Source organism: Bombina bombina, chromosome 4 (genome assembly GCF_027579735.1).
Source record: "Bombina bombina isolate aBomBom1 chromosome 4, aBomBom1.pri, whole genome shotgun sequence".
Taxonomy (NCBI): Eukaryota; Metazoa; Chordata; class Amphibia; order Anura; family Bombinatoridae; genus Bombina; species Bombina bombina.
In genome coordinates this window covers 401,840,116-401,912,204 of record NC_069502.1, presented here as the reverse complement: position 1 = coordinate 401,912,204, position 72,089 = coordinate 401,840,116, and the positions used below count along the sequence as shown (strand labels likewise).

At 38.3% G+C, this 72,089-nt stretch overlaps 1 protein-coding gene and 9 non-coding genes across 11 annotated transcripts; all 10 read left to right on the top strand.

Annotated features, from left to right (window-relative positions):
• Window positions 1-37,328: 37,328 nt before the first annotated feature.
• EIF4A2 (eukaryotic translation initiation factor 4A2) lies at window positions 37,329-59,896 on the top strand. Of its 2 annotated transcripts, XR_008401991.1 has the most exons (12): window positions 37,329-37,394; window positions 40,985-41,030; window positions 41,109-41,241; window positions 41,444-41,583; window positions 44,873-45,041; window positions 45,206-45,315; window positions 45,668-45,811; window positions 47,255-47,392; window positions 47,612-47,701; window positions 48,769-48,848; window positions 49,358-49,490; window positions 59,186-59,319. XR_008401991.1 is itself a non-coding variant. In XM_053710184.1 (11 exons), exons 1-11 carry the CDS (start codon window positions 37,366-37,368, stop codon window positions 59,328-59,330), a joined length of 1,224 nt encoding a protein of 407 aa, XP_053566159.1. In that variant the 5' UTR covers window positions 37,329-37,365; the 3' UTR covers window positions 59,331-59,896. The 2 variants fall into 2 exon arrangements, 1 of the variants encoding a protein (XP_053566159.1); XM_053710184.1 differs by lacking the exon at window positions 49,358-49,490 and having other exon boundaries at window positions 59,186-59,896.
• Window positions 41,300-41,371, top strand: LOC128658631 (small nucleolar RNA SNORD2). Its single transcript, XR_008402302.1, has one exon. It is a non-coding gene; the product is annotated as a small nucleolar RNA SNORD2 (small nucleolar RNA).
• LOC128658615 (small nucleolar RNA SNORA54) lies at window positions 41,891-42,012 on the top strand. Its single transcript, XR_008402287.1, has one exon. It is a non-coding gene; the product is annotated as a small nucleolar RNA SNORA54 (small nucleolar RNA).
• LOC128658632 (small nucleolar RNA SNORD2) lies at window positions 45,075-45,140 on the top strand. Its single transcript, XR_008402303.1, has one exon. It is a non-coding gene; the product is annotated as a small nucleolar RNA SNORD2 (small nucleolar RNA).
• LOC128658627 (small nucleolar RNA SNORA81) lies at window positions 45,428-45,608 on the top strand. Its single transcript, XR_008402298.1, has one exon. It is a non-coding gene; the product is annotated as a small nucleolar RNA SNORA81 (small nucleolar RNA).
• On the top strand, window positions 46,320-46,491 carry LOC128658629 (small nucleolar RNA SNORA81). The gene has a single exon (XR_008402300.1). It is a non-coding gene; the product is annotated as a small nucleolar RNA SNORA81 (small nucleolar RNA).
• Window positions 47,441-47,568, top strand: LOC128658597 (small nucleolar RNA SNORA63). Its single transcript, XR_008402269.1, has one exon. It is a non-coding gene; the product is annotated as a small nucleolar RNA SNORA63 (small nucleolar RNA).
• On the top strand, window positions 48,346-48,475 carry LOC128658599 (small nucleolar RNA SNORA63). Its single transcript, XR_008402271.1, has one exon. It is a non-coding gene; the product is annotated as a small nucleolar RNA SNORA63 (small nucleolar RNA).
• LOC128658596 (small nucleolar RNA SNORA63) lies at window positions 49,144-49,277 on the top strand. Its single transcript, XR_008402268.1, has one exon. It is a non-coding gene; the product is annotated as a small nucleolar RNA SNORA63 (small nucleolar RNA).
• On the top strand, window positions 50,721-50,850 carry LOC128658598 (small nucleolar RNA SNORA63). The gene has a single exon (XR_008402270.1). It is a non-coding gene; the product is annotated as a small nucleolar RNA SNORA63 (small nucleolar RNA).
• Window positions 59,897-72,089: the final 12,193 nt, after the last annotated feature.

Below are 72,089 nucleotides of genomic sequence, written 5' to 3'. Positions count from 1 at the left end.
CATTAGCAAAGACCACCTTATATAGGAATGATCCTGTCTAGTTTAGGAACCCCAGCTTGCAGAATACAAGCGATAAGATATTTGGTAATATCTCTAAAATATAAAAGGTAACCTAAGACATCACAGTATTACACAACTTTGCCAGAGAGAGCTGTCAAAAAACTAATAAGAAACAGTTAAGATAGAACATAAACTATTCTCTTCCAAAGAGTAAACCCTAGTTATGATTTCCTGTATGTCTAACTAGTTCAATAGAAAAGAGCCAGTATACCTCAATGAATCTACAGACCCAATACTAGCCAGTGTATAAATTCTAACAAAGAGCTATCGGCTAGATTTGGAGTTCGGCGGTAGATGGGTTGCTAACGCCACGCGTGTTTTATGTCTAACGCACGGCATTGTTTGACTCCGGTATTTAGAGTTCAAATAAGACCATCTAACGATGCTCCTAACGCGTGTATGTCACACGCGTAATCCTGCCCGCGTTAGACAGTCTCCCATAGAGATCAATGGGAAATGAAAAAAATAGCTTTTTTCACCTAACACTCGATCTCGCGAGAATACGCACAGCTCGGTCATATGACGCATACCACATCATGCACAACAATAACACGCCGCAAATGTCACAACAACAATCAATCAACAAAGCACACAAGCATTACACATTCACAAGCGGGGGAATTTGTAATAAAATTTAATACGGGGAATACGCATATACTTTAAGATGCGGAAATTCGCAAAATAACAGCAAGGAATAAAAAATATATACATACACTAGAAAAATAATCGCATTCAATATCACTATATATTAGGACAAACATACATATACAACACTTCACTAATACCACACCATCGCAAATTCACATTTAAAAAGAATACTATTGGACAATGTTAGAGAAAACGACCACTATGACATCATCGCATTCTACACATTCCACAAATACTAACTCCAAATGAGCATGCGCAAATTCACACAACTAATACACATTGCACTATTATTAATTGCTAATAAAGCACACCTGAACACAATTTACAACGGAAATTGGTACATCATTAAACATTTACACAGGGTATATAAGCACCACACAAGCATGGCTTCTTTGACTGTGTTGCTGGTGGGTCTTTGGAGATTGGAGGTTTAAGATTAGAGAGTTTGTGCATTATTGTGAGTGAGTTAGTGTTAGCGTGAGAGAGTCAGTTGTTAGTGTTATCGTGAGTGAGTTAGTGGGAGTTAGTGGGAGTGGGAGAGAGTCAGTTAGTGGGAGCGTGAGTGAGTTAGTGGTAGTGGGAGTTGTTAGTGAGAGTTGTTAGTGAGAGTTAGTGCTAGTGTGAGTCAGTTAGTGGGAGCGTGAGTTAGTGGTAGTGGGAGTTAGTGAGAGTTAGTGGGAGTGTTTGTTAGTGAGAATTAGTAGTAGTGTGTTAGTGAGAATTAGTAGTAGTGTGAGTTAGCGAGCGAGTGATTTTTCTGTACACTTAACACATTTACACGCAAACACATTCAATACATACATACACTTATCAATAACACTACATACACTCCATACCCCATACCCCCTCATACTACACTCCATACCCCATTCCCTGTAGTCCCATTCCCTTTCATCCCATTTACTCTTATCCCATACCCCATACCCATCCCATACCCATCCCCTAGTTACATTTAGTTTACATATCCTCCTTTTAGTCTTCTTCTTCTTTTGGTTTATTTAAATACTCCTTACCCTCTTTGTTTTTTTACATCCCTCTCACACTTTCAGCACTTTTTATGTCTTTTTAGTTCTTTATTTTGACCCCCTTTCATTTCATCACACTCACTTTTTGTTTGATTATTTGGGGTTTAGTTTAGGGAACAGATGGAGGCCAGGCAGGGGAGAGGTAGAGGGGGGAGGAGAGGGAGGGGGAGAGGAACAGGGCAGGAAGGGGAGCAGGAAGGGGGGCAGGAAGCGGGGGTGGAAGCGGTGGGTGGACCCAGCCACTTGGTTCAAGATGAACAAGTGGCTGGGCTCAGTGGCGGACAGAGTAGGGCTTCACAGTCCGGGAAACAGAGGGCATCATCACAGGGGAAGGCCAAGGCGACTAGGGAGGCGAGGTTTTCGATGGAGGAGAAGGAGGCCCTCGTAGAGGCCTATATGGCTAGGTATAGGAGGCTGCAGCACCAGAAGACTACCCCGACTGACAAGAGGAGGCTCTGGAATGAGATAAGAAATGCAGTCAATGCAGTGGGTGGCCGGAACAGAGATCTGGATTCGATAAAACATTGCTACCGGGACTGTAAAATGGATCTCAAGAAAAAGTTAAGCCTGGAGGCCCGACATGCCGCAGGAACTGGTGGCGGCCCTGCCCTGGAAATCGAGTACTGCCGATGGGAGGAAATGTTGCGGCCCAGCATCTCCGAGGTGGAAATAGTCGGTATCGGAGGAATTGATACCGGGAACCTGCCACTCTCATCTGACGGTAAGCTCATTGAACAATAAATTCACATACGAATGTATTTCAAGGGACACTATACGCAAACCTTTACTTTCATGATTGAGGTAGCGAATACAATTTGACAAAACATTCAAATGTACTTATATTACCTAATTTGAATCATTCTTGAGATATATTTTAATGAAGAAATAGCCATGCACACGGTGAAACAATCACAGGAGGCAGCTATATTCAGCTAACAATCAGCATCTTATAAGCATATTTAGATATGCTTTTCAGCAAAGAATATCCAGAGAATGAAGCTAATTAGATAAGAAAAGTACATTAGAGAGTTTATAATAAATGTATGCTTCTAAATCATGAAAGATAAAACATTGGGTTTCATGTCCCTTTAAGGATCAGATTAATGCTATAACGTTGTTTACACGCATTCAATTACTTTGCGGTTACATCAGTATCTAGGCTATAGGTTAGGTGTGCATTTAAACAGACTGAAAACAAACGCTAAAACATTCAGATTGACCAGAGATATCACAAACACGGTTTTGAAAATGCGGAAATCGTATTGATTGTTTGTTAGATTTCAAAGTGGATTAATGATTCTGCATTTGTAATTGTATCGTAAGCTAAGTCATTTAAAGCTTGATTTGCAAATATGCTAATATATACATTTTTTTTTTTTTTTTAAATATACAGAGTCTGGGGAGGAGGCAGCACAAGAAACACAGCCTCATCCATCTCCCCGGGATGAGAGTGGTGGGGAGGAATTTCCACTTCGGAGGGAAGAGGCCCCCCGTGACGAAGAGCGCACGGAAGCTGATGAAGAGGCCCCGGAAGCAGAGGAGGAGCCCGCGGAACCAGAGGACCCTCAAGGACCCGCACACCGCCGTGCACGGGCACCCCGCCGTGCACGGGTACCCCGCCAAGTACAACAAGAGGAAATAGCGGAGGTGCGGGTTCTACTGGACTACATAGACCAGATGCGTAACTCCCGGATACAAAATATCGAAGGCCGAACTCGAATTCTTGATGGACAAAATCAAATAATTGAAGGCCAAAACCAAATAATAAACATACTTAATAGAATAGAACAAGGCCAAAACCGAATCATTAATCTGCACCAAGAGATGTTCAATTTTTTCCGGGAGGCGCATGCTGGTCTACCTCCTGGTCCGCCTCCTGCTGCTGGGCCTCTTGCTGCTGGGCCTCTTGCTGCTGGGCCTCCTGATGCTGGGCCATCTCCTCCTGCCGGCCCATCTACTCCTGCCGGGCCATCTACTCCTCTTTAGCCATCTCCTCCTCTTCAGCCATCTCCTCCTCTTCAGCCATCTCCTCCTCTTCAGCCATCTTCTCCTCCTCAGCCATCTTCTCCTCCTCAGCCATCTTCTCCTCCTCACCTTGGTCGTCCCAGTACTCTTCCTTCCACTCTTCCCACAACATCTCCAAGGAGAACTCTTCGGAGTCGGCAGTTGCCCCTCCCAGAGCCTCAGCCCCGTGGGAAGAGGGGAAGGAAGAGGAAGTAAGTATTTATTTTCATCTTTAATTTTTTTTTATTTAATGTGTAATGGATAGGTATGTGATGATGTGGTTTTCATACACTTGTGGACCACACTCTGTATATAATCTACTTCTATGGGACCGGGTCCATGGAGGCAGATTGTTTGCAGAGTGTGGGTTATAAGTGTGTGAAAACCAAATCATCACATACCTATCCTTGTTCATGATATTGATTGGTTTCTGTGATGTGATGTCCAAACTGTTTCCCGAATCGCAAACAAAATTACCATTACAATTATCCATGATGGCATATTACTGTTTGAATGCCAATAACACAGCTTAAAGGGACAGTCAGAAAATTATTGATTACAAAGAAAACACTGTATTACGCATTATCAAGTTGGAAACAACAAAACATGGAGAAATACGTGTGACTTATGTGCTTAACCTTGTATCTATGACTAGGAAAAATGACCACTTATTTGTTGTTCTGACATAACAACATTGTAGATATCAATGATCAATACATGGTAAATAATATGCTGTATGAGCACAAGGTTTTACATATACAAATGCTATCCAAATGCCCTCTAGTGGTCAAATTGTATAATGATTACATGCACTCTTCAAGCTCGAAGAAATGAGCACACGAACCTCATAGGTTTAGCTCGCAAATTTAAATAAACACAGACAAATGATTAATTGGTGAGAAACATTTGATATCATTGATATTACAAAATTGACTTTTAGAATAATGCAAAACATTATTTGTTTTCTAAACTGTCCCTTTAACAAAATTACATATGCTAACACATATTTGAAGCTTGTTGGTATATCTACATGTACTTGTTCAAACAAGAAATATTGAAATCAGATTTATATTGACGTGTTAAATAAAGTCTATTTTCTTAAAGAGACATTATTGTGTTAATTTTGTTTTAGAAAGACATTTGTTTGAACAATGAATATGGTTTAAAGTCCTTTTAGGAGTGGGGGGTGAAAATATGCTAACAATAATACATTTGAAGATTAAACAATGTGGAACTCATACATGATACAAAAATCAACATTTGCATTAAAGGGACAGTTTACTATATTTTTAACAGAACTGTATGTAATATACACTACTACAAACAACAAGATTAACATATACTGATATCAATATTACAAAGCTTCAAACACTTTCAAAGAAAATCGGGTTAGCTCTATTGAAAATATAGATGAACCCCCATTACAACCGTAAAACAAGACAAAACACCATCATACACAAAACAGGAGAAAGCTGGAGATGGTACTCACATGAAACTTAGAGGCTTGGCGAGGAGTCTGATAATTAATTACATTTTATTTGAACAGAAGCAAAATGAAACGTGTATTTGTTAAACAATGGACTATCTAACTAGAGACCAAATTAAAAGATTTCATTTATAATGTGAGTGTCTAATGAACCTTTAATAAAATATACAACGAAATTACATTTAGAAGAAGTCGGGATCATATATTTAGCATATGATATAGCTAAATGCATATTGATTACTTTATTCTAACACAATAGCGCATATTTATTAATTAGATATCTTTAACATTAAACACAACAGTCATTTTTCTGAAAAAGGAACATTGTTGACAAACATATTAAACAACATGGACTATAGAGATTTGCACTTGCCTCGAAATATCATATGCATGAAAACATTTTGCTTTCGTTCGTTTATTCAACCAGACATCCAGAAAAAAAGAATGTGGTGGTCTTTATCAGCTACGGGTCAACAATGTAACATGATGCAAATAATACATATTCGCAAGGTTTTTAAAATTGGCTGCAGTCACAAACGTTTTTAACGTGCACAAACAAATATTGCGGGACTATGTAATCCAATCAGACGTTTTTTTACCTTTGCATGTGACGTCAACATGGCGCTTCCTTGATCACGTAAGAACGCTATCCAATAAAAGGCACATTCTTGATCACGTAAGAACGCCCAAAAAAAAAGGCGCATCCTTGATCGCGTCAAAACGCCATCCAATAAAAGGCACATTCTTGATCACGTAAGAACGTCAGTCAATACAAGGAATCATTGGACAGCCTGGCAGGTGACGTCTTAAGCAACATGGCGCATCCGAGATCGTTGAAAAACCGCAGCCAATACAAGGACTCAGTTGACAGCTTGGCATATCACTAAGAAACGTATTTATATTTTAGGAACTAGTATGTGTCTAGATTGCTATCTAGGAATGTCACCAAATCATGAATCATCTTTTCGGACTTGACTGTCCCTTGAACTATAGCTATGGTGTATATCTTTAACATTTAAAAGATACACATGAGAAATACATATGCCATTGATGTTTTAAGATATGTTTTGATTGTTTTGGAATAACAATAGTTATACATGGATTGATTAAACGTGTCATTTATTCAAGTTTAACTATGGTCAGCCTACCTATAGCCATATATGGGAGGAGAAGTATTTTGTTAACATATTTGTTAAAAAATATTCATCATCTAAAATATTTGCATTACACACAGAGATTTATTTGGTTACACTTTTACAATAAGATAGAATTGAAAATGAAATACATGTGCTGTCAACATTACAATAAGATTGTTTATTAATAAGATTATATGTCCTTGTTCATGTAAAAAGGACAAAAACACTTTAGAAATGGAAATACATTCATTAACAATTGTGCTCACCATCACTTAAAGGGACATGATTTTGTTTTTAAAAAGAGGATACACATAGACAATACTATTTCAATAAAATGAACACTTTACAGGGATTATATCATTGTATCAATCCTCAGATCATTTGTTAAAGGTGCATCAATTCATGCAGAGTTTCTAAATACACACATGGATGTGAAAATTGAAATATACATATATACACAAATAACAATCTATATATACATATATAAAACAATTACTATGCTAATCATAATCATGCAATGATAAAGCTAAGAGAAAAATATATAAAGACAAATAATAAGATTACATTGGAGATGTTAATCTTAAAGTCATTTACAATTGTCTTACATATATGATTTTTTATAAAAAATTATTTTTGGTAGGTCCCTTTAAGGATCAACAAGATAAACTAGAGCTTTCAAAAAATAACATGAAGAATGAGGACAAAGAATCGTGCAATGACATGTCTTTTATTAGTATGTAAGAAAACATCAACAACGTTTAGAAATAATCTTGTAAAAATAAGGAATATTTGAGCCATATGACAAGGTAACATAGTGCATCACAGTCCATGAAGAGAGTTGCCAAGGGCCACCATAGCCCCATTGGAGACATATGACAAGGTAACAGAGTGCATCACAGTCCATGAAGAGAGTTGCCAAGGGCCACCATAGCCCCATTGGAGACATATGACAAGGTAACACAGTGCATCACAGTCCATGAAGAGAGTTGCCAAGGGCCACCATAGCCCCATTGGAGACATATGACAAGGTAACACAGTGCATCACAGTCCATGAAGAGAGTTGCCAAGGGCCACCATAGCCCCATTGGAGACATATGACAAGGTAACACAGTGCATCACAGTCCATGAAGAGAGTTGCCAAGGGCCACCATAGCCCCATTGAAGACATATGACAAGGTAACACAGTGCATCACAGTCCATGAAGAGAGTTGCCAAGGGCCACCATAGCCCCATTGGAGACATATGACAAGGTAACACAGTGCATCACAGTCCATGAAGAGAGTTGCCAAGGGCCACCATAGCCCCATTGGAGACATATGACAAGGTAACACAGTGCATCACAGTCCATGAAGAGAGTTGCCAAGGGCCACCATAGCTCCATTGGAGACATATGACAAGGTAACACAGTGCATCACAGTCGATGAAGAGAGTTGCCAAGGGCCACTATAGCCCCATTGGAGACATATGACAAGGTAAAAGAGTGCAACAGGCACAACAATAAACTTTGAAAAAGGCCAAATGGCAACAATAAAAAATAACATAAACATGTGGACGGAGGATTCTTATCTGCCACCTTGGAGCATCTCCAGATCCTCCACTTAATGGTCATCCTCTTCATCGTCCTGTGCATGTCCAGCTCCAGATTCAGGCCTTGAACTTAATCGCATGATTTCACGCAGAGTCAAGTCCTGAACCCGGAGCTGGGCCTGCATGGTGTCGTTCATCCCTCTCAGGACAGCTGCGTTCCTCAACACGGCCTGCTCTACTCTTGCTATACCTTCTAGCATGAGCCATGCTGAGTCACAGCCTAAAATAAAGAATAAATTAAATATTAAGGATAATTACACAACAGACGAAAAGATAAGCAAAGATACATTGTCATCATAAAGACAAATCATTCTTTACATCAATTAGTTTAAATTGATTCTTTACACATGAAATATGTTATTCAGACAGACCAAAATCATTAAAGGGACAGTTTACTCAAACATGTTGTCCCCTTTAATTGGTTTTCGATGATCCACTTATACAGCTTGAGTGTATCAAATCTTGTTAAAGGATTTACATTGTACTTACATTAGCAATTTAAATATTTTAATTATACTGTGGTAGGCACACCTATCCTTAAACATTTTGGCATTGAGGACAAGCTGTGTAAACATAGCAACCTGAAGAAATTACATTCCCACTGGGTTAGACAAGAGATAATGTATAAACATTTGTACATAAATTGTTGGATCCAAGTAGTGGTGATTGGTATATGTAGTGATATCAAATTAAAGGGACACTGAACCTAAATATTTAATTGACTGATTCAGATAGAGCATGACATTACAAATATTTAAAAATTACACATATTCTTTAAATGTTTGAATTCTATAGCTAGATTTTGAATGCAAGAATGTCGGTTTTTAGGGCAGGCCATATTTGTTTATCAACTTTGTTTGTCCCTGCTGGTTGATGGATACATTCATCCAACAATAAAGAAATGATGTCCACAATTATTTTCTATTTAAAATTAATTCTAGGCATTTCTTTGTTTCAATAAAGATAGCAAGAGAATGAAGAATAATTCATAAGAATAGTAAATTATAAATTTGATTAACATTGCATGCTCTATTTGAATCACAATAGAAAATATTTACCTTCAGTGTACCTTTAAGTATCTTATAATGTTGATTTTGAATGATACTTACAGCTGTGAGTGGGAAGGACAATCCGAAACCCAGGACAATGAAGGTTGAGACAGGGGGGAGGGATGGGATTGGCTTGGGGAGGGATGGGATTGGCTTGGGGAGGGATGAGCTGCTGCTCTGGGGTAGGCCGTACAGCTGGGGAGTGGGGAGTTGGGGTCTGGGCAGCTGTACGGGCCATAATATGGGGAGAGCGGCGAAGGGGGTTGTAGGGGCGTTTTTTGGGAGGGGCACTAAATGATAAATGGGAAGGGCTGGCAGGGGTCTGGGCATGGGCAGGAGTCTGGGCATGGGCAGTGGTCTAGGCATGGGCAGGGGTCTGGGCCTGGGCAGTGGTCTGGGCATGGGCAGGGGTCTGGGCATGGGCAGGGGTCTGGGCATGGGCAGGGGTCTGGGCATGGGCAGGGGTCTGTGACTGGTCAGGGGACTGGGCAGGGGCGGAAACCAGATGACCAGAAGTGGCGGATCCATCTGAAAATTTAAAAAATATATATTAACATCTCATACATCATGAAATCAAATCAACACATTTCAAATTGATTATGTTTTCAATATACTTAGAAGTGTGTTTGAATTTGTAAACAATTATGAAATGAGGATATGGTATGCATATAGGCACTCAGATGAATATCAATTACTGTCTGTACAATTATAACATTATTATTGTGTTTTGGCCTGGAATATGCATGTGACATAATGATGGCATGAATTATAAATTTTTAAAAAAAATAATATTTTCATGCTGCCTGATATAGAAAGGGGGCAGTAGTGTATTTGAACAGACAAATAATATTCCTTTTTAAAGTGCAAAAGCTGTAGACTTTGAATGTCTTCAATGAAATGATTTAAAAAAAAGCAACATGTTGGAAACATGATAGATATATTTCACATACCATTAGACTCCAAGGCAGCCTCTTCCTCCTCCGTCACATATGTTAAATCAATCTCTGTAAAACATAACATGTTGTGTACACGTTAAGAACAGATATTATAACATATGTTACTGTTGTTCAAAGACACACATCAATGTTGCATTAAAGATATACACACCCAAAGTTATGATTTACATCATTTTGATGGAGCATACAAATTACATTAGATTTGTTATTCTCAATGATTCATATTTTCAATGTATTGTTTGTATTAATTTAAAAATCATAAAAGCATAGTACATAGAACATTTAAGATTTCTCATGTGTGTATCACTTGATGACTGTTGTCAAAAATGAACATGGAAACAAACATATGCTATACATCTTCTGAATAACAAATGTGTAGACTAATAAAGTTTAAATTATTAATCTTTCAATATTAAAAGAAAATTAATATATAATCAGAAGAGAAAATTATATGTTTGTTTCAAATGTTATGCTTCATCAGAATCATGCTCATAATATTGATTACCAATACACCTTCAATGACATATAAATGAGTCAATGGACTTACCAGGAGACCGCAAAGGTGGCTCTGTGTCACTGCTGGATTCCTGTGGGCTCCCCACACCAACTCTCTCTATGAATGATATAGATATATATTAGTAAACACATTTGGGATATCACTAAATCACATCTGTATCGAATTTTAAGATTAATCAACTTGAAAATGTGAAGAATAGAGCAGTCATTAAACCAAAAAATGCTTGATTGAATCAAGGGGATTCTGTTAAAAATGATGTATTGAACATATGTTTAATTTCAGACTATATTAGACATCAAACTCATCTCATACGATGCTATTGCATATCTAAATATACCCATTGATCAATGTTCTTAAAAGAATACACACAAACCACATTTTGAAGAACAGCTGTTGACAAATCTAAACAAACACATGTGGCACATCGAGCCATTTGTGCAATGTACAGTAATCTTGTTTAGGACACAACACATATTTATCACAATACAAAACCAAATTGATTAGTACAAATATGTAATCATGGTGCTGTTAGAGTATGCTGATATCTATAAAGTAACTCCAACAGTGAATATGTGAATTATATATCAATATTGTTTAATCCAAAGAATGTAAAGATGAATGAATCTATTGTTTATTAAAGGGACACTGACATGATTTATTTAAATCATTGAGTTCTCTGTTCAAACTGTTCAAAATGATTTAACATTGACTCCTATTATAATTTGAATGTTGCTACATTTTAATCTTAAAGGCAGATAAGCAATATTGTATTCAATAAATATTGTTTGTTGAAGGTATCCACCAATCATCAATAAAAACCCAGGTTGGTCAACCAAAATTGAGATGCAGATAAACGTACATTCTTGATTTTAAAATACATTTAGCAATAGAATATTTCACATATGATGATAGTATTATATTTAAATGTTTATTAATATTGCATACTCTATCTGAATGACAACATTAATAATTGTAGCTCAGTATCCCTTTAATATAAAATTATATTGATTTGACAATGTTGGTGTTAATGAATTCTCTACTCCATATGTTGATGTAATGAATGGGATTGAGCATGCAATTCAAATCTAATATGTTATTTAAGGATATCCGAAGAATTTTTTAATTTTCATCTATTAAAGGGACATTACATATAAATATTGAACAATGTGGATTTAGTATGTAATGTTCTGTCCATGTTTCTAAGACAAATGTCAATTAAAATGAGACATACCATACTGTGACAAGCCCTGCCTTAAGGATCCAGCAGCAACATCCATATCTGTAATATATTAAATGAGGATTGCATATCATTAATACAAATCATGCCATGTTTAAAATCTTTACATTATTAGCAAATCAATTTAAAACTATTAATCCTTTGGTAGTCCCATGAGTTAATTGTTTCCTCAATTCAATTCATGCTAAATATATCCTGTACTCTTATTTTCAATCAGTTGTGTTGTTTACTGTAGCTTTATTTATTTTTTGGTGTTATTTCATTCTCATCAATTGATGGGCATATGTTATAATTTATTTGGATTCTTCTTTTTTTATTATGTATAATATTGAAAATAAGAATACTGTATTCTTCACATATATAATAATTCACATTTCATTTTGACCAACATGTATAAAGCAATGCCACTTACAGCAAAGCCATGTTAACGTGTATGCGCAATTCCATTTTCGCGATCATTGCGCAATGATTCAAAGCGGAATTACGCATCCGTCATTTGACCAACATGTATAAAGCAATGCCACTTACAGCAAAGCCATGTTAACGTGTATGCGCAATTCCATTTTCGCGATCTTTGAGCAATGATTCAAAGCGGAATTACGCATCCGTCATTTGACCAACATGTATAAAGCAATGCCACTTACAGCAAAGCCATGTTAACGTGTATGCGCAATTCCATTTTCGCGATCATTGTGCAATGATTCCATGCGGAATTACGCATCCGTCATTTGACCAACATGTATAAAGCAATGCCACTTACAGCAAAGCCATGTTAACGTGTATGCGCAATTCCATTTTCGCTCTGTGACGCATATTCTGTAGAGCGCAAGACACATCATTCCTATTTCATGTGTCACTAATCTAAAATCAGATATCTAAACATCATATGTAGTGTATGTTGTGAGATCTGTATAGGTTTAGTATCTGACTATATACACATTTTTTGATAAAAAAACAAATATTAAGATATTATATGAAGTTGGATAATTACCTGGTTCAGATTCTCCATCTCCTCCCAGGCCACCGGACGGAGAAGCAGCTGCCCTGGCCCCTGCGTCAGGACTTTCAGATCCCGCAGCTGGGTCCTCTGGACGTCACACACCAATCTAACCGCATTGGTGATAGACTCCCAGAGGGCCTTCTTAACAGGCGCATCTGTCAACCTCCTCTTGTTCCCAAACAGCTGGGGATAAAAGTCCTTGACGGCGTGGACCAGTGCAGCGCTCTCCTCCTTGGTGAACCTGGGAGCTGACATGCCTGCTGGGTTGTATAATTTTGGGTGAAAAAAATATCAGATATACTGCCTGCAGGCATTAGAGAACTGACAAAGATGGCAACGTGTAATGGACTTTTATATGGTGAAGTAAACATGAGATGCACCATGGGACAAGTTATCTGTACATCTGATTGGATAAAAGTTTGAAATATTGTTAGAATGTCTGTGAGACCATCTTGACTCAAGTTGTGTTTGTGTGATGAACTCTGATTGGCCGTTCCTTAATGTTTCATATCTTAGTAACTTCCTTACACATACCTCATGGTGGTGCTGTAACTTCATTTTTCATGTAGACTTATTTGTAACTCATGGGCCTGTCATGCGGATATGTGTGACGCATATTTAATATCCGTGATCCGTTAAATATTAATGATTAAATTCTCTTTAAAATCTAATACTGTCACATTATTAAATGTTGTAGACATTTCTCGGTTTAATAACGGTCTGTTTCTTTAATACAAATACACATTTAATATTGTATGTCTTTATTGTTCATAAAATCCATTTATTGACTTATTGTGAAGTATTGATATTGCTCTATTAAATGTATTTCATAATGCACATTGATTGTGTGCTATTGCGTGACATTAGACTCTAATGTTTAAAGATGCTAATCTGGTGTTTCAAGATGCGTTTCCCACGCAATATTTCTGAATGTTCAAATTCAGGTTATAATGTCAGTAACTTGGATAATCTGTTTATAAATGTTAAACTACAGGTTTGTTTGTTATTAGTAAATAAACCTCGAGCTTGTATTTGTCTGAAGTGCTCATATATGTTATTGTGCAATGGCGTCTTTATTTTTAAATAGACATTACAAACAAACAATTGTATCAAATGATCTGTAGAGATAGAAGATTGTTTAGACTTTAAAATGTAAATCAATTTATCTTAGTATTTAGATATCCTCAACAGAAGAAATTTAAATGCACATGGTTGAGACAATCACATAAGGCATCTCTGTGCATCCACCAATCTTCATCTACTGAGCCTATCTCGATATGCTTTTCAAGCAAAGTATGTCAAGATAGGAAGAGAAGTAAATACACTATTTAAATCTCTTAAAGGGACACTGTCCAAACAAATTTAGCGTTGGTGATTCAGATTGAGCATGAAATGTTAATCAACGTTATAATTTAATCCGATTCTCAAATGTTAACAATTATCTTGTTATCTTTCTTTGCAAATCAATAATGATATTTGAGATTACGGACAATTGGTTCAAAAAACCTGGGTTGTCCTTGATGATTGTTGGATAAATTAATCCACCACAAAAAAACAAGTTCAGTCCAGAGTACTGAAGCAAATAAATTATCTATTTAATGCATTATTTTAAAAGTAATGATAGCAACATCACAAGGAGCATTCATAATATGAGACAATTTGTAAAGTTGCTTAAAATAGAATACTCATTCAGAATGTATAAATCATTAATTTTTTAACTGTCTCCCTTTAAGTATATTTTTAGTTCATGTCCCTTTAAATAAACATTTCACAATAATGCTTGAAATATCAGAAACCTAGGCACCTTCCTTTTGATAAATTAGTATAACATATGAGTAAATAAAATTTAGATTAACTTCTGGATTGTTTTACACACTGACTGAAATATATATTGTAAAGGAGGTATTTCGGAGTCTTCAGCTTAGAGGGACATTAATCTATATGTTATGTATGCATTTTGGATAAGATTATAATATTTGAACAACTTAATATGTTTTGGTATTCAATCATTAGATTGTAATTATATATATTTTTGGATTAAATACATATCTACATAGGCTATTTTGATGCTGATTGTTGGTTGCACATAGATACCTTATGTAATTGACTAAGATATGTGCATTGATGTTTTCTTTTCAAAGTATATTTAAAGACTGAATGTAATTCTATAGTACTTTCTAAATATGTTTAAATTATTTTATGAATTATTTAAAAATCAATACACAATATACTTTGTGAATGTCCCTTTAAGGACAAAAACATTTGTAATGTTGATTTAACATTGTCAAAATAAACTAAAGGGGAATGAAAATTATATATAGATATGTGATGTCTAACCCAAGAGGTAAGATTTTAAAAAATACATAATATTATTAACTATAGTTAAATGACTCCACTAGAAAATCAAATCGATTAACCTGCCATCCAATAACTAGCTTGTGAAAAATATAAAGTTAAATGACCTACCATTTATAAATGTAAAAATTAAAATAATTTAGCAAATAATGTTTTGAGATACCTAAGGAAGATACAAGATCTTATAAAATTAATTTTACATTCAACAACACTGTCACTTTAATGTAATTGAACCACTTCCCCTTCTTAAAAGTGAAAAACAATAATTTTTGAGAAATTGACTACATATCCGAAATTATTTTAACATCTAAGAATTTCAAAAGAAAAGCATCAATGGATCTCACTCCCCAATGAATGTTAAAAAAGATAGTTTAATGTAATATTCTCGGAATCAGTGGATTTTCGACAATTAATGCATTATTTGATCTTATGCATGTGCTTGTCAAATAGACAACTACCAGTCATGGGAGTCAAATTGTTTTTTATTGACAGATTATATGGATATTTATTATAATCTGTTCCAAAGAGTGTATTTAATACTAAAATGTTTATTATTACCATTTTAAAATTTAATAGTTTCTGAACCAAAAAGAAAAAAATATTCCTGGAAGTCATCAGATGCCAAAAAATTTTTTAACAAAGTTAATACACACGTAGTCAAATATTCATAAAATACATTTACAATCATCTTGTGTCTATGCTCTAACTTTGTTCAACATTTTTTAAAGATATTTATTAATTAAATTTAAAAAAATAAAAAATAAAAAACCATTATATTGTGTAATAAAAAAAAACAAATAAAATCTGATTTTCTAATTATACATAATAATGTATATCACATTTCAATAATATATGTGTTGAACATAAATGTCATATTTCATGTCCATTCAAATACCTCTATATCAACTATAATATGTATTCCTTTTTCTGATTGTGATCCCTAAATATCTAATGATGAAATATGTATGACTAATGTATGTAAGCTACCAATAATCAACATTCTTCCTGTGATTCTTAACTAGCATGCATTGGTACACCAACCTGGATAATGCATGGTCTTTGAAAGTCAATTCAGGGGTAAACAGTTGATCTTCAATAGGCGTCTTATTCATCATTTCAAAAATAGAGGACTGAAATCCCATCTAAAAATTAGAAATTCATCTAAGTGTCTGATTGTGATCCCTAAATATCTAATTAAGAACTAAATATGACTAATGTATGTAAGCTAATAATATTCAACATTCTTCCTGTGATTCTTAACTAGCATGCATTGGTACACCAACCTGGATAATGCATGGTCTTTGAAAGTCAATTCAGGGGTAAACAGTTGATCTTCAATAGGTGTCTTATTCATCATTTCAAAAATAGAGGACTGAAATCCCATCTAAAAATTAGAAATTCATCTAAGTGTCTGATTGTGATCCCTAAATATCTAATTAAGAACTAAATATGACTAATGTATGTAAGCTAATAATATTCAACATTCTTCCTGTGATTCTTAACTAGCATGCATTGGTACACCAACCTGGATAATGCATGGTCTTTGAAAGTCAATTCAGGGGTAAACAGTTGATCTTCAATAGGTGTCTTATTCATCATTTCAAAAATAGAGGACTGAAATCCCATCTAAAAATTAGAAATTCATCTAAGTGTCTGATTGTGATCCCTAAATATCTAATTAAGAACTAAATATGACTAATGTATGTAAGCTACTAATATTCAACATTCTTCCTGTGATTCTTAACTAGCATGCATTGGTACACCAACCTGGATAATGCATGGTCTTTGAAAGTCAATTCAGGGGTAAACAGTTGATCTTCAATAGGTGTCTTATTCATCATTTCAAAAATAGAGGACTGTGAAATCCCATCTAAAATTTTGAAAATCATCTAAGTGTCTCCAATAGGATGCCTCAACAGCCTTATTCTATCAAATAGTTTGCACTTACCATGTGAACATGTCTTTGTATGGTTTTCAAGGTCAGCAGATTTGAAAGATAATGCCAGACATGATCCCATTGGTATACTTCAATTTCAATCTTGGCTTTTTCCACTGTCAGTCTGGGCAATCTTCACTGTCAGGCTTCTAATTCTTCCCTTTCAGTCTTTAGATTAAGTCAGCTCCCTAATGGCATAAAAAGTTTATTCAAAATTACTACAAGTGTGTGAATCATTACTGTAGCCCTCTCCCACCCCCCATTTCATAAGAAATTTCTGTCACTAGCTTACTGTGTAGCATCTTGTGTTATGTTCTATCAAGTGTGAAGATGAGTCATATTGAGCAGAACAAACCTCTAATGTGTGACATTGAACCATAGTCATGCTAGAGGATCCCTTTCTGAGTATTTACATTTTAAGTAATGTGTAAACTAAATACTAGTTTATAAAATGTATGCCATATGATGAATTTGTGTACAATTCATGCCAGCAACAGTCCAGACATTTATACTTACCAGCTGATGTCCTCTTTAAAAACCAGGTGGCGGGGGGGCGGAGCCGGAAGCGGTGCAAATGGCCGCATAAATCCAGAGCTCCGTAATACCAGCTAATCAATACCACCACAAATGGCTTGCTAAAGTACAAAACCCAGTTACAACGGGAGGCAGAATAACTACAGAGACACAGGGCATATGATACGGACCTAGACCCTGTCACTGGACCCCTGAGCACCGGACTTCTCAGAGGAGTTTTCTGCACGGGAATCGCCATCTTGCCTATTAATAGAGACAGCCAGCCGGGACATCCCTGAGCTACACACGGGACGGTCCGCAACTCAGACATCAGACAACCACAGAAAAGAGCGGTACAGGACACGGTGAGCACTACATAGTGAATACCACAAACATACTCACCCGGTTTAGTGCGCCCCACCGCCGCAAGAACTCTCCCACGTGGCATAGACAGCCTGGCCTGGACAGTTAGCGCAGAGCTGCATTCCCAATTCCCTGCAGCAGAATCATAACCTTCCCAGTAAGAGCATACTAATACGGCAGCTGTTAAACGGAATTGGACTGATCACACAGACCTTGACTAAAATTTAAAAAAAAACTATTGCTGGCTAAAAGGTGGCACTTTATTGTTACCTACACCTTAGACATACAGGAAAAGTTCACTATAATAACTGAGCACCCACAGGATATACCACCAAACAGAGATTAGCCAAAAAAAAAAAAAAAAATACATAATAGAACAATCTATATATACACAATTACAGTCCAATATAAATAAGTCAATGGCGGCCAGAAAGCAAATAAAGCCTGCTAAACTCACTAAACCGCTTATATCAAAAGACCATCTAGCAAAAAACTTTTTTTCTGGCAGTTTGAAGTTGTCAGCAGTCTCTGACCCTGAGGGACTTTCATCACCTGATAGAGACTCTAACATTTCTATCCCAATCTCACCGCCACAGGACCCTATGTCACAAATTCCAACTTCTGTTCTCTCCTCACTTGCCTCAAAACAAGATATAGCTGAAATTATTAGATCTTGTATAAAGGAGGAGATGGCGGAACTCAAACAAGACATCCATTCCCTGGGGTTTCGGGTTGAGGCACTAGAAGACACCTCAGGCCAAACTAACGAAACCATCACATCCTTGCAAGACCAGGCAGAGTTGCAGTCCTTACTTCTTGACACGCTGCATGATAAGATCGAAGATTTAGAGAACCGGGGACGGAGGAAAAATATTAGAATCAGAGGGATACCAGAATCGGTTCTACCTAAGGATTTAATGACCTACCTCCCCGCACTATTTCAGCACTTAACAGGATCACAGGCAGCAGAAAACTTCCAATGGGATAGAGCTCATCGAGCCTTGCGGCCCAAACCACCAGATTCGGCCCCACCACGAGACATAATTATCAAATTCAAGCAGTTTAGAGAAAAGGAAGAACTCCTAAATGCCTCCAGGAAAAATCAACCTGTGCGCTTCCGAGGTATGGTCCTACAGTTTTATGCTGATCTCTCGCCTAGGACACTCCAAAGAAGGAGAGAACTGAATCCTTTAACCTCCCTTCTGAGGCAAAAAAGAATACTCTACAGATGGGGATTCCCCTTTCACCTGTATGTATTCCATGGAAATCGGAAGCTGACCTGTAAAACCACCGAAGATATCCCACATTTCTGTAAAGCCTTGGACCTAGATCCGCCAGATTGCAACAGAGAGGAGCCACTATTAGAACAACCGGTCCACAAAAAAACAAAACAACACATCACGGAATGGCAGCAAGTGCCCACCTCCCACAGAACCAAACCGAGACATTCAAGCTCATCCACACCAAAGAAACACAAGCCAACTACTACTACTGACCCAAGCAAAAGGCAACAAACACCTGAGAAAATCTAAAGGTCACATCCGGTTATGTTTTCTCCAATTGCTGTATCCTTATTTTTCTTTTGTTGAGAACTATCCCTCTCATCCACTTTTCCTGGTTCAGGATGGACATTGGAACCTTCTATGGACACTAGGACGAGCTGAGTGGTGAGAATATATTTAAGACTGATTCTGGTATTTCCCCATAGCCACAATGACCCTTACTCGAGCCTTCCCTGTGTCTCCCCCTGATTTTTCTCCTCCCCTCTCCCTCTACCCTCCCCGGTATATGTATATACATAATACATTATATCGCAAAAATAATAATGCATAGTTAGACTGAAAAGTTGAGCTGAGTTATGCTACTTGTTAACATCCTAACTACCTTGTCATAGGCTATAGTGGTCTAAAAAACTGAATATTATTAGCTCATCTTTACAGCTGGTTACCATCCTTTTATTTTTTGTACTTGTTATGAAACAAAAGTCACCCTTTATTTTCTTTTTTAACTCCATCGGGAGTTTGTTTTTTGTTCATTGTTTATGGTTTAGATGGTTATTTTTCTTTTTCAGGTGTATAGCTCTAGAGGTGCAACTCTTAAGGTACAGAATGTCAAAGGGAATGTATACAGATAATCTTGGACACATTTTCTCAATCAGATCAATACCTAATTTAATACATAACTCATCTTATGACAACAAACAACAAAATCATCACACTAATTAGTCAAAACACAAAAGGACTTAATTCACCCCAGAAACGCTCAATGGCACTTAGAGATCTTTATAGAAAAAAGGGCGATATTCTCTTTTTACAAGAGACCCATTTTCTGAAATCTAAAGAACCAAAATATTTTGGCCATCATTATACTCAACATTTTCACAGCTCTTTTGAGCATAAAAGAAATGGTGTTAGCATTCTTATAAGCAGGCACCTGCCTTATACACATGTAAAATCCTATACTGACACAGAAGGGAGGTTCCTATGTATATTTGGCCTGTTATATGGCACCCCTGTAACACTGGTCAATTTATATGCCCCAAACACGAAACAGCTCCCCTATTTTAAGAAATACTTTGCCAAAATTCTAGACTACACTAAAGGCGCCCTCTACATTGGGGGCGATTTTAACTTACCTATCCAGCCGAGTATGGACACCACAAATCCACACCCAAACATAGCTAAAAGTACAATAAAACAACTATGGAAAATATTACGGGATCAGACTCTGTTTGACATTTGGAGGTTTAAGCATCCAGGACAGAGGGATTATACTTTTTTCTCTTCCCTGCACCGATCCTATAGCAGGATTGATTACATCTTTACCAACCAAAAAGGTCTGTCTAATGTATTATCCTCTAGGATGTCACACACAGTTTGGTCAGACCACTCTGCTGTCATTACGCAACTTGACTGGCCATCAGCCCCTAAAAGCGTCTTCCAGTGGAAACTAGATGATAGTTTGTTAAATGCCCCTGAATTTAAAGTACATCTAGAAAAACTCCTCCCAGAATACTTTCAAATAAACTCACTTCCGGAAACTGACCCCTACATTGTATGGGAAGCGCATAAGTGCTTCACAAGGGGAGAATTCATTAAAAGGTACGCATATGTTAAAAAGAAATCACGCACATTTTTCCAACAATCGACAGATCTTTTAGCTAAACTAGAATATGCACACAAACAGAACCCAGCAGACCCACAAACTCTCACCGCACTTGAAAAAGCTAGAAAAACGGTTCAAGACCAAATGCTCAAAGAAGTCAATTCATTAGCGCTTAAAACCAAACAAAAATTCTACTTTGAGAATAACAGAGCAGGGAAGTTACTGGCACGAGCCCTCAAACTTAAAAAATTGAAAACCTTTATTCACGTACTAAAAACACCTGCAAACACAAAGGTTAACACTACCCCTGAGATCCTTTCCCAATTTGTGCAGTATTACTCCAAACTTTATAATTTAAAAATGAACAACACCGCACTTGACATAAGCTCAGAGATAAAGGATTACATTTCTCCAATTCCTCTCCCCCAACTAACACCAGAACAGTCAGAGGAACTAGAAGCCCCAATCACCACAAAGGAAATCCTTCTAGCTCTTAAACAATTACCAACCGGTAAAAGTCTTGGCCCGGACGGTTTCTCAGTCCAATACTATAAACAATTTGCCCCAATTCTACTCCCTCAATTGGAAGTAATATTTAACAGAACAGACGGCTCTCATCCTTTTCCACCCTCCATGTTGGAGGCTCACATCACAGTCATCCCTAAACCCGGAAAACAGCCTGACACCCCATCAAACTTTCGTCCTATCTCATTATTGAACGTGGACATTAAATTATATGCCAAAATTATAGCGCTCAGACTCAATAAATATCTGCCCCAACTTATACACCCAAACCAGGTAGGATTTGTCCCCCTTAGAGAAGCGCGTGACAATACCATTAAGGTATTAAATTTGTTAGAATATGCCCAAGACCAAAATATCCCATCAATTTTCCTGGCTATTGACGCCGAGAAAGCCTTTGATAGGCTTGATTGGCAATTCCTAAGAACTACGCTATCCCATTTTGGACTGGGAGACCTTCTCATTGACAAAATCTTCGCCCTATATAATAATCCAAAGGCCCGTATTAAACTAAATGACTCTTTATCAGATCCTTTTCAGATTTACAATGGAACAAGGCAGGGCTGTCCCCTATCTCCACTACTGTTTATAATGGCCATGGAAGTTCTGGCCACTAAAATTAGAACTAATGACCACATACACGGGGTGCAAGTAGGAGATACACAATACAAAACGTCATTATATGCCGACGACATCCTCTTTACAATAACACGCCCGGAAATAACTATACCCACATTAATGGCTGAACTGAATTCATACGGAACCATGTCCAACTTTAAAATAAATACATCCAAATCGGAATTCCTGAGTATAGCAATAGATAGTGAAGTGAGCAATAGGATAACTCATGAACATCAGTTTACACACCAACGTAATACGTTAAAATACCTGGGGATACAGATTGCATTGACGCCGGATTTACTATTTAAACTGAATTATCAAACACTCCTACACGCTATACGTAAAGATTTAGATAATTGGCAAAACAAACACCTCTCCTGGCTAGGAAGAATACAAGCTTACAAAATGAATATCCTCCCACGCTTTTTGTACCTATTTCAAACAGTCCCCATAACTACACCCGCACACTTTATTAGAACGGCACAATCTATAGCAAATTCCTTTATATGGGCACACAAACGGAGCAGAATAGCTAAGGCTACACTATATAGGAACCGAAACAGGGGAGGGCTTGGCGTCCCCAATCTGGAATTATATAAACAGGCAGCACAACTGACCAGGATTGTAGATTGGAGCAAAAACGCACAAAACAAAGAATGGGTTAAACTAGAACATGACCTGGCAGCAACAAAGAGCCTGGGAGCTACTTGTTGGACACATATGTGTCACAGAGCCCCACGTACTGGTAACTCTTCTCTAGTTGAAAGCACTATTGCGACATGGGACGCTTTGATAAGGGCTCGACATGACATCTCTACAATCCCTTCCCCCCTTTCCCCCCTGTTACACAATAGGGAGTTTCCCTCACACCAACACATTTGGAATGATAAATTATATAGCATTACTACCGGCTTACCATGCTACACAGTACTAGAACAAGGGGCTCTCTTGTCTAGGACATCATTAATTGCCAAACATATCCCCCACTTCCATAGATGGTTTGAATACCTCCAAATGTCACATTTCATAATGCAACATAAAGACAAACTAAATTTAGTCCGGAATTTAAAACCATTTGAACACCTGTGCTGGTCCACCCAAACCCTGAAAGGTACCTTATCAGCAATATACAAAATTTTAATGGATATTCACTCTAGACAACCCCCAACATACACCAAGAGATGGGAATCAGAGTTAGGAGTGGAAGTGACCTGTGAGACGTGGAATAAGGTCTTTCAACAGATGAGCAAATCTCCCTCTTCAATGAGTATAACGGAGACTAATATGAAATTATTGGGACGTTGGTATCTCTACCCTAGTAGATTAGCAAAAATTTACAAACAATCCGACCCACAATGCTGGAGAGCCTGTAAACAGAACGGCACACTCTACCATATATGGTGGGATTGCCCTATATTACAGCCATTTTGGCAGCAAGTACACCAAGAGATTCAAAAAGTCCTTTCACATAATATCCCATATAACCCCATTACCTTACTTTTTAATAACCCACCCAAGATCAAATGTAAATATAAATTAACACTCCTGTACATTATGTTAAGCAGTGCAAAACAGCTTATCCCTAGGCTTTGGAAACAACAAACAATCCCCACAATAGGGAGTTGGAGACAAAATGTCACATTTCTTTTATCCTTAGAACAATACCACTATCAAAAAACAGGCAGGCTTGACTTTTATTGTGCACTAATGATTTTCTGGGAAACATACACACATTCAATAAATAAAGATCCTTAATATATATAAATTGCTAAGTATAAACAGGATCTGATTGATCTCATGACCCCGAGACACATATAAATCATGTGTACCTTTTGATTTTTACTTTATTTACTTATCCTTTTTTTTTTTTTTTATACTCTGCGCCTCTCAGAAATACACCAAAGTTATGTTATTATAACATATAATGTTTCAATTGTATTTTTTGTTTAAAGTTGTTTAAGACTACATAAAGAAAAGAAAAATTAACAAGCACAGTTGATTGAACACTTCTCGTAGAGAAATTGTAACACTTGTTTTCTAGAGAGCTGTCTCTCTTATATTCTGTCTGTATTCTCATAAAAATGTGAAATGTATGATCTGTAATGTTTTTCATTTTTGATCAAATAAAGCTTGTTGAAAAAAAAACAAAAAAAAAAAACAGGTGGCAAAGACTCGCTACAGGACCCAATGGCCAGAGCATCACCTATATTAATAAATGAAACACATTTTTAGCATTTGATGAACAATCCTAACATGTTTGCACAATTCTCTACTTGTCATTTCCCTAGAGTTCACATTTATTGATAATACTCCAATCTAACTTCTATTCTTTACCGTCTAAAGTTGCGGTTGATGATGTCTGCTCTGACATTGAGCCCCTCGTCCCGGAATGGCCCCTCTAGAACAGGATCATCCTCCTCATCTCTGAGGAGGTTTCTGTCCGGCCGGACGGCCTGCAGCATCCCAGCCCGCTGTGCAATATTATGCAGGACGCTACAGGCTACAACGATCTTAGCCACTTCTTTGGGTTGTACTGGAGGGCTCCTCCCGACCTGTCCAGGCACCTGAACCTCATCTTCAGGAGCCCGAACATCCGTTCAACCACCGCCCTGGTTCTCTTATGAGCCCTATTGTAGCGCTCCTCAGACACATCAGTCGGGCTACGCAAGGGGGTAATGAGCCAAGTCCGGCTCATGTACCCAGAATCACCTATAAATTATGAACAGAACATAATTCTAACAGAATCCTCCAAATAGTATTTGTAGTACAATAAAAGGTTTTGTACACGATAATCCATTAACAAATGTTTATTTTAAATTTAAAATATCTAGTTCAATATTATTCTCTACCTTCCCATTTCAGCTAAGACATGCTACATATGCGTATTTCTCCTAAATCAAGCCTTGTGTAAAATGCTAACTACATGGTTACATTACATTCTCTATCTGAGCATTTAAGGTAAGACATGCTACATATCTGCATTGAACTAAAAGACATTAGCGGAAAGAGACAATGACATGGTTAAATTGCATTAGCTAATATCTTCCCATTTCTACTAAGACATGCTACATATGCGTATTTCTCCTAAATCAAGCCTTGTGTAAAATGCTAACTACATGGTTACATTACATTCTCTATCTGAGCATTTAAGGTAAGACATGCTACATATCTGCATTGAACTAAAAGACATTAGCGGAAAGAGACAATGACATGGTTAAATTGCATTAGCTAATATCTTCCCATTTCAGCCAAGACATGCTACATATGCGTATTTCTCCTAAATCAAGCCTTGTGTAAAATGCTAACTACATGGTTACATTACATTCTCTATCTGAGCATTTAAGGTAAGACATGCTACATATCTGCATTGAACTAAAAGACATTAGCGGAAAGAGACAATGACATGGTTAAATTGCATTAGCTAATATCTTCCCATTTCAGCTAAGACATGCTACATATGCGTATTTCTCCTAAATCAAGCCTTGTGTAAAATGCTAACTACATGGTTACATTACATTCTCTATCTGAGCATTTAAGGTAAGACATGCTACATATCTGCATTGAACTAAAAGACATTAGCGGAAAGAGACAATGACATGGTTAAATTGCATTAGCTAATATCTTCCCATTTCAGCTAAGACATGCTACATATGCGTATTTCTCCTAAATCAAGCCTTGTGTAAAATGCTAACTACATGGTTACATTACATTCTCTATCTGAGCATTTAAGGTAAGACATGCTACATATCTGCATTGAACTAAAAGTAGACATTAGCGGAAAGAGACAATGACATGGTTAAATTGCATTAGCTAATATCTTCCCATTTCAGCTAAGACATGCTACATATGCGTATTTCTCCTAAATCAAGCCTTGTGTAAAATGCTAACTACATGGTTACATTACATTCTCTATCTGAGCATTTAAGGTAAGACATGCTACATATCTGCATTGAACTAAAAGACATTAGCGGAAAGAGACAATGACATGGTTAAATTGCATTAGCTAATATCTTCCCATTTCAGCTAAGACATGCTACATATGCGTATTTCTCCTAAATCAAGCCTTGTGTAAAATGCTAACTACATGGTTACATTACATTCTCTATCTGAGCATTTAAGGTAAGACATGCTACATATCTGCATTGAACTAAAAGTAGACATTAGCGGGGCGAAAATATATGGTTAAATTGCATCCTATAGCTGAACATTACGCTAACATTTTAAAACTACAGTGGCAATTGTCAAACTAATTAACCATGTTGTGCACAAATACTCACCAACAAGATAACCAGGGGGCATTTGTCTTTCCTCAAACTGTCTCCACAGGGACGACAGAGAGAGGATGCGGGCATCATGACTAGCCCCTCCAAAATTCGCACACACATGCATAATCCTCATCTGTGCGTCACAAACATACTGCACGTTGAGGCTATGAAAATGTTTGCGATTTCTGAAGGGCGAGTCATCAATTGGAGCACGCAGCGCAATGTGGGTACAATCTATGGCTCCCAAGACATTGGGCAATTGAGCAATATCAAAGAATTCCCGCTTCAGGCGCCTCCAATCACCATCATTCTGTGGGAATCCTATGTATTGCTTACTGATACGTACCATGGCGTCCAGAAAGTTATCAAACACCCCAGAGAATGTACCTTGAGCCAGGCCATGCATGTACAGTTCTCCGGATTGAAAACTCCCGGAGGCCAGGACGTATAGACAGCTTAGCATCTTACTCATGGCGGGAACAGCAGTCCTTATTCTTATACGTGGCTCCAAATGAGGTTTAAGAAGATCGTAAAGGCCAATGAGCTGTTCGCGATCGAGCCGATACTTATCATAAACCTCAAAGTCGCTCATGTTTTCCAAGGTGGGTCTCACCCTGTAGACACGAGGACCTCGAACCAGACGACCCCTTCGTCTCGGTCTGAGCCGCCGAGGCTGCCTGATTCGACCAACAGCTAGTTCGCCAATAGCAGCACCAGCAGCGTCTACCATGTCATCGTCATCCATCTTTCAAAACAGCGTAACAAGGTAAGCACTTGATCTGATGTGGATCACAAGTGATGCTTTGGCCATGTTGTTTGGGGGATTTATAGTATGATTAGTCCAATGGTAGTGAGTTTGTAATGATTGCTAATTGTATTCACTTGTTTGTATGTGAGCGGCGCGAATGCTTTCACAGTGGGCGTTTATTTGTTGTTTGCTGAAATGTTATTTTGCAACAATGAATCTCAATGTGAAAGTGTCAAATATCACACATACAGTGCATGTTTGTAATGTTTGATCATATGCGTAATCAATATTTCTTAAACGCGATCTTATAGTAACAAGCACACGTCCAGGCTAACATGAATGAAAGTGCATAGTTGTGTATAATGTGCATCGAATGTGATCGATCAATGTTGCTGCAATATTGTTTGTAAACGATAAAGTAACAGCTGCCATCTGTAGTATTGTATATATAAGTGATTGCCGAGCTGTCAATATTGTATGCGTCCCTTTAAAATCGCAATAATAATTCAGAACTTCCGGTCTGCCATCTGTAGTATTGTATATATAAGTGATTGCCGAGCTGTCAATACTGTATGCGTCCCTTTAAAATCGCAATAATAATTCCGAACTTCCCGTCTGCCATCTGTAGTATTGTATATATAAGTGATTGCCGAGCAGTCAATATTGTATGCGTCCCTTTAAAATGGCACTAATGCTGAAGAACTTCTGGCTGTCATCTGTAGTATTGTATATATAAGTGATTGCCGAGCTGTCAATGTTGTATGCGTCCCTTTCAAATCGCACTAATACTGAATAACTTCCGGCTGTCATCTGTAGTATTGTATATATAAGTGATTGCCGAGATGTGAATATTGTATGCGTCCCTTTCAAATCGCACTAATACTGAATAACTTCCGGCTGTCATCTGTAGTATTGTATATATAAGTGATTGCCGAGCTGTCAATATTGTATGTGTCCCTTTCAAATCGCACTAATACTGAATAACTTCCGGCTGTCATCTGTAGTATTGTATATATAAGTGATTGCCGAGATGTCAATATTGTATGCGTCCCTTTCAAATCGCACTAATACTGAATAACTTCCGGCTGTCATCTGTAGTATTGTATATATAAGTGATTGCCGAGATGTCAATATTGTATGCGTCCCATTAAAATCGCACTAATACTGAAGAACTTCCGGCTGTCATCTGTAGTATTATATATATAAGTGATTTGCGAGCTGACAATATTTATTAATTGTCCCATTGAAATCGCCTTAATAATGCTGTTCCAAACTGTTGTTTACGTATATGTTGTATTGTAGTATTGAGTGTTAAAGTTCTGAAAGGGGCGGTACAGTCGTGAATCTGTGATGTGTATGGTTGAATCTTCTAATGAGGTCATGATATTCTTAACCTGCCTATGTAGTTCTGAAATCCTCATTGTGTTGTTGTATTTGACTACATTGTTATTGTGTGCTGAATAAAATCTAAATGTGTGCTTTGTGGTTGCGTGATGGGTGATGCGTGTTATGTACATGTACGTATATATTGTGATTGTGTCCCACATATGCTGACTTCTATATAGCGGTCTGGCATTGTTGTTCCTTCCCATAAAGTGAGATCTGCAATCTGGTGTACTGATGTTCTTGTTGTACGTAATTCCTAATGGTTTATTGTGATGGAATCATGATGTTAAAAGTACAGTAAAATCCATATGTTGTGTTTTGTGATTCCTCGAGAGAATGTAATGTGTTTTTCCCCCATAATTTGAATGCACATGTATGAGTGAATGTTAAAAGTAATGTATGTGCATCCATGAGTGATCATGTGTTAAGCCTATGTAGATATGCTGTTGCTGCAAGCATATGAGTTGAATAACTGAAATGCAATAATAAAGGTAAATGAGAATTGTTTCCCATTGTGTAGGGTTTGTGAATCCTGAAAAGTTGACATTATTTTTGTGTCCGTTTAAATGTAATATTTTTAAAACAAAAATGTTGTTACTAGTGATGTTGATTTGTAGTTGATGTAATATAAAAGTCTGAAACAATTTAATGGTGTTGTGAATATTCAAACAGTAAAATCCATAAATCCACCATAGGGAAATAGTCATTTCTTGATCTATTTATCATAGCTGGGTCTAACGCATGAAATCATGTATTTTCTAGCGCTGGTATTTGGAGTTTTTCTGTCTACGCTATTTGCGTGCGTTAGGGAAATGAGGGTTTCGCGTGCACGAGCACGTCTTCCCAATAGAAGTCAATAGAGGCTCTAAAATTTGTTCTTGTTTTTTTTCTAAGACTGGTTTTCCTCGTAAAGTGAATGACGTCATGAGCTTTTGTGAAAAAGTAACTAAATCGTGTTCTTTTTGTGATACATAAATATTTTGTGTATGTCATGTGGTGTATATTGTTTGTATGCATCGATGAGTGTATGTTTGTGATAATGTTATTAGTTAGATGTAGGTATATGAGGGTCTTTTCCCGTGTGTCAATGTAAGTCAATGGGAAAATGGATTTGTGTTGTTTTTTTTCTAACACCAGAGATCTCGCAACTTTAATCCTTTGTATTTTGATGAAAAATTATTAAATATGAAAATTAAATATAGTGTAGTGTTTGTATGAGTGTAAGTGTACTTTGTGTAATATTTGTTTTGTGATTCATGGATGTTTTTTTTGTCAGTATATGTTTACTACTGGGTCTGAGGTGGCGGTAGAAATTTGAGCGTTAGGTGTTTTTTGAGTGTCGGTAACTGAACTCTAAATACCGGAGTCCGTAAGAAACCCGCGTTAGGAGCCTCTAACGCTGGTTTTCACGGCTAACGCCAAACTCCAAATCTAGGCCTAGAATTTTAGCATAATAAGTATATCTAATATTAGGGGAGGTTGTAAAAAAACACTACTCTTTCGTATCCATAGGAACTGTATAGACAGTTATAATATACAGTGCAAAGGGACTTTAACAGGCTGATGTCTGATTGTTTATTTGTGACAGAATGAGAATATATAATAAGGCGTACAGATGCCTAATCAGTCATTGTAGCGATGTGGTCTCCGAAATATCTCAGAGGGTAGAAAAATAATATTAAACAATCAATTTGCCTTTAAATAGATAATAAACTATGTCTATAAGCTAAAATAGGTGGGGCCATAAAAATAAAAAAATATTAACACTGCACTGTGTCAGAAAGCGTTATGCATATAGATTTAGCAATTATAACTGAAGTAGGTAGTACTTTAACTACAATAAAGTTAACAGAATAAATTTTAGTTGTTAAAATGATATGTCCATCCTAACACCATAGGTATGGAATCCAAGTTGGTGATGTTTAAGTATCTGTCTGCTACAGGATATTGGCACATTTAGTAAGGTGCTCATAATCAATGTTATCTATATAGGAGTATTGTGCCGGTGCCTGGACAAACATCTTTAGTAGAAATATAGCTCTGCAGTGTCACGTCTAACTTTACTTTACATAGGCCTATGCAAAAGTATTATGCACGTATCTCCACAATTATAGGCACATACCTACATATCACATCCCTTACTTTGAGACTCAAAATTGTGAATATATGCTTAAGAGAGAATTTTGTGCTGGATACACATACTAATACAACATTGCAAACATGAAGATCAAAATAGCATGGTATATGATATAGTGCCATAACATTATATAAGGCATAAGTCACAATGAAGTCTATGTTCAAAAAGTATAGAAAGTGTTTTGCAGCGGTAAATCCCAGGGGCATGCAAGTACAAGAGACCAATAAAGAGCTAGAAAGTCTTGATCCGGTGTGTTTGGGAACACTAATACAGAATGTGAAAGTACAATTACATGCTGTAGGTTCTCTTTGTGAATCTAGGCATAAAGTCTCATATAGGAGAAGCCGCCCAGCATGTAGAGAGAAATACCTCAGATCTAGCCGATTCCAGTGTTAGCCCTGTGGGAGAAATGTGTCTCATCTGTTTGCGGCATCTGAACCCACGAGAGACCCTTAGCAGGCCGTTTGAATAGAGTACCTTGTGCAGGACTACAGGCCATCAAAACCCCATCATGTCGGAGTACCACCATTTGTGCCTGAAGTGGCTTTTGCAGGAGTGTGTTGTACACGGATTCAGGCAGTCTATGAGTGCGTCTATCTGTGATATGCAGGGGCATTTCCCACAGTTGATCTACATAGCTTCCAATTTTAGAAACCGGGTCTCGCTCTCCCAATATAGAAAATAGCCCCATACCTGTAGACTCTGTCTGTGTAGAGGGTAGGATGCGATCCGCCTGATCCGTTTCTTGTAGCAGCAGCCGGAATCCATGCAGTCTGAGAGAGGAGGCGATCGTAGCAGGGCTTTGAAGGAGTGTATAATCTTGCCACAGCAATGGCACGGGATCTCCAGAGAAGTCTCCAAGGTCCAAGAGATTCTGGGTCCCAGCGCAGGAGTCAGCCAACTCCTCAGAGACCAGAGGCTGAGTAAGGTAAGATTTACACTGTACTACTTGGGCGGCTAACTTCAGCTCCAAGCACGGATGACAGGCTGAGCCCTGCGTGTAACTTTCCAACCGAGCCGACTTGCTCTTGTTAGCTGTCGCCTGTAAAGATCTTCTTGCGGCATGGTTAGGTGAGCAAAAATTAGCCGAGTCTTGCCGGGCATTTCCTGCATCCCACTAAAAGCTGTTATGTGTGGGGCCACTCTGCATTTTCTCTGATCGATGTTCCGGCAGTTGTTCCATGAGCGCATCTGCTCGATCAGGATCTCCCTTGTCTAATTCTCCACGAGTTGCCATTTTCAGGATGTTTTGCAGATCGAGGAAACATTTATCTAAGTGGCGATCAAAAATTCATCCATCTTGAGCTCAATCGTTGTACTATCAAGAGGTAGAAAAAGTACAAATATTATACACGATGTGTCAGAAGTGTTAATGGCGTCGTGATGAGGCCTCAGTGAGCCAGAGCAGGACAAAAACTGATAGAATGCCAAAACGGATATAATGAAGTTAGTTAATGCTCCCGAACTCCACTTCAGAGTGTTTTATGTAGTTGGGGTGATCATCAAAACCAAAATAAATGATAAAAATTGCTGATTAAACCCTATTCTAGATATCTGGAGCCGGGAGCTCTGCAAATATGCGTCCATCTATTCCAGCGGTTGGCTCCGCCCCCCACCACAGCTGTCTTTAAACAATGGGAATGCCAGGGATTGACTATGGTAGCACAACTGATTAACCCTATGACACAACAGGTGCTCCCCTTCTCTGACCTCCAAACACAATACACCCTCCCGACCACACATAGATTCGCTTATCTCCAAAGTATTCATTACACACAAAACCTCCTGACTGAGGGATTGGCTTCACTAGACATTACCAAGATTGTCGCTCTTTGCAACCTGACCTCCCAGGGAATCCACTCAATCTCCCCCATTTATAAGTCAATAGTTACATATCACGAAACACAAACACTGCAGGACATCATTGCTAAATGGCAGGGACAAAGGATACCTGAGGTCACAACAGAACACATTATACATAGTATATCTACAGTTAGAGCAACCACTCTATCCGCGGGCCTACGAGAAACGCAAATAAAATTCTTACACCACACATACATAACACCTAAAACCAGATCTAAATGGGTACAGAACGCAGTAAATGAATGCTCTAAATGCTCAGCATCTACCCCGGACTTGATACACCTAGTCTGGGACTGCCCTAAGCTGCAGAGGTTTTGGGGCAAGGTCAGATTCTGGTTGTCCAAAATACTCACAACTGATATAACTTTAAATGCAGCCGTCATATTCTTCTTTCAAGACATTTCCCTACCTCTAAACCACCAAAAGTTCTCAAATATAGTAGTGTTGGTGGCTAGGAAACTAATCCTACAATACTGGGCCAAGAACAGGGATCCCCCTTTCAAAAAACTAACCCACGCAATACACCATGCAGACACACAAGGTAACCGTGATGCTAGAATTAAGTCATTCATGAACAAGTGGGACCCATACATATTACACCTGCCAAGGGGTCTAAGAAAAAAATTACTACGTCCCTTTCAACACTCTATGTTCATGCTAAATGAAAACTTACGTGGACGCTGGTGTATACCAGAGTCTGACTCAGACCCTGACTCTTAACTGACACTCTGCTGACCAGGACTGACTCACTAGAGGAACCATTAACTAAATGAGGAGACCCATGAACTGAGAACACAGCCATCCGCCAAAGCAGAAGCCTGAATACAACTGTATTCATATAACAAAGGTACTTAGACTGTTTTATGTTTTCTGTTTTATGTTAACTGTTGGCACTATTGCATCTACTTATTGGAATAACCAAAGTCTTGCAGCATTGCTGACTAATATAGAAGGCCTGATTACGCACAAACGTTTTAAGTGCAAGAGGAGACCTACATAAGTATTAAAGAGGACTTCACCAATGTGCGGTCAGCGCCTCAGAGTATATTTCTAATGCACTTTGGACTGTATACCGTAACTCTGCAACATCCCTAGTCTTATTGATGCTGGTTGCCAGTATTTATTTGTGGTTATGCTTTGTTTTGTTTTGTATTGTTGTGTTTCTTTAAGTATTTTAAGTATATATGGGGCTTGGCCACTCCACATGGCTCAAGAAAAGACTTGTTGGACTCAAAACAGATTCAGTTACCTTGAAAAGACTATACCATACCACACATTGTTATGCCTTATGATGAATGTTATTGTGTAATGCAATGTGGTGCTGTTCAAGTTTCCCTAAGAAAAATTTCAAAAATAAAGTTTAAAAAAAAATATATATATATTTTGTATTGTTGATGGTGATTTGTAGTTGAAATAATGTAAATTTCTATAACAATTTGATGTTGTAGTGAATTTCACACAAGTAAAAGCCATAAGTCCATAGGGAAATAGCCATTTCTTGATCTATTTGTCATAGCGGGACTAACGCAAGAAAGAATGAGTTAGTTTCACAATTTTAACGCTGGTATTACGAGTTTTCTTGTCTACGCTTTTTACGTGCGTTAGGTAAATCTGCCTGTCGCGTGCACGAGCACGTCTTCCCCATAGAAGTCAATGGAGGATAAAAATGTGTGTAGAAATAAAATCCAACACTTGTTTTGAGCGTAAAGTGAGTGACGTCATGTTCTTGTGTGAAAAAGTAGCTAAATCGTGTTAAATTCCTATTCAAAATCTGATTTGTGTATGTAATGTGCTGTATATTTTTGTATGTATCGATTAGTGTATGTATGTGATAATATTTGTAGTTAGATGTAGCTATATGAGTGTCTGTTCCCATCTGTCTATGTAAGTCAATGGAAAATAGTTTTCTATGGGGGTTTTTTCCAACACCCGAGATCTCGTAACTTTGATCCGTTCTATTTTAAAATGAAAATATAAAATCTTAAAAATAAATATAGTGTAGTGTTTGTATGAGTGTAAGTGTAGTTTGTGTAATGTTTTTTGTGTGATTCGTGGATGTTTTTGTTAGTGGTATATGTTAACTACTGGGTCTGGGTTGATGTTAATGATTTGAGCGGAGATGGATATTTTTGTGGCGTTACGGAAACTCGTAATACCAGCGGGCGTTAAAAAGCAGCGTTAGGACCGGCCAACGCTGCTTTTTGACCCTAACGCAAAATTCGTAATCTAGGTGGATGTCTTAAGGCTAAACTACCCATACATCCCTCTGACAATCACTGTAACTCTGAGGGGTAAACCGGACTTCAAAATACACTGAAGCACCTATCTTAAAGGGACACGAAACCCACATTTTTTCATTAATGATTTAGAAAGAGCATGCGATTTTAAACAACTTTCTAACTTACTTCTATTATCTAATTTGCTTCATTCTTGTGATATCCTTTGCTGAAAAGCATATCTAGATAGGCTCAGTAGCTGTTGATTGGTAACTGCACATAGAGTCCTATTGTGATTGGCTCACCCATGTGTATCGCTATTTGTTCAACAAAAGATATCTAAAGAATAAAACAAATTAGATAATATAAATAAATTTGAATGTTGTTTAAAATTGTATTCTCTATCTGAATCATGAAAGCAAATGTTTAGGTTTAGTGTCCCTTTAAGCACATCGTACTTTAACCACCTCCAAAGGAGGCAAAGTTTAAACTGAGATATGAGTGAGGTGGCTGGGGAATTTATAGGCTTTGAGGTTTGGAAAACTTTGCCTCCTCCTGGTAGGAATGTATATCCCATCAGTAACAAATCGTGGACTCTCGCCACCTATATGAAAGAAATCAACCCTTAATATGAAACCACCCACAGTAACACCATAACATAAGAACAAAATGAAAATAAAAGGCTCACAACCATTTATGTTTATCACATATGTATTTTTATCATTTATTTTAGTCACATAGCAAAATAAACACATTTATTATAAATTCTAATTTCTTTACTGGAGACTTTTATTAGTATGAATAGGCTGTCATGCTTGCAGTCCGCTAGGACATTCCATGCCGTCCTAACAGCACTGGGTTTTAACACAATTAGGACAGCATGGAACGTACAGCAGCCTCCTCCTTTCCAGGAATAAAAAAATCAGACTGGGGGCGTGCCTGACAGCGTAGGCAGTCCCCCAAATCCAATCCCAGCCTTGAATTCACGTGATCCCATTGACGACCGTGTGATTTCCTTCTTCATGCAAATGTCTACATCAAAACTTTGTTCCGATGTGAAACGTTTGCCCCCAGCATGAAGTGGTTAAAGGGAGAGTTTACTGTAAATTGTTCACCCTTTTAATTTTTTTCCAATTATCTATATCACCTGTTGGAGAGTATTAAAGGGACAGTCTACACCAGAATTTGTATTGTTTTAAAAGATAGATAATCCCTTTATTACTCATTCCCTAGTTTTGCATAACCAACACAGTTATATTAATACACATTTTACCTCTGTGGTTATCTTGTATCTAAGCCTCTGCAAACTGCCCCCTTATTTCAGTTCTTTTGGCAGACATGCATTTTATCCAATCAGTGCTGGCTCCTAGGAACTCCACGTGCATGAGCACAGTGTTAGCTATATGACACACATGAACTAACACCCTCTAGTGGTGAAAAATGGTCAAAATGCCCTGAGAGAAGAGGCGGCCTTCAAGGGCTTAGAAATTAGCATATGAGCCTACCTAGAACAAAGCAAAATTGGTGATAAAAGTAAATTGGAAAATTGTTTAAAATTACATGCCCTATCTGAATCATGAAAATTTATTTTGGACTAGACTGTCCCTTTAAATTGATTACAAATAGCTTCCTTCGCTTTATTTTGTCATTTGAAAAAGCTGATTTTGCCTTTTGTTTCCCTGCCTATACTAAACATTTCAGTACTTTAGATTTGGCTATAGAAAAGATATGCAAACATAGCCAGTACAACAAATTACACTCCCAGTGGGAGGTAAGAGAGATAAATAATAAAATACTCAATTTCAAGTACAGAGATAATTTTAAGGAGGCTTATGTGTAAAGAATAATACGTTAAGGCGAATTGATCTTCCTGCAAATACAGAGTATTTAAATGAATTGTGGTTTCAAATAGCAAAACCAGCTAGTACATATATAAAAATAAATCTAAAGGCTCAATTTCCCATACATTTTACAATATTCGCCGGTATAACAAATCATGTACGATATGTTACTTGACGGGACAGGCAGTAAATTAATGTGGCCATAGACAAATGTATGTGTTGCTTTATAACCAATTCCTGATTGTGTTGCGGGAAAAAATGATGATTACACTCCAACTTAGCTAAGAACTAAATTACTCATCTTGTAAGCGTTTTAGCAATTCCCTTTCCCAAAGAGCTAAACGCTTACAAGATAGCCACCTACTTGATTACGTCACTAAATGGCCTGTCATTCATACACCCAGCCGCAAAGGAGGCGGGACAACTCTATATTTCAGTAGGGGCCAGTGCAGGAAACCCTGTACCGTTTAAGAACCGACAACGCTTATATCTGCTGCAAAATCATTCCGCAGGGTAATGAGATCAGGATCACTAAATAAATAGTTCAGGACCTTTGAAAATAATAGTTACAAACTTTACTAAGGGAGACCATTGAGGTGAATATGGGAAAAGACAATGGAACGTGCATTCTACAAAAATGCAGCAACAAATCCAGAAAAAATAGTGATATTTAGTAGGCAAGAAATTTAGTATTCTTACGCCGTTGACAAAAATAGTTCCGGCTATATAAATTCCGGGCGCAGTCGCTTCAAGTCCTTTTCAGTTGAGCTCAAAATCGCGAGTTGGATCATGTCGGGTGGTTCAGCGGATTATACCAGGTATTAGCAGTGACCCTCTAGTCTAGCTCAGTCATCACTTTGTAAGACTTTATTAGTCTCTCTTGTCATGCTGTTCTTGTATTAGGTATTTCGAATACTTCGTACCTTTCTATATTTAGAGGCAGTGGAATAGAACGACGCCTCTTCTCCGTGTTCAGGGCATGGAGGTTGGTTGGGACCTGCATATTTATAGGCCTAAGTGCTGCGCTAATGGTGCGTCTAGCTGGTGATTGACGCAAAACCTACATTATAACGTGTGGCCTACTTTTGGCAAGTTGCAATATTTAGTTTGCAAAAGCACACAATTGCCCTATTTAAAGAATAGTGGATTATGTTCTGTTTTCGAAAGGAAGTCATGGGGTATAAATGATGTTGGCAGCGATAATTACATGCAACTCGCTTACTAGCTGGTGTCTTGGAGAGATACAGGTAGACCTATTCCGTCAGTACCGCAGGGTGGGAGGGATGAAGATGTCGCTGATTCAATATGGCCTCTGCCCAGACCAAACATGGGTGGTCGGCGAGTTTGAACCATGTTACGCTAACATGCATATTTGTGGTCGTTCTGACTTTTCAGTAGTCATACGAAATTAAAGTGCCATTAAACATGCCGAGATCTGTGCATATCCTAAAAGGGTAAATTAAAGTGAAGGTCAATTTTAGATTTATCTGTGCCCGGTTTTTAATACTATTAAAAATAAGGGCACTTCACTCATTTTTTTTTTTTTTTTTTTTTCTTTTCCAAAAACGAACTTTTTTTTTTTTTTTTTTTTAACCCTGACAGCCGCTCCAGCGAATTCCCCCGGCCATCGGAAGCCTCGTCATACGTCAGAAATGACGAATCCTGCTTCCTCAAAAAAGAAAGTTCTCCAGCTAGTGATAATCCAAAATGACCTTTATTGTGCATACAGGGTCCAAAATCAGAAACGTTTCGGGCAAACACTTAGCCCTTTTTCCAACTTTAAAAGGGGCTAAGTGTTACCCCAAAATGTTTCTGATTTTGGACCCTGTATGCACAATAAAGGTTGTCTTGGATTATCACTAGCTGGAGAACTTTCTTTTTGTTGATTCTTTTGGGGCTTGTTAACCCTCTCCATGCTCCTGCTTCCTCTAATCATGGCCTGAGGCAACGCTGTGATTGGAGGTAGCCGGATTCGTCACTTTGGACCTGTGACGAGGGCTTGCGGAGGAAGCGCTGCAGTTGCTGTCAGAATTAAAAGGTAAGTTTTTGAAGAAAACTAGTAATGTCAGTTCTGACGAATTAAAGTGCCCTTGTTTTTAATAGAATTAATCTGGCACTGATTAATCTAAATTGACTTTTACTTAAAGTGAAGGTAAACTTACCTTTATGTGAAACAGTAATACTATTAGTCCCCCAAAATGAATATGACTTTCATTCATGATTTTTTTAGATTATGAGTCTAAAGTAAGTTTTTGCTGTTTTTATTCCCTTTGTGGTGTTCCGCAATTTCCACCCGTTGATATGTTGTTGTTTTTTTCCTGGGTTCGTCACGTTTTTTTTTACCAACCAATTGAAAATATGGCCGTTAGGTGCCTGGCAATCGACGTCATCCGCCTCCCGGATGATCTGCGCATGCGCTAAATTTAATGTATTGATCTCGGACTTCACGCGCGCTCCTGTTTCGCCTATGCCTATTGGTGTTATTATGGATTTCCCATAATACGTAATAGGCTTCCTACAGAAGGCATGCGCAGTAGTGAGAGATCGCCGCTTTGCGCATGCGCTGTTCAAGAACGCGCTTTGGAGACACGTATAGAGCGGGTGGGACCGCTCTATACGTCACTGAATAGAAAATTAGGAAATAGAAGTTAGGAGGAGTCAAGATCGGAAGGGTAAGGAATTCTAAAAAAGATTTATAACATAAATAAATAACAAATGGTGGAAAAAAGTTAGCGATTACTTTATTTAAGTCACGTCAAATTCATTACTGAATTCAGCATATTAAAACTTTACCTTCACTTTAAGTAAAAATAGTTTGAATAAAAAAAGTTTAAAAATGCTGGCAAGTTTTTTAAATATAAGCAAAAATACTTGGCCATGCTGTCTGGAGCAGTCTACCCCCCCCCCAGCAGTGTTAAGACACAGGCATTGTATTGCAACTGAGTTCACAGCTTCTAGGCATGCTCCAGCAGATAATCCCTGTTCACTTTTGCCTTCTACCAAAAAAATATATAGAAACAGCAATAGAAGGGAATGTGTGGGGGAGTTGGAGCTTTACAATTTTGAAGGAAAATTAAGGGTTAATGGTGAGGCACTCCAGTATAAATTTGCAGGTTATGTAATTAAAGTGCATATTATATTTTGTCACTATCCCAACTTGTTTTATGTCCCTTTAATGTGGTCTTAGGTTCAGGCGTGTCTAACAGTGAAGCGGAAATGTTCTTATGCACTGTGTTAAGTGATATAGAACTGTTGAGCCCCCTGAGTTTGCCAGATCCAGTTTGTCTCTGAACTGCACAGGTTATAATGTATCACATGTAAATGTGTAGCTTATCCAGAAGGCTGCTTTTTGCTTGAGACTCTTCCGACAAGTTTAGTTTAGTTGGGGTATGGTCAGAATTATATTGACTGTAATGGCTTTATTTCTAGAAGACTTCAGTGTAACCTGAACCCATTTAGTTTTCTGTAGAAAAGTGTCTTCTCTCCCTAGTAATAAAGTGGTAGAACTAAAGCTGAATCCCCCTGACTTTAGGGCACTGCAGTGCTTTGTTCAAACCATGTCAAGTGGATTTAAAATGTGTGCATTTCTGTCTTTATTTTGATATGGATAAATTTAAATATGTTTCTTTATCCATATTGAGTTTACTAGGGTTAGTTGTGCTGCAGAAAAGGGAGTCTAGGTGCCTGGTTGGCTAGTCTTAAAATCGCATGTTTAAAAATGAGTAAATATTTCTTTTGCAAAAAAGTTTGTAACTTTAAAATTGCCAATTTCGTTCAGTGGCTGCAAGTCTTTAATGGAAACAAGAAACTTGGTCGTGAATTTAAAGGGAGTGTAAATTTTAACACATTACTGGCCAGTTTATACAAGTCATTTTTAAAACAGGGGCACTTAAATATTTTAAAAACAAAGTCTTTTTAAAAAAAAAATCACTGAGTTATGTTAAACATAACACTGTGCCTCCACCCTCATCTTATACTGTATCTAGCAGATCTTATTTGATCAATTACAAAGGTTGCTGAACTCAGTCTCTGGCTGCCCAATTGCACTTTTCTACCAATGAGGACGTTTGCACCTCTAAACAAATAGCTATGCTAGCATACAGAAAACTAAGGTGACATGCACGACTTGGTTTAGAGGTGCAAAGTTGCCTCATTGAAGGAGTGCTGTGCGCAGCGGCAGCCGCTGAGTTTAGCGAGGTGCAGTTAGGCTAAGTTTAGCACCCCTTTAAGTGCAGTAGATTGAAATGTTACTTGCAAATGGGCATCCTGTAAGATTAGCTTCTCAAAACATTCTGTGGTCCCACCATGTCTATTTATAGAGCAGGCCCTGGCTGTAATGGTTTATGGCAACTTGTGAGTTATGGTTCTTTAGCAGGATACCTGGACATGACCCATTTTTTCTTTTTAGAGATCATGGTGGCCCAGAAGGAATGGATCCTGATGGTGTCATTGAGGTAAGTATAATGTTGTGTGGGTTATTTATTTTCTTAACTATGTTTTTCCTTGTTTAAAATTGCAATCTGTCTCTGTAGAGCAATTGGAATGAAATTGTTGACAATTTTGATGACATGAATCTGAAGGAATCTCTTCTGCGAGGAATTTATGCCTATGGATTTGAAAAACCATCTGCAATTCAGCAAAGGGCAATCATACCATGTATCAAAGGTTGGTAACTTTCTGTGCAGCAAGATTTTCTAACAAAATACTAAAGTAGTGTAAAAATAAGTGACATGATGTTTTACCATCTTTCGGGACTGACTTGAAATGAAGAGGTCTTTTAGCTTGCTGATCACTAGTTAAAATAACTACAGTAATCTAAGGCACCTGGGTAAAATGACCATTTGAAACCACTTTTTTTTTATCCTAGGGTATGATGTTATTGCTCAGGCTCAGTCAGGTACTGGCAAGACAGCCACATTTGCAATTTCCATTCTGCAGCAACTGGAGATTGACCTCAAGGAGACCCAAGCTCTAGTACTGGCTCCCACAAGAGAATTGGCTCAACAGGTATTAATAGGATAAAGTAAAACTCCCCTGCACAAGGGCTTTATTACGGAAACTATAACTATAAAAATGGTCCTTTATTTTATAGTGATTGCTTTCTTGTGTATAGGAAGTTTTAAGTTAAGTGTGTTCATTCTTAGTGTGCTGGTAAATCCTACTGTTAAAAATTGCATATAGTTGGCTAGCACATTTGTGTGAAAATTAGCTAAAAAGGGTAAACTTCATATGCTTTGCTTGGTGCTGTTGTGAATAGTGGCTTTCTATCTAGTATAGACTGTCCCTTTAAGCCATGTAAAAAATGCATTAAATTGTGCACTGTTCGTAATCACTTATTATTTCTATTGATAATTGGTTCCATTCCAGTGCTACATAAACTCCAGAAAGAACAGCAGGGCTAGCTCATGTTAGTCTGTGATTCATTTTGGAACAGACTCTGCAAATTTTGGTCTTTAGTATATTTTTTTTAATGCATTTAGAAAAATACATAATGTACATTAAAAAGAACATTATACACTAGATTTCTTTGCATAAATGTTTTGTAGATCAGTTTATATAGCCCATACAGTTTTTTTTTTTTTTTTTAGAAATGGCTTATTTTTAAACATTGCTCTGATTTTCAGACTCCTATTCAAGCCCCAAAGTTGTAGGGGAATACTGATGTATACCTACTCCAGCTTGCTCCTCTTTGTGTAAACAGTCTTTTCATATGCAGAGGGAGGGAGGGCGTGTCTGCTTTTTTGCTATAGAACCACTTGCAGTGGGTATTCCAGTAACCTTTTTTAACACCGCTAAATTAGGAGTTTATAAGTAGTTTTTTAGATTAATATATGCATGTTCTTTATAGTAGTGTCTAACATGCAATTACGGTATATGAGAATTCGTGTATGCTGTCCCTTTAAGGTAAAAAAAACTACATAATTTTAGTTGAGGTAACATTCTAATACACATGCAAACACTGCATGCAGCCTGTGTGCCCAGTAGATACCTGTTGCCTATAATGGTAATTTTTTTTTTTTACATGTTTGCAGCTGTTGTACAGTGCTTGAATAGACATCCTAAGCATTATAGGCTACAATTTTAAAACCATATGTCAGTGTGGGACACTTTCTTTGTGTCCCAATATACAGAAGTTCCAGGCTCTTTGCCCTTGGTTAATGTGCGTTAAAATGTAAATCTTAAACATTACAAAGGTGTATAAAAAAAAAAAAAATTAAGGGGGGGTTGTTAAAGCCGCTTTATTTTAAAGTCCTCAAAGGGACAGTTTACAAAATTCTTTTCTCCCATTCATCGTACCTGCTGGGGTGTATGAAATGGTTTACATGTAGCGTTTACCCTCATTTTGGAATTTTATAGCTTATTTAGCCTGTGGTTACCCCAACTATACTGACAGTTTAAGGTCTTGCGTCCAGGCTATTGACAAGCCTATTTTAACACAGCTAGCATAAGAAATTGCACAGAGTGGTGGGTCTGCATAGTTTAGTAATAAAATATTAAATTTCCAATGTCTAAGTATAGATCTTTGGTTTTTCCAGACAAATAAGATACAGAAGAGTATGTATAGTCATGACATGAGATCTGATATTGCCTTCAAGCGCAACACATTTCAATAGGCTGGTTTAAAGGGACTGTCAGCACAAACAGTGTATTTTGGCTATTAGCAAGTGAAATAAGGTAGACTGCAGTCCAGCCTATGAGCCTTTCTAGGCTTAGCCTATAACAAAATATAAAGAACAAAGCAAATTTGATTACAAAATTTAAAGGTTTTTTTTTTTTTTTTTTAACTGACATGCCTTATCTAATTCATGAGTTTAATTTTGACTATTGTCCCTTTTTGAAAGCTCAAACGGCTAATATTCACAAACCTGAAAATGTAATTTGTCATACATTTTATACTCTGCAGCTGGTATAACAAGTCATTAAATACTTTAAGGGAAACGATTACAGTATACTGTCTCTTTAAGGACTGATTGCTTACTGGATAAGCAAATGTCTACTACATTGGGGATGAGACCTCAAAATAACTAACATCTGTGTCATTAAACTTTTTTTTTTTTTTTTTTTTTGAAGTCTCACTTCATTTGGAAACCTTTATGCTGCAGCACAGCCCTGGTTCCAAATTTTAGTTTAACAATAGCTTAATTTTGTCCAGCAAATCAGTATCTTTTTTACCATGTATTTTGTGCAGTGCTGGAAGTGATGTGGAGACGCTAAACACCCCATTGAGACTGGCGAAGCAATGCTTGTAAACACATGCTTGTGCTGCAGGAAAACAAGTAAGATTACCAAACTATAAAATTTTCATTCAAAAACACTTTTGTAATGTTTAAAACTGCTTCATTAGATGCAGCAGGTGAACAGTTTTTTTTTTTGTTTGTTTTTTTCAGCTATTTGGGCAAATTATCAAATGGAATCTGGTTTTAAATGTTTGACTTGTCCTAAGCTAGAGAGCTTCCAGCTATTAAAGTGTTATCATTCAGCTATAGTTCCTTTTTATACTTAAACACTAATACTCTTGAGGGAAGTTGAGTTAAAAAAAAAATATGCTAGTATAAAGCAAATGTGGAATAAATTAGTAAGTTGGTTTAAAAAAAATATATAAATATCAACTTACCCTAACTTTTCTTACTTTAATTTGTTCCCAATGATCCATTAAGTTTTGGAGTGTAACATTTTTTTTTACAAATAGCTCCTTTTGCCTGTGGTATCCCTATCTATACTGAGTTTCTGTACTTAGTATGAGCTTAGTTTTGGCTATAGAAAAGCTGTGCACTCAACATAGCCAGCAGGAGCAATTAACTCCAAGTGGGGGTTAGCGATAAGTAATGGTAATTTTCAATTCTCTATTGCCTTTGATCTACAACTTGGTTAGAGAAGAATTTGTGTATACAGGGTGATAACATATAGATTTCCCATGTGATTTCCTCACAAGCTCAGCTCATTTTTAATTTTTGTGTTAATTTTTAGAACTAAATTAGTCATTTAATTTACCAACCTAAAGAAGCAATTTCTTATACATTTCTATACTTTGCTGCTGGTATAACAAGTCATTAGAAACACATTAAGGGAAAATGTCTCTACTATCCACTGTCCCTTTAAACTTTTAGGTCAGGTGTGACTAATATACAGTACAACAGGGATTGACTAAACCCATGGCTTCTAAAACTTATGCGCCCCCCCACCATTTATGTGCATTATCTTCCCTTGCTACATGGAAGTTTGCTAGTCAATCCCTGTAGTAGTCATTTAGACTTGTATATGCACAGCACATGAATTGCCTATTCTCTATTTATAGATCCAAAAGGTAATTTTGGCCCTTGGTGACTACATGGGTGCAACTTGCCATGCATGCATTGGAGGCACAAATGTTCGCAATGAAATGCAAAAGCTACAGGCTGAGGCACCTCACATTGTTGTTGGGACACCTGGACGTGTGTTTGACATGCTAAATCGTCGATACCTTTGTAAGTGTTTCCATTGTGATGCTATGCTTTACTAAGCGAAATGATGTCTACCATCTTTCGGGACTGAAAACTGATGACCTGTTAATAAACTGATCGCTCCAATTATGTTTTTGTGCTATAGTCTAAATGAACATTTTTTTTTATTAGATTTTTTTTTTTTTAAGCACCCAAATGGATAAAAATGTTCGTTTTAGACGAGGCAGATGAAATGTTGAGCCGTGGGTTCAAAGATCAGATTTATGAAATTTTCCAGAAGCTGAGCACCAACATTCAGGTAACTTAGACTTGTTAGTCTACATACAGGTACAGAAGTCATCCAGTGGCTTAAATAAACACTACTATAGCCATAATCAAAAAACAGCATGTTTTTTAAGTGCTTGAAAACTATCTTCCTGTACAAAGAACTCTGCTATAATTACAACACTTGGCTTTAATTTTAACTAGGTTTTGTAGTAGTGCTAGCAGAGTATGAACAGGAAGTAGAGTAAATGCACCTATCAATTTGACATGGATGGACCTCTTTCTTAATGTTCAATATCCTTCTGTCTGAGATTTGGTGCAAACATTGAGTTTGTGTATATATAATTTTTTTTAAATTTATTTTCTTATTTTTTTTTTCCCAACAGGTTGTCTTGTTGTCTGCTACAATGCCAACAGATGTTCTGGAGGTGACCAAAAAGTTCATGAGAGATCCTATAAGAATTCTTGTTAAAAAGGAAGAATTGACCCTTGAGGGTATAAAACAGTTCTACATTAATGTGGAGAGAGAGGTGAGGTTAATGACTAATTCAGTAGAAAGTGAGATGCCTTTTTGGGAAAGGGCTTATGACCAAGCTAAATACTTTCAAATTCTTACAGCTGGTTGACTAAAATGGAAGAATGCATGCAGCAGAAAATCTAAAAGTCTAGATGTAGAAAGCACCAGCTGTTACGAATGTCAGTCTTAAAGGGCCATGATGCCCACATTTTTTCTTTCATGATTTAGAAAGAGAATGCATTTTTAAACATCTTTCTAATTTACTTCTATTAAATTTGTTTTATTCTCTTGATATTCTTTGCTGAAAAGCATCTAGATATGCGTAGCTCCTGATTGGTTGCTGCACATAGAAGTCTCATGTGATTGGCTCACCCATGTGCATTGCTTTTTCTTCAAATAAGGATATCTCAAAAATGAAGCAAAATAAATAGAAGTAAATTGTAATGTTTAAATTTGTATGTTCTATCTGAATCATGAAAGAAAGATTTTGGGTTTAGTGGCCCTTTAAAAGTTAAATTGTTACTTTCTTGTAAAAAACTACTAAAATTACAAGAGTGGCTTTAAAAAAAAAACATTTTGTGGTAATGCTAGCATAGTAAGAACAAGAAGTAGATTAAATGCACCTTTACTGAGTTGACAAGGATGGACCTCTTAATGTTTGATATCATGTCTGAAAGATATGGTGCAAACATTCCAATTCTTTGGTTTCGTTTTCACATAAAATTACCATAAAACTTTACAAGATACTTGTTCTCTTTTTGCACTCTGATTTTAAATGGGAATGTGTGTTTTTTGGTTCAGCAACTGGGTAGCAACCAATCAGCAAGAACTACCTAGGTGCTGAGCAAAAGATGGGCCAGCTCGTAAACTTACATTCCTTCAACTAGAAAAATTAAAAGGAGTGATTTAGAAAGTGGCTTAAAATTGCATGCTATATCTGAATCATGAAACATGGGTTTTCAATTCCACCAAATTTCCTTTTAATAGGTGCTGGCACTACATTCACACTTGTTTTTATATTTATCTAAAAATGTAAACGTAAGTTTTAACTGAAGCTGTATGTAAATCCTGTTTAAGCATACTATCAGGAAAATGTATAAAGCTGCATGTGCAGGCTTGCATTAGTGAGCCTGCAACAGCTGCTTGATCGTGCCTTAGGTGGCAAAGCAGCTAAATCACCCCAACATACCCTGTTCCCATACAGTTGGTTGAGTGGCATATGGGAAACCCAGGTTTCAATGTGAGCACATTACTTTATACATTTATAAAAACTTTGCATGAAAATAATTACATGTTAGCTTTAAATACATTCTGTATAACATTAACTGTTTTACCTCTTAAACACATGCGTGGTCTGGGTTTTTGTGGTTTTGATCTGTCTAGCCATCTCTATCCATAAGTAGCAATATGACTTGGTTGCAGATAGTAGCCCAACTCTAATTGCATTTTCTTATAGGAGTGGAAGCTGGACACACTCTGCGATCTGTATGAAACGCTTACTATTACACAGGCTGTTATTTTTCTTAATACTAGAAGAAAAGTTGACTGGCTGACTGAGAAAATGCATGCTCGTGACTTTACAGTCTCTGCACTGGTAAGCACTAAGCATGTATAGTTTTCTGTAAATTACCTTATCCATGAAAAGCAGGATAAGTTACAATTTAGCTGCATAGTGCTATATTGTCGTTCCCCCTGCTAAAATAAATTTGTTTCCTTCTATTCCTATCTGTTCTGCTAATACAGTTGGTAGGGACGCTTGGTCTCAAACATCCTTTGTATAAATAGGGGGACCTCATTTTAATGTGTTTTACAGCATGGTGACATGGACCAGAAGGAACGAGATGTTATTATGAGAGAATTTAGATCAGGATCAAGTCGTGTCTTGATAACTACAGACTTGCTGGTGAGAACATTATAAAAGTACTCTTGTGCACAATAGTATAATACTAACAGTACATGTGTAATGTAATAGGTTTCCATTGACTCGTTATAACAGCTGCCCACTAACATTTTTCAAAAATTTTTTATTGGAATACTAGTCAAATGGGCTGAGGTTTTTTGTTTTTTTTAACACAGCCCTTCTATTACTATATACAATGGAGAATTAATCCTTTAGTATGCAAAAGCAATTTTTCTTTAAAACTTTTTTCCTATAGCCATTACTTAAAGGACTTGAAACTTAAATTTTGATTCAGTTAGTCAACCATTTTCCAATTCTATTTTGCTTCATTCTCCTTGCATCCAGATTGGATAAATTGGGAGCATTGATGACCTGCTATCTGAATTGTGAAGTAAAATCAGTTTCCTCTATTTTTTTACTGTACAGTATATGTGGGATAAAAGGGCAAAAGCAGATATTTAAAATGAGTTAACAGCCCTAATCTTAATGTTATCAACTCAAGCAGGTAAAATGGATACTGAAACTACAGTACACTGGCCCTTTCAGTTGACTAGTCAGTGTGAGTTGTGACTGAAGCTTTCAACTTTGCTGATCAGATGCTGTTCATGTCCCTTTAGTGTTGTATCAAGTACTGCTTGGTATTTCTTTTGCAGGATAAGTTACAATTTAGCTGCACAGTGCTATGTTGTCGTTCCCCCTGCAAAAATTAAATTGTTTCCTACTATCCCTGTCTGTTTTGCAATTTCACAGCAAGCAGGGACGCTTGGTCTCAAACATTCTAGCAGTTGTAATTAAAGGGACACTGTACACTAGATTTTGTTTGTATTGGTTTTTTGTAGATCCATGTATAGCCCACCTGGGAGTTATTTTTTTTGTGTGGTAATTTTGCATTTTTTTTTATAACAGACTCCTAACCAAGCCCCCAGTGTCAGATCTAAACATGCATTTAGACTACTGCTGGCTCCTGTATGTTACATGTCTTAGTATGCAGGGGGAGTGTCTGAGTGACTGAAGCTTTCAGCTTTGCTGATCAAATGCTGTTAACATGCAATTTTAACTTATCTTTGCAGGCACGTGGCATAGATGTGCAGCAAGTTTCATTGGTTATTAATTATGATCTGCCAACTAATCGTGAAAACTACATTCACAGGTTAGTATTTATTTCTAATTGGAGCCTCCATGTTCAGAGATTAAAATAAATGTATTTAAAAATTAGATCTCCATCAGCCAGATTGAGACTGTATCATGATTGAGCTAGTGTTTGCTTCATTCAGGTATAACTTGCTTTAGCCATTAGATTATAGAGGATGCTGATACAGCTTCAATTATGTCAGCACATGCGTCAGGAATTTACTGATTATGGCTGAGAAACCTGTACAGCAAAGTTTCAATGCCAAAGCATTAAACGCCTTATGACAGCTGTGTTCCTGAAGGGAAACAGTGGTATGCAGGATAAGTTACAATACAGCTGTGTAGTGCTGTGTTGTCGTTCCCCCTGCATAAAATAATCTGTTTCCTACTATCCCTGTCTGTTTTTTGTACCTTACCCCAGCAGGCAGGGACGCTTGGTCTCAAACAGCCCCTTTGCCATGGTCATGGCAATTTAATAAAGACATGGGGGGGAAAAAATTCATAAGACTTTTAATTATGTTTAAATAGTTAAGGAGCAGAAAACAGCTGCTCCACGGACACTGCAGAGACTGGGCCTGTGGAAGTGGTGTTTCTCTGAGAATACACACTTCTAGTCGTGATTTGAAGGAGACCAGTGGAACACGGATCAAATATTTTTAAGGTAAAGTCTATCTGTGGCCTGCACTCTTGTGCAGGACTAACTTTCTTGGTGGGACTTGGGTTTTTAGGTATTAATGCCTTGGCCTTTGCTGTTTCATTTTATCAATTCTCTTACCATTTTTATTCTGCACACCTTCAAAAGTGTGGGTCTGAAACGGTAATAAAGTAATTTATCAGAACTGTAAAAATTCGCTCAAAAATAACATCTGTTAAAAGATTTTTACCTTAATGTCTTCACCTCACCAGAGTATGTGCCTATCTGCATCAGTGCTGAGTTCACACTTCGCTTTACTGTGATTTCACTGAAATCTTTATTTCATAGTAAACTTCCTTAAACTGAAGCGGGAAACTAAGCATCCAAAACTAGTCCTTTGCCTGCTTGTTAAAGTGCCTTTTGTACAGTGGGATGTGGCTTCTGAGAACTGACATAAAATTGTTTCATTATGATGTGCAGTCTGCTTATTGGTACACTGCATCACTTTCAACTGACATTTGGGTATTGTCCCTTTTTTAAATAGATTTGAGACTACATTATTTAATTGGCTTAGATTTATAAGCAGTAGCATTTATGATTTTAGTTTCATATATACAGTTTACATGAGAGCTATCAACATTAAAGGTGGCATAAATGAGCAACCTTTGGAACAGAATGGTTTAAACTGTCAGTCATGAGCTTAAAGGGCCACTGTAAGTAAATATTTTCTATGCCTGTTACTAACTAACTACCCCAAATACGCTTTTTATCAATAGCATTTCATTAACATATCTCTACCGTATATCAGAAATCTTGTCTGCAAATTTAATTGTTTTCCAAACCCACTCCGTGGGTATCCTTTGCTCTGTACCAATCCGTTTACAATACCTAGGTTTCAAAATGGCGCTTTAAACACAGTTATTGGTTTAAGTATTTTGAACACTCAGTGCTGAAAATAGTGGGCAGGATAACGTGACATCGGCGAATAAAAGATAACTTTGAGAACGTTATGAAACTTAGTTTTGGAGAAAATATAGGTCAGTAGGTTTTAATTAATGTTTAACTTTAATATGTTAGTTGTTTAGCTTAAAAAATTATAACAAAGCAATCCTTTAATACAACTGGCAGTTATGCAAAGGCTGCTCTTGGTTGGTTTAGATTGTGTTCAGCTCTGAACGAGTAGTGCATTACTGGGCCAGAGCAAAAATCTAATTGCTCCTTTATGTTTAGTGTTGTATCTAGTACTTGGTATTTCTTTTGCAGGATAAGTTACAATTTAGCTGCACAGTGCTATGTTGTCGTTCCCCCTGCAAAAATTAAATTGTTTCCTACTATCCCTGTCTGTTTTGCAATTTCACAGCAAGCAGGGACGCTTGGTCTCAAACATTCTAGCAGTTGTTGTAATTAAAGGGACACTACACTAGATTTCTTTGTATAGGTGTTTTGTAGATCCATGTATAGCCCACCTGGGAGTTTTTTGTGTGGTAATTTTGCATTTTTTTTTAAACTCTGATTTCTCCAACATAGGTGTGTCCGGTCCACGGCGTCATCCTTACTTGTGGGATATTCTCTTCCCCAACAGGAAATGGCAAAGAGCCCAGCAAAGCTGGTCACATGATCCCTCCTAGGCTCCGCCTACCCCAGTCATTCTCTTTGCCGTTGTACAGGCAACATCTCCACGGAGATGGCTTAGAGTTTTTTAGTGTTTAACTGTAGTTTTTATTATTCAATCAAGAGTTTGTTATTTTGAAATAGTGCTGGTATGTACTATTTACTCAGAAACAGAAAAGAGATGAAGATTTCTGTTTGTATGAGGAAAATGATTTTAGCAACCGTCGCTAAAATCCATGGCTGTTCCACACAGGACTGTTGAGAGCAATTAACTTCAGTTGGGGGAACAGTGAGCAGTCTCTTGCTGCTTGAGGTATGACACATTCTAACAAGACGATGTAATGCTGGAAGCTGTCATTTTCCCTATGGGATCCGGTAAGCCATGTTTATTACGATCGTAAATAAGGGCTTCACAAGGGCTTATTAAAACTGTAGACTTTTTCTAGGCTAAATCGATTCATTATTAACACATATTTAGCCTTGAGGAATCATTTTATCTGGGTATTTTGATATAATAATATCGGCAGGCACTGTTTTAGACACCTTATTCTTTAGGGGCTTTCCCAAAGCATAAGCAGAGCCTCATTTTCGCGCCGGTGTTGCGCACTTGTTTTTGAGAGGCATGGCATGCAGTCGCATGTGAGAGGAGCTCTGATACTTAAAAAAGACTTTCTGAAGGCGTCATTTGGTATCGTATTCCCCTTTGGGCTTGGTTGGGTCTCAGCAAAGCAGATACCAGGGACTGTAAAGGGGTTAAAGTTCAAAACGGCTCCGGTTCCGTTATTTTAAGGGTTAAAGCTTCCAAATTTGGTGTGCAATACTTTTAAGGCTTTAAGACACTGTGGTGAAAATTTGGTGAATTTTGAACAATTCCTTCATGTTTTTTCGCAATTGCAGTAATAAAGTGTGTTCAGTTTAAAATTTAAAGTGACAGTAACGGTTTTATTTTAAAACGTTTTTTGTACTTGTTATCAAGTTTATGCCTGTTTAACATGTCTGAACTACCAGATAGACTGTGTTCTGAATGTGGGGAAGCCAGAATTCCTATTCATTTAAATAAATGTGATTTATGTGATAATGACAATGATGCCCAAGATGATTCCTCAAGTGAGGGGAGTAAGCATGGTACTGCATCATTCCCTCCTTCGTCTACACGAGTCTTGCCCACTCAGGAGGCCCCTAGTACATCTAGCGCGCCAATACTCCTTACTATGCAACAATTAACGGCTGTAATGGATAATTCTGTCAAACATTTTAGCCAAAATGAACACTTATCAGCGTAAGCGCGGCTGCTCTGTTTTAGATACTGAAGAGCATGACGACGCTGATAATATTTCTGAAGGGCCCCTAACCCAGTCTGATGGGGCCAGGGAGGTTTTGTCTGAGGGAGAAATTACTGATTCAGGGAACATTTCTCAACAGGCTGAACCTGATGTGATTGCATTTAAATTTAAGTTGGAACATCTCCGCATTCTGCTTAAGGAGGTATTATCCACTCTGGATGATTGTGACAAGTTGGTCATCCCAGAGAAACTATGTAAAATGGACAAGTTCCTAGAGGTGCCGGGGCTCCCAGAAGCTTTTCCTATACCCAAGCGGGTGGCGGACATTGTTAATAAAGAATGGGAAAGGCCCGGTATTCCTTTCGTCCCTCCCCCCATATTTAAAAAATTGTTTCCTATGGTCGACCCCAGAAAGGACTTATGGCAGACAGTCCCCAAGGTCGAGGGAGCGGTTTCCACTTTAAACAAACGCACCACTATACCCATAGAGGATAGTTGTGCTTTCAAAGATCCTATGGATAAAAAATTAGAAGGTTTGCTTAAAAAGAGGTTTGTTCAGCAAGGTTACCTTCTACAACCAATTTCATGCATTGTCCCTGTCGCTACAGCCGCATGTTTCTGGTTCGATGATCTGATAAGAGCGGTCGATAGTGATTCTCCTCCTTTGGAGGAGATTATGGACAGAATCAATGCTCTCAAATTGGCTAATTCTTTCACCCTAGACGCCACTTTGCAATTGGCTAGGTTAGCGGCTAAGAATTCTGGGTTTGCTATTGTGGCGCGCAGAGCGCTTTGGTTGAAATCTTGGTCGGCTGATGCGTCTTCCAAGAACAAGCTACTTAACATTCCTTTCAAGGGGAAAACGCTGTTTGGCCCTGACTTGAAAGAGATTATCTCTGATATCACTGGGGGTAAGGGCCACGCCCTTCCTCAGGATCGGCCTTTCAAGGCAAAAAATAAACCTAATTTTCGTCCCTTTCGTAGAAACGGACCAGCCCAAGGTGCTACGTCCTCTAAGCAAGAGGGTAATACTTCTCAAGCCAAGCCAGCTTGGAGACCAATGCAAGGCTGGAACAAGGGAAAGCAGGCCAAGAAACCTGCCACTGCTACCAAGACAGCATGAAATGTTGGCCCCCGATCCGGGACCGGATCTGGTGGGGGGCAGACTCTCTCTCTTCGCTCAGGCTTGGGCAAGAGATGTTCTGGATCCTTGGGCGCTAGAAATAGTCTCCCAAGGTTATCTTCTGGAATTCAAGGGACTTCCCCCAAGGGGGAGGTTCCACAGGTCTCAGTTGTCTTCAGACCACATAAAAAGACAGGCATTCTTACATTGTGTAGAAGACCTGTTAAAAATGGGAGTGATTCATCCTGTTCCATTAAGAGAACAAGGGATGGGGTTCTACTCCAATCTGTTCATAGTTCCCAAAAAAGAGGGAACGTTCAGACCAATCTTAGATCTCAAGATCTTAAACAAGTTTCTCAAGGTTCCATCGTTCAAGATGGAAACCATTCGAACTATTCTTCCTTCCATCCAGGAAGGTCAATTCATGACCACGGTGGATTTAAAGGATGCGTATCTACATATTCCTATCCACAAGGAACATCATCGGTTCCTAAGGTTCGCATTCCTGGACAAACATTACCAGTTCGTGGCGCTTCCTTTCGGATTAGCCACTGCTCCAAGGATTTTCACAAAGGTACTAGGGTCCCTTCTAGCTGTGCTAAGACCAAGGGGCATTGCTGTAGTACCTTACTTGGACGACATTCTGATTCAAGCGTCGTCCCTTCCTCAAGCAAAGGCTCACACGGACATTGTCCTGGCCTTTCTCAGATCTCACGGATGGAAAGTGAACGTGGAAAAGAGTTCTCTATCCCCGTCAACAAGGGTTCCCTTCTTGGGAACAATAATAGACTCCTTAGAAATGAGGATTTTTCTGACAGAGGCCAGAAAAACAAAGCTTCTAGACTCTTGTCGGATACTTCATTCCGTTCCTCTTCCTTCCATAGCTCAGTGCATGGAAGTGATCGGGTTGATGGTAGCGGCAATGGACATAGTTCCTTTTGCGCGCATTCATCTAAGACCATTACAACTGTGCATGCTCAGTCAGTGGAATGGGGACTATACAGACTTGTCTCCGAAGATACAAGTAAATCAGAGGACCAGAGACTCACTCCGTTGGTGGCTGTCCCTGGACAACCTGTCACAAGGGATGACATTCCGCAGACCAGAGTGGGTCATTGTCACGACCGACGCCAGTCTGATGGGCTGGGGCGCGGTCTGGGGATCCCTGAAAGCTCAGGGTCTTTGGTCTCGGGAAGAATCTCTTCTACCGATAAATATTCTGGAACTGAGAGCGATATTCAATGCTCTCAAGGCTTGGCCTCAGCTAGCGAGGGCCAAGTTCATACGGTTTCAATCAGACAACATGACAACTGTTGCGTACATCAACCATCAGGGGGGAACAAGGAGTTCCCTAGCGATGGAAGAAGTGACCAAAATCATTCTATGGGCGGAGTCTCACTCCTGCCACCTGTCTGCTATCCACATCCCAGGAGTGGAAAATTGGGAAGCGGATTTTCTGAGTCGTCAGACATTGCATCCGGGGGAGTGGGAACTCCATCCGGAAATCTTTGCCCAAGTCACTCAGCTGTGGGGCATTCCAGACATGGATCTGATGGCCTCTCGTCAGAACTTCAAAGTTCCTTGCTACGGGTCCAGATCCAGGGATCCCAAGGCGGCTCTAGTGGATGCACTAGTAGCACCTTGGACCTTCAAACTAGCTTATGTGTTCCCGCCGTTTCCTCTCATCCCCAGGCTGGTAGCCAGGATCAATCTGGAGAGGGCGTCGGTGATCTTGATAGCTCCTGCGTGGCCACGCAGGACTTGGTATGCAGATCTGGTGAATATGTCATCGGCTCCACCTTGGAAGCTACCTTTGAGACGAGACCTTCTTGTTCAGGGTCCGTTCGAACATCCGAATCTGGTTTCACTCCAGCTGACTGCTTGGAGATTGAACGCTTGATTTTATCGAAGCGAGGGTTCTCAGATTCTGTTATTGATACTCTTGTTCAGGCCAGAAAGCCTGTAACTAGAAAGATTTACCACAAAATTTGGAAAAAATATATCTGTTGGTGTGAATCTAAAGGATTCTCTTGGGACAAGGTTAAGATTCCTAGGATTCTATCCTTCCTTCAAGAAGGATTGGAAAAAGGATTATCTGCAAGTTCCCTGAAGGGACAGATTTCTGCCTTGTCGGTGTTACTTCACAAAAAACTGGCTGCTGTGCCAGATGTTCAAGCCTTTGTTCAGGCTCTGGTTAGAATTAAGCCTGTTTACAAACCTTTGACTCCTCCTTGGAGTCTCAATTTAGTTCTTTCAGTTCTTCAGGGGGTTCCGTTTGAACCCTTGCATTCCGTTGATATTAAGTTATTATCTTGGAAAGTTTTGTTTTTAGTTGCAATTTCTTCTGCTAGAAGAGTTTCAGAATTATCTGCTCTGCAGTGTTCTCCTCCTTATCTGGTGTTCCATGCAGATAAGGTGGTTTTACGTACTAAACCTGGTTTTCTTCCAAAAGTTGTTTCTAACAAAAACATTAACCAGGAGATTATCGTACCTTCTCTGTGTCCGAAACCAGTTTCAAAGAAGGAACGTTTGTTGCACAATTTGGATGTTGTTCGCGCTCTAAAATTCTATTTAGATGCTACAAAGGATTTTAGACAAACATCTTCCTTGTTTGTTGTTTGTTCTGGTAAAAGGAGAGGTCAAAAAGCAACTTCTACCTCTCTCTCTTTTTGGATTAAAAGCATCATCAGATTGGCTTACGAGACTGCCGGACGGCAGCCTCCCGAAAGAATCACAGCTCATTCCACTAGGGCTGTGGCTTCCACATGGGCCTTCAAGAACGAGGCTTCTGTTGATCAGATATGTAGGGCAGCGACTTGGTCTTCACTGCACACTTTTACCAAATTTTACAAGTTTGATACTTTTGCTTCTTCTGAGGCTATTTTTGGGAGAAAGGTTTTGCAAGCCGTGGTGCCTTCCATTTAGGTGACCTGATTTGCTCCCTCTCTTCATCCGTGTCCTAAAGCTTTGGTATTGGTTCCCACAAGTAAGGATGACGCCGTGGACCGGACACACCTATGTTGGAGAAAACAGAATTTATGTTTACCTGATAAATTACTTTCTCCAACGGTGTGTCCGGTCCACGGCCCGCCCTGGTTTTTTAATCAGGTCTGATAATTTATTTTCTTTAACTACAGTCACCACGGTACCATATGGTTTCTCCTATGCAAATATTCCTCCTTAACGTCGGTCGAATGACTGGGGTAGGCGGAGCCTAGGAGGGATCATGTGACCAGCTTTGCTGGGCTCTTTGCCATTTCCTGTTGGGGAAGAGAATATCCCACAAGTAAGGATGACGCCGTGGACCGGACACACCGTTGGAGAAAGTAATTTATCAGGTAAACATAAATTCTGTTTTTCAGACTCCTAACCAAGCCCCCAGTGTCGGATGTGTACATGCGTTTAGACTACTGCTGGCTCCCGTGTTTTGTCTTTTCATAGGGGGGGGGGGGGGGGGGGGTGCCTGCTTGTTTTATACAGTCCCTTTCATTGGGTGCCCTAGTCAACCTAATCAACAGCTAAACAGGGAGCTTCTAAGTGTTCACTTTTTTTTTTTTTAAACTGTTTTATACTGTATTAAGATAAGTATCTGCATGTAATAGATACTATAAAGAATATGCACAGTTATATGAATTTGTGTGCACTGCAGACCAAGGAGTTTAGTTTAAATGGGATAAATCTTGTAACTTATGGGTGAGAACTAAATAGAAACTTAAACTGGCTTAAAGGGATACTTAAATCAAACTTTAATGATTCAGATAGCACATGCAACTTTCTAATTTTTTTTTTTTAGTTCTCTTGCTTGCTTTATTAAAAAAGCAGGAATGTAAAACTTAGACTACCCATTTTTATTTTTGTTCAGAATCTGGGTTACTTATTAGTGGTTAAATGTAGCCACCAATAAGCAAGTGCTGTCAATGGATCCAAACCTAAAATGGGCCGGCTCCTATGCTTTACATTCCTGCTTTTTAAAATAAAGATGACAAGAGACCAAAGAAATCCAATGATAAAAGTAAATTGGAAAGTTGCTTAAAATTGCATGCTCTTTCTAAATCATATTTAAAATTTTGCGTTTAGTATTTTAGTGCTTCTCTATTTTTATTTAAAAGCTGGGAAGAGGTTCCTTTTCAAATCTGACTTGTTAACAAAGCCACTGGTAATTTTGGAAGGATAAGTTTTGTCAATCTTTTAGAGGGGAAGTGTCGACCAGTGTTTCTCAACCACGGTTCTAAATTACCACCAACAGGCCAGGTTTTAATTATAGCTAAACTACAGCGTGGGTGAGTAACTATGGTTACTGATCAGCTGATTTCTCATGTGCTATAATAAAAATCTAGCCTCTTAAAGGGACATTGAACTCTACTTTTTTTTCATAATTCAGATATAGCATGCAACTTTCTAATTTACTCTTAAATTTTTCTTCATTCTCTTGGTATCTTTATTTGAAAAGCAAGAATCTAAGTTTAGAGGCTGGGCCCATTTTTGGTGGATACATTCACCCACCAATAAAAAAAGTGCTGTCCATGGTTCTGAATCAAATTGGCTGGCTCCTTAGATGCTTTTTTCAAATAAAGATAGCAAGAGAACAAAAAATAGGAGTTAATTAGAGCATGACATTTTAAGCAACTTTCTATATGAATCATGAAAGAATTGGGGTTTGGTGTCCCTTTAAGGTACTTGAGGACTGCAGTTGAGAAACTCTGGTCTAGACAGACTATAAAATCATTACAATACGTGCAGTTTGTTTTCAGGACAAAGTGTTAAAGGTACATTAAAGTAAAAATTTCTTTCATGATTCAGAGAATACAATTTTAAACATTCCAATTTCCTTCTGTTATCTAATTTGCTTCATTCTTCAGATATCCTGTGTTGTAGAAATAGCAACGCACATTGGTGAGCCAATCACGCAAGGTATCAATGTTCAGCCACCATTCAGCAGCTACTGAGCCTATCTAGATATGCTTTTCCGCAAAGGATATCAAGAGAATGAAGCAAATTAGATATAAGTAAATTAGTAAGTTAAAAATTCCATGCTCTTTCTAAATCATGAGAGAAAAAATATGGGTTTCATGTCCCTTTAAGTAGTCTAGCAAAAAGACATTTGTGTAGATGCATTATAGCAAAGTAGCATAATTGAGGCTGGTTCAAAAACCTTGATTAACACCCATAAGGAAGATAACGGGTCAGAACTAATTTTTATTTTGGGGATTTTACTTTGCTTCGTGACCATGTGCTCAGGTATGAAATTGGACAGTCTTATTTTAAATGCTTTTTCTTTTTAGTACAAACATAGTGTAAACCCTAGACCGGTTGGACATAACATTTTCTTACATGATTTATATAAAGCATGCAGTTTTAAGCAACTTTCCAATTTACTTATCAAATTTACTTAAAGGGACACAAGTCAAAATTAAACTTCATGACTCGTATACAGCATGCAATTTAAAACAATTTTCAAATTTACTTCCATTAACAAGTGTTATCTGTAAACTTCATCAATGTAGCTGGATTGATGCCTGAAAATAGCCCCACTCTAAAGTAAGCCACATCACAGGTGCACAAATCTTAAACTTCCCATGATCAAGGAAATACTTGTTCTGGCCATTTTTTGGGTGTCATACTAAATAACAGCTTATAAGTAAATTGCGTGTAGAGACACAAGACTTTATTTTTACCCTCTAACTTATTACATCTCTCCTTTACAGGATTGGACGAGGAGGGCGTTTTGGTAGGAAAGGGGTGGCTATAAACTTTGTTACAGAAGAGGACAAAAGGATTCTTCGTGATATTGAGACTTTCTACAATACTGCAGTGGAGGAGATGCCTATGAATGTTGCTGATCTTATTTGATACATGGGATGAGATTTTGTTTGAATGCAGTGCTCGCTGTTGCTGAATAGGCAGATCACAACGTGCATTGTGCTTTCTTTGAAAATATACTCAATCTTGTCTCAATGCTTATAAAGGATTACAATTTTTTTTGATACTGCGACTATTTGCAGTTGCCTGCTCTGGAAGGAAATTTGTGGGCTTTATTCCAGATCTTAGACTGTTTGGGTGGGCTGTAAAGCGATATGGGGTCCTTACATTTTGTGTTTGTTCTAAATGTATTTCCTAGTTCTCTTAAAGCAGTTCTGGATGTTCTTTATCATTTAATAATTTACTTATGGACTAAAAAATATAAGTGCTGTAAAAAATCAGCTAATTATGTTAAACTAACATATACAACATTATTGTCGTTTTTAGATTTTGAATCATTCAAATTGGAAAGGTCTATTGTATTTTTTTTAAAAATATTTATTAAAGTTAGTGTGGTAGACCCTATACCCAATAAAAGTCTTATGGCTTAATTGCAAAGTTGCCATATTGCACATATCTTGATGAAGTTTAAATGTTTAATAAACTATTTACTTGAAGTGTTTGTTTGTTCACTCAAAGAAAATATAAGCAAATTATCTCTCTAATTTTAGTGCTAACTTGATGCTACCCCATCCTGGCACAAATTTAGATTTAAACTAAAACTGGTTACACACTAAAATAAGACTTTGCTGGTTACAACTACAGTAGTCTTGTTACTACTTGACATGCATTTAGTTTTTCTGCCCCATCTTGAAACACATTTTAGTCTTTCTAATGAGTGAGTCAATGAATTCATTACTTCTGGGAAATACTTCACCTGGCCACTAGGAGGAGGCAAAGGCACCCCAAGCAAAGCATATATCCCTCCCACTATTTTATGCTTTGTTTAATGGCAGTTGGCAGGTTCTCTGTTGAAGATTCAAGTCCTCATGGATGGTTTCCTGCAAGAGGGCAGGGAAGTGTTAGAGCCAAGTAATTCTCAGAGGTTTGCACCACACTAGCTTCTAGATGTCACTACGAAGTTCCCATGCCTCCCAACCTTTCTGGGCTGTTCTCAATATAAAAAGTTTACAGTGTTAGGTACTCTAAATTTACTTTTTCAGATATCAGTGTGATGGAAGAAGTTCTTCTGAATTGGGATAAGTCTAGTGTGCCTCCCCAATATTTATGACTTTTTCCTTTTTAAAGGGAAACATTTCCCCCCCAGCACAGCTACTCTTAATTCCTAATGGGGCATAGATGGCCATAGCTCTGCAATTAAGCATTTAGGAGGCTGGGTACATAAGGCTTCAGCTAGGTCCTTTTTTTTATTTATTAGAAATTGAATCATGGGCACATAAACCAGTGAAGCTATTTAGGTGTTGGTAGCCATGTAATTCTCTTGGTAAGACTTTTGGTGAAGGTTAGTCTCTGGATGTTGCAGGGAAGTTTCCCCATACCTCCTTCCAGTATATTTATGCTATCCTCCCTGTGGGATGTACAATAGATTTGGTCTCCATGAAAATCTTCCTGACAGATGTGAGACAATCTAAACTTCTCTGCTGGTCTTTCTCTTCAATACTCTGCATGTCCTTCAGTTGTGCAGTGCATGGAAGCAATTGGATGTAAAGGGACAGTCAACCCAAAATTGGTGCTAACTCGTACATATAAAGTAGCAACTTATTTTCAAATGTAGCCCAATTTTCTATCATATCATTAGCATGTAAAAAGACTGTTTTAAAATGTATGCCTGCCCCCTCCCCTATTTCGTCACCAGCAGTCTGTGATTGCAGTAACTGCGCAAAAAACACGACCGTGTAGATTTGCAATGTGACTATTTTTAGTCAAGGGGGTACTTTGTCAAAGCTTTCAACTCTAATAGAGCACGACTAGAAGCAGAAAATTGTCTTTAGAAACCAGCTCCCTCCTTTCTGGCTGCAGTGACTGCCTCTTTTATATTTAGAACGCTGATCAGCCATACTCCATTTACACTGCAGCCAGAAAAGAGGGAGCTGGTTTCTAAAGACTATTTTCTACTTCTAGTCTCCTTGCATTTATTCTGCAGTTGAAGGGGGGGGGGGAGATGATATCTGCAGCAAATGTGTTTACAAGCTGAAATATATTTATTAAAAATATATAACAACGTAAAAAAGTAGAAACCTAAAATACAGGTTTCTAAAAGTCTAGGCAAAAACCAGCACAACTGTATAAAATAAGTGAAGAAAATACAGCAGATTCTTAAAGTAAAAAGGTTTAATAAAACATCGCTACATACAGGGGATCTCCGGGTTGCATAAAAAGTAGCAAATTGGCCGTGAGGGAGACTGGTGCACCAGTATACAAAAATGGATAAGAGTTCGTAACAATGCATGTATCAATTGCATATATTTGTAATCCAAAGATATAGTACGCGTCCCCAATATTCACAAGCCAGGTGAATAAAGTTTATACCCCTATGTGTATTGAGTATAATTACGTTAGAGCGTCTGTGACCTGGCTTGTGAATATTGGGGACGCGTACTATATTTTTGGATTACAAATATATGCAATTGATACATGCATTATTGTTAAGAACTCTTATCCATTTTTGTATACTGGTGCACCAGTCTCCCTCACGGCCAATTTGCTACTTTTTATGCAACCCGGAGATCCCCTGTATGTATGTGATTTGTATGTTTGGATGTATGTAGCGATGTTTTATTAAACCTTTTTGTACTTTAAGAATCTGCTGTATTTTCTTCATTTATTTTATACAGATGTGCTTGTTTTTGCCTAGACCTTTAGAAACCTGTATTTAAGGTTTCTACTCTCTTTTTTACGTTGTTATATATCTATCTTTCTAGGATGCACCTGTACATTTTGAACGATTAATTAGACAACAAAGGTTAAGTAAGTAGCACTCTATTTATTAAAAATATCAGGAGAAAAGTGCTCTATTTGAGTTGACAACTCTGACAAAGTACCCCCTTGACTAAAATTGGCGCTAAGTTACTGCGATCAGACTGCTGGGGATGAAATAGGGGAGGGGCAAGCGGAAATTTTAAAACTGCAGAGCTGAAAATAGTCTTTTCTAATGACACGGTGAGTCCACGGATCATCATAGTGTTAAGTATCACTTCCTACCCACAATCCCCCAGTCATTCTCTTTGCCTTAGGTGCAAGGAGGTGGTGATCGGCTGGGGTTTCTTTTTGGGAGAAAGGTAACCTAAACAGAAGGCACCACTGCTTGCAGAACCTATCTTGTCCCTCCCGTATCATTGGTGCCCTCTAGCTTGGGTATTGATTCCCAACAGTAATTGATGATCCGTGGACTCACAGTATCATTAGAAAAAAATGATTTATGCTTACCTGATTTCTTTCTAATGAAACGGGGAGTCCATGGATCATCTCTAATTACTATTGGGAACATCACTCCCGGGCAACAGGAGGAGGCAAAGAGCACCACAGCAAAGCTGTCAAATATCACCTCCCTTCCCTCCAACCCCAGTCATTCTCTTGCCTACGTGAAAGCAAGGAGGTGGTAAAGTGTAGGTGTCTGAAAGAAGATTCTTCAAGTTTTTATTTTGAAGCAGAGCAAGATTGTCCTGCTTCCTCCAGGGGTTTAGTCGTAGCCCATGTCAGTCTCTTCAGTAGAGCAGTGGTGACTTTTAAGCAATTGGGAACTTGTGGGGTATAATCACCACTGTGCCTCTCAATCAGTTATTGCTGCCCTAATTTGAAAGCCTGAGTAAGATTATTCAGTATTTCTTCTTTCCACAGGTCCATGTGAGGGAGGAAGCCCTCTCAAACCAGGTGAGCTGTCTTGCTGCTGGGCAGATTTATGTTGAGGTAAGTGCCAAATTTCCTTCTCTGAAAGAAAAGGGAAATCCGGGCACTGTTTGGGATTTTATACAATCAGCCTATTAGGGGTTAATGGGTCATTGTATGGCAGTTATGCAGGCACTGGGACGATATATGGAGGCTCAGTTGAATTGGAGTGTATAAGTATCTGTGTTTGGTATATTATGCAGCACTGTCGTGTAAGATCAATCACATGACTTGTTTCTCCTACATTGGTGTGTCCGGTCCACGGCTTCATCCTTACTTGTGGGATATTCTCCTCCCCTACAGGAAATGGCAAAGAGAGCACACAGCAAAAGCTGTCCATATAGCCCCCCCTCTGGCTCCGCCCCCCAGTCATTCTCTTTGCCGCTCTGTACAAGTAGCATCTCCACGGGGATGGTAAAGAGTATGTGGTGTTAGTTGTAGTTTTTATTTCTTCTATCAAGAGTTTGTTATTTTAAAATAGTGCCGGTTTGTACTATTTACAACAGAAAGAGGAGTATGATTTTAGCACCAGTAACTAAAATCCATTGCTGTTCCCACGCAGGACTGTTGAAACCAGAGAACTTCAGTTGGGGGAACAGTTTGCAAACTTATCTGCTTCAGGAATGACCAGTCTCTTTTCTAACAAGACCTAGTAATGCTAGAAGACAGTCATTTTTTTCCCTTATGGGATCGGTAAGCCATTTTCTTAGACTCAGTAACAGAATTAAGGCTTATAAATTGGGCTCTATGCTGGTTGACACTTTTGTGGGCTAAATCGATTTATTTTTATCATATTTATATGACATTTGGAGTGTTTTGCAAACTTTAAAACACTTTTGGGAACGTTTATTGCGCCTGGCCTGGCAGTTGTTTAGACGCCTAATCTAGTCAGAAAGGCCCCTTCACTCTGATATGCAGAGGGAGGAAGCTTCATTTTCGCGCCTCAGTTGCGCAGTTACTTCTATAGGCAGTGCATGCAGCTTCACGTGAGAAGGTCCTGTGGCTTAGAAAAGGACTCAGGGGTTATTCACCACAGAAATAAGCCTTTCTAAGGAAGGTAAAAGCCGCAGCAAAGTCTGTGGCAGGGACTGTAGTGTGTTTTAACCGGTACATTGGGATTATTAGCTCCGGTTTGCTCATTTAAGGGTTTAGAGACTTGAAATTTGGTGTGCAATACTTTCAAAGCATTAAGACACTGGGGTATAAATTTCATAAAGATCGGATATTTCTTTGATAGTTTTTCGATCATTCAGAAATAAAGTGTGCTCTTTTTATTATTTAAAGAGACAGTAACGGTTTTGTTTAAAATTGTTTTTATTGCATTAAAAACCTGCCTAAGTCTGTCTACATGTCTGTACCTTCAGATAGCATATGTTCTGTGTGTATGGAAGCCAAGGTGGTTCCCCCATTAAATGTATGTGCAAATTGTGCCATGGCGTCCAAACAAAGTAAGGACAGTACTGTCACATTTAATAAGGTTGCCCAAGATGATTCTTCAAATGAAGGTAGTGGGGATAGTTCATCATCCTCTCCTTCTGTGTCAACACCAGTTTTGCCCGCGCAGGCGATACCTAGTACATCTAGCGTGCCAATGCTTGTTACTATGCAGCAATTAACAGCAGTAATGGATAATTCTATAGCAGCTCTTTTATCCAAACTGCCAGCATTTCCCAGAAAGCGTGATTGCTCAGTTTTAAATACAGAGGATGAGCAAGTTGGCGCTGACGATAATTTATCTGTTATACCCTCACATCAATCTGAGTTGGCAGTGAGGGAGGGTCTGTCTGAGGGAGAAATTTCTGGCATTTAAATTTAAGCTAGAACATCTCCGCGCCCTGCTTAAGGAGGTGCTAACTACCCTTGATGATTGTGATTCTTTGGTGATTCCAGAGAAGTTGTGCAAAATGGACAAATTCTTAGAGGTCCCAGTGCACGCTGATGCTTTTCCGATACCCAAGAGGGTGGCGGACATAGTGACTAAGGAGTGGGTGAAGCCAGGTGTACCTTTTGTTCCACCTCCTATATTCAAGAAAATGTTCCCCATTGTCGACCCCAGAAGGGACGCATGGCAAACGGTCCCTAAGGTAGAGGGGGCAGTTTCAACGTTAGCCAAGTGCACAACTATTCCTATAGAGGACAGTTGCGCTTTCAAAGATCCTATGGATAAAAAATTGGAAGGATTGCTTAAAAAGATTTTTGTTCAGCAAGGTTTCCTTCTTCAACCAATTTCGTGCATTATTCCTGTCACCACGGCGGCGTCTTTTTGGTTCGAGGAACTAGAAAATTTGCTCCAAAAGGAGACTCCATATGATGAAGTCATGGACAGAATTCACGCACTAAAGTTGGCTAATTCCTTTATTTTGGATGCCGCTTTTCAATTGGCAAAATTAGCGGCGAAAAATTCAGGTTTTGCAATAGTGGCGCGCAGGGCGCTTTGGCTAAAATCTTGGTCGGCGGATGTGTCGTCCAAAACAAAATTGCTTAATATTCCTTTCAAAGGTAAGACCCTTTTCGGGCCAGAATTGAAAGAGATTATTTCAGACATCACTGGGGGAAAGGGCCATGCCCTCCCACAGGATAGGCCTTTCAAGGCTAAGAACAAATCTAATTTTCGTTCCTTTCGCAATTTCAGGAACGGACCGGCTCCTAACTCTGCAGCCTCTAGACAAGAGGGTAACGCTTCCCAGCCTAAACCAGCATGGAAACCATTGCAAGGCTGGAACAAGGGTAAACAGGCCAAGAAGCCTACTGCTGCTACCAAGTCAGCATGAAGGGGTAGCCCCCGATCCGGGACCGGATCTAGTAGGGGGCAGACTTTCTCTCTTTGCTCAGGCTTGGGCAAGAGATGTTCCGGATCCCTGGGCACTAGAAATAGTCTCTCAGGGGTATCTTCTAGAGTTCAAGGAACTTCCTCCAAGGGGACGGTTCCACATGTCTCGCTTATCTTCAGACCAGATAAAGAGACAGGCATTCTTACATTGCGTAGGAGACCTATTAAAGATGGGAGTGATACACCCAGTTCCAACAGCGGAACAAGGTCTGGGTTTTTACTCAAACCTGTTTGTAGTTCCCAAAAAAGAAGGAACTTTCAGGCCATTTCTGGATTTAAAAATTCTAAACAAATTCCTCAGAGTTCCATCATTCAAAATGGAAACCATTCGGATCATCAGTTCCTGATGTTCGCCTTTCTGGACAAACATTACCAGTTTGTGGCTCTTCCATTCGGTTTAGCCACTGCTCCCAGAATTATCACAAAGGTGCTAGGGTCCCTTCTAGCGGTCCTAAGGCCGAGGGGCATTGCTGTAGCACCTTACTTAGACGAAAAGAGTTCCCTGTCTCCGTCCACAAGGGTTCCCTTTCTGGGAATACTAATAGATTCTGTGGAAATGAAGATTTTTCTGACAAAGGTCAGAAAGTTAAAGCTTCTAAACGCTTGTCGAGTTCTTCAATCTATTCCTCAGCCTTCCATAGCTCAGTGCATGGAGGTAATAGGACTAATGGTTGCAGCAATGGACGTGGTTCCTTTTGCTCGAATTCATTTAAGACCATTGCAACTGTGCATGCTCAAACAGTGGAATGGGGATTATGCAGACTTGTCTCCCCAGATTCAAGTAGACCAGGTAACCAGAGACTCACTCCTCTGGTGGTTGACTCAGGATCACCTATCTCAGGGAATGAGTTTCCGCAGACCAGAGTGGGTCATTGTTATGACCGACGCCAGTCTCTTAGGCTGGGGCGCGGTCTGGGACTCCCTGAAAGCTCAGGGTCTATGGTCTCTGGAAGAGTCTCTCCTCCCGATAAACATTTTGATACTGAGAGCGATATTCAATGTGCTCCTGGCTTGGCCTCAACTAGCGAAGGCCAGATTCATAAGATTTCAGTCGGACAACATGACGACTGTAGCGTACATCAATCATCAGGGGGGAACAAAGAGTTCCTTGGCGATGAGAGAGGTATCCATGATCATCAAATGGGCAGAGGATCACTCCTGCCATCTATCTGCAATTCACATCCCAGGAGTAGACAACTGGGAGGCGGATTATTTGAGTCGTCAGACTTTCCATCCGGGGGAGTGGGAACTTCATCCGGAGGTCTTTGCCCAGTTAACTCAACTATGGGGCATTCCAGATATGGATCTGATGGCGTCTCGTCAGAACTCCAAGGTTCCTCGCTACGGGTCCAGATCCAGGGATCCCAAGGCGACACTAGTGGATGCATTGGTGGCGCCTTGGTCGTTAAATCTAGCTTATGTGTTTCCACCGTTCCCTCTCCTTCCCAGGCTAGTAGCCAGGATCAAACAGGAGAAGGCCTCGGTGATTCTAATAGCTCCTGCATGGCCACGCAGGACTTGGTATGCAGACCTGGTGAATATGTCATCGGCTCCACCATGGAAGCTACCTTTGAGGCAGGATCTTCTAGTACAAGGTCCATTCGAACATCCAAATCTAGTCTCTCTGCAACTGACTGCTTGGAAATTGAATGCTTGATTTTATCTAAGTGTGGGTTTTCAGATTCGGTTATAGATACTCTGGTTCAAGCCAGAAAACCTGTGACTAGAAAAATTTACCATAAGATATGGCAAAAATATATCTGTTGGTGCGAATCCAAAGGATACTCTTGGAGTAAAATTAAAATTCCTAGGATACTTTCCTTTCTCCAAGAGGGTTTGGATAAAGGTTTGTCAGCTAGTTCTCTTAAAGGACAGATATCTGCTCTGTCTGTTTTGTTGCACAAACGTCTGGCAGCAGTGCCAGATGTACAGGCGTTAGTCAGAATCAAGCCTGTGGACAAGATATACATGCTTATATAGGAGGGACTCCTTAAATCGTTTTCCTCTTTTGTTAAATATTCTTCCCACACCGGGAGCCACTCTTACATATGATCCGCTTTATATACATAATAATGAACCATTAACAAGGACAGTACTAAAACATATTGGAGTTTAATTACGATTATTTTTGGTATTGAGCAGCACAAATATGGAGATACCCTCTGAACATAAGGATTTTTACTCACTGTCAGTTGTGGATGACAGAGATTTGATAGGACTTGAGCTGGATGAATTTTTCTCTATGGACAGTTCTAACACTAAATTGAGTGACTTGTTTTTCAACCTGGAACTATTACGCTTGAAAGAGCTAAGACTGAAACTTGATACTTGGATAATAAATAAGTATATCTCTTTAAATATGATCCCTAGGGGATTGAGAGTGAAGAAATTCCCTACATTTGAGGTTAATGATGATGAGTTTGTTAAAGAGTGGAATCAAATATTGTCTGAATGTTCTTTTAGACTAATGGCTATGTTAGTTAAATACAAAATGGAACAGCTTAATACTATTAGACAGGATATTTTGTCTTTACAACAAGAATTGAATAACTTTCAGATGAATAAGGAATATGCTGAATTTGACAAAATCTTGGAGAATGTAGTGGAAACACATAAAAAAGAGATTATACAGATAAAACATATTAAGTTCTTAAGGGATCAGAAGGATTATAGCACAGGCCAAGTCTATATGGTACAAGTCTTATCAACGTAGGCAATACAGATTGAGACAAGGTGATGAGGATGATGTACAGAGTAATGTGTCTACACAAGGGTTCAATCGCAGGAGGAGGAGGAGAAATAATAGGAGTAACAAAAATAAGAAGGTCAGTTTTAATGTTACTGATAATGAGAACACAGATGAGGAATCCTTTTCTAACTTCTCCACCTCCTGCGATGATAGCTCTAACTCAGAAGGGGAGGGTTATTTGAACAGTGAGGAACAACTAGTGAGAAACCCCACTGAACAACGTCCATCACATATACCTACTACAAATGTGAGTGCAGTAGCTGCAAAGACACAACATATAAACACCGGTACTATTGCAAAAAAATTTAAATCTGGTGGCAAAGATAAAGTTATGACCACTAGTAATTCAAATGCATCTGTGGCTACACCAGCAACAGACCCTGAAGATACTTCAAGTATCAATACTCAAGTAGCACCGATTTTTCGGTCAGCTATGAAGGTCAAGGGAGGAGGAGGGACAGACAATGTGATAGGTACCAGAGCAAGAAACAGATACATGATCAAGGGGTCGACAACACAATGAGACAGGAGAATATAGTTATAAACATTTCCTCCTATACCCTTAATCAGTTTGAATTGAAGGTACTTAATTTGGGTTTAGGGTTCTGTCCAACTCGGAAATTTGATCTTTTCCAAACCATATTGGATGTAAATAGGTTTGTGAGAACCTTAACCCTACGTAGACACTTTTCTGAACAGGATAATGTGCAAATAGAAACAACTGTTGAGGTAGATACAGAGAATGTTGGTACAGTAAAGAATCTTAATACAATGACTGAATTTACAGATATGCAGGACTTAGTTGCCCTACAGTCTCTCAATGCAGAAAGTGATCAAACATCTCAAGGATGTATAACATCAAGTTACAATATGAAACAGAAGTCTAAATTTTACCCTGTACAGTCTAGGGGAAAATCCCTTGAATATTTCCATAAAAGAGTTTTGGAAGATCTAGCCCATCTGGACACTACAGCCAGAACAAGCCACTCCAATTTGTCCAATAAAGAGAGAGAGGCCATTTCCTCTCTACAAAATAACTTGTCTATTGTAATTAAACAATCGGACAAGGGTGGCTGTTTGGTAGTAATGGACAGAGAAATGTATATCAAGGAAGCCCATTGACAATTGGGGGACGGTGAGTCATATCAGCCACTATGTGGGGATCCAACTGTAAAATTCTCCAAAAAGCTTAAGTCCCTTTTGGACGATGGTTTATATATGGGCGTAATTGAGAAGAAAACAATGGATTATCTTTTGGTAGATAATCCTATTTTACCTATATTTCACCATCTGCCAAAGGTCCACAAGGGCCTAGAGGACATTAAAGGGAGACCTATAGTGGCTGGTATAGGCTCATTGTCTGAACATTTGTCGGAATGGGTGGACAATGTTTTACAGCCACTAGTTGGCTCTTTACCCAGTTTTCTTAGGGACACATCACATATGTTAAATATGGTTGAAAGCGTAAAAGTAGAAAAGGATATGAGCTGGTTGACAGTGGATGTCACCGCTCTTTATACCTCTATCCCTCATTCCCTGGGTATTAGAGCAGTCCATTTTTTCCTAGATCTATTGACAGATTACAGTGATGAGGTTAAAGATTTTGTATTGAGATGTATAGAGTTCCTGTTGGAACATAATTACTTCTCATTTGAGGGGTTTTTTTACCTCCAGAAGAGAGGTACGGCGATGGGGGCGAAATTCGCCCCCTCTTATGCCAACCTGTTTATGGGTTGGCTGGAATATACCTTTCTTCTGGGGGACAATAACCCCTTCAGAAATAGAATTAAATTCTATAAAAGGTTTATTGATGACCTTATATTCATCAGTACCTTTGAACAAGAAGAGACAGAAGGCTTTGTACAATATCTAAATTCATGTGTACCAGAGATAAACTTTACGTTTGAGTGGCACAAGACAGAGATTAATTTTTTAGATATTAAACTCATGTTTGATTTTCAATCTAAAGAAATACATACATCCCTGTATCGTAAAGCCATTACAGCCAATTCACTATTGCATGCTTCAAGTGCACATCCGAAGCATGTTTTTAGAGGAATTGTGAAAAGTCCGTTTCTAAGAAATAGACGCAGTAATTCAAGAGAGGAAACTTTTGAAGCAGAGTCTGGTGCTTTGGCAACCAGGTTCAGAAAGAGAGGTTATTCAGATAACCTAATAAAAAATACGTATAAGGAGGTTCAAAAGTGTAAAAGGGAAGACCTTTTGGGAGGAAAGAATAACAGACAAGAAAGAAAACGGGAAATACAAAATAAACCAGTGTTTGTAACGAAATATTCCTCGCAATACTATGATGTCTGTAGGATTGTGAGGAAGTATTTGCCTGTCCTATATGGAGATGATTTGTTAAAGGACACCATCAAACAAGGATGTAAGTTCATATACTCTAGAAACCTAACATTAGGTAATATGCTTTCGCCTAGTCAATTGCGAACGCCAAAAAGCCATAGTTCTTGGCTTACACATAACGGTACATACAAGTGTGGAAAAAATTGTAAGGCATGTGAACACATAAAAGTGGGCCCTAATTTTTTGTCATACTCAACAGGACAGAATTTTGACACCAAAGGGTGCATTAAATGTTCCTCTACTTTTGTGATATATCTGATTGAATGCTCGGTACATTCCAGACAGTATATTGGAATGACATCTCGGGATGTCCGTACGAGGATAAGAGAGCATTTAGGATATATCACAAATAAAATGAGGTGCTCAGAGTTAGCACGACACTTTATAGATGAACATCATCAGAATGTGTCAACATTTAAATGGAATGCTATAGAGCTTATTAAGAGTCCTCCTAGGGGAGGTGACAAATGGTCAATCTTAGCTAGTGGATCAATAAGATGGGCACATTGATTCCAACAGGTTTCAACTCGGCAAATGATATTATTAACTTTTGGGAGTGAAGGTGTTGAAACCTATGTTGGTTAGGTTTTTGGTTAAAAATGTAAACCAAGAAATGAGTATAATCTATCTTTTGAAACAGTGTAATGTGGTTTTTAACCAATCATGTAAATAAATGTCTAGCTGGTCCTAGTTTGATTGTTCTAGAGTATATAGGAACCTGCATGTAGGAAATTACCATATAGTTGTTTTTCTCCTTATGGGAAAAATCTATTTAAGGTTTATTTAAATAGGATTATATATACTAGCCTTTTTAAACGATCTATATAACTAGTATGATAGGATTATGTAACTATCCTAGAATTCTCCTTTTGGGGATGATGACATAAAGCTTGAGTTCTAAAGAATAAAAATTAGAAGAGAAGTGAACATGTATAAATGAAACCAAGAGTTAAAACAAATTGACAGATGAGGTGAAGAGGGAGGTCTTTAGGACCTAGTAAAGCTATCTAATTAAAGC

What these genes read in the sequence shown, in the direction of transcription:
- EIF4A2 (XM_053710184.1), top strand. Translation starts at nt 37,366, where the DNA reads ATGTCGGGTGGTTCAGCGGATTATACCAG. An exon ending in CAAGAGAATTGGCTCAACAG is followed by an intron (nt 41,584 to 44,872) that starts GTATTAATAGGA and finishes CTCTATTTATAG; the next exon opens with ATCCAAAAGGTAATTTTGGC. An exon ending in ACTTTACAGTCTCTGCACTG is followed by an intron (nt 47,393 to 47,611) that starts GTAAGCACTAAG and finishes TGTGTTTTACAG; the next exon opens with CATGGTGACATGGACCAGAA.